Source organism: Eucalyptus grandis, chromosome 8, assembly GCF_016545825.1.
Source record: "Eucalyptus grandis isolate ANBG69807.140 chromosome 8, ASM1654582v1, whole genome shotgun sequence".
In the NCBI taxonomy this organism is placed as follows: Eukaryota; Viridiplantae; Streptophyta; class Magnoliopsida; order Myrtales; family Myrtaceae; genus Eucalyptus; species Eucalyptus grandis.
Window position 1 is genome coordinate 6,266,146 of NC_052619.1, and position 67,099 is coordinate 6,333,244.

Below are 67,099 nucleotides of genomic sequence, written 5' to 3' on the forward strand. Positions count from 1 at the left end.
GGATTGCGAACAGGGTACTCCAAGTACTACAAGTTAGGTTGCCATGTATCCAAAACCAGTGCTACTAGCGTGGGCGTAGCCGTCGATTTGCTGGATTTGATTTCGACTACCGTTCGCCATTGCTGTCCTTTCTCAAAGCAGTAGTCATCCCCAATCACATCCAGCTTTATTTTGCTCCGTTCCTCCATTGCGTCCAAAGAAGAAAGGTTTAATTGCTTGACGAAATCCAATCAAGTACATGTTAATCAATTTCGAAAAATGACAAAAAGAATTACTGTTTAGTGTTTTCACATGATCTGCCCTTTTTCCACCCTCCGTTTTTGCTAAAACACTCTTTAACACGGTATTCTAACTACATTAATTTATCTCACTTTTCCATTATTCTATAAAGGTATCTCCTTTTGTTGGGTCAAGTCACTTTTCTTCATTTTTTTTTTTTTTTTTGGGGTCCTATGTCCACCTTCCCTCATCTTCTTCCTTATTTCCGATCTCTCTCATGCGTCCTCTATGAGCAAGAGAAAATATTGGGTGAGCCAGCCCTTTTTTGTTGGTTTGGTCTTCGCCCAATCAAGAAACAACACGTGGAGCCACATCAGCGATTGGTCCACGCTAGTTTTTCCGAAATTAAGATGTAATTTTTGGATTTTTTCGTGCAATTTGATTCTTTAAATTTTATTGAGTTAATATTATGAAGAACCTCAAACTAATGTTGTGACATATTTACCAAAAATTAATTTTCTTATAGAAAATCTCGAGTTGATATATTTGTGATAAATTTATTTATGTCTATTTTCGTTTAGATATGATTAATATCACGAAAAATCATAAAACCAACATATCTATAGCAAGTGGATTGTAAAATCTCAAATTGATATATTCGTTAACCATCACATAATAACTTAGTAATTTGATGGCAAAATTTAATGAAAATCAACAAATGGCAAATTTATCACATATCTAGTTTTGGGTTTTTCGTGGTATTAAGCTAATTTTATTTTGTATAATTAGGCCGTGTTTAGTTATTTGGATTTCTAAATAAGATAAGACTAGATTGGAAGGGATAAGAAATCCCTTGATTTCTGTAAATTCTATCCATTGATAGTGAACCGTAGATTTAAATTCAGATATATTTATATCATACCACGTACATTATTAATATAACGGCACATTCTCATAGTACGCGTGCCTACTTTATTTTCTAATAAAGTTTTATTAAATAGTAAACTGTACTAATATATCTAAAATACTAAAATATGCAATAAATTTAAATATATATTTATATTTAAATATTGAATTTATATTATAAGATAGAATTAAATTCAAATTTATAAATAATATATAAATATAAATAAGAATAAATTTTTATTTATTGTTATTTTAAAGTTATTGCACTAGAATTCAAATACTATTTATGTTGAAATATAATTTTGATTTTATTAATTTAAGAAATTTGTTATTTGAGAAAAATAATTTTCTTATTATAGATAGTAGAAATCATATTTACCTTTATCCCACTTCCTATGGGATAATTTTATCCGGACTATATTTACTCTTACATCCAGCTTTATCCTCTCTCTTGGTTGGTTGCTTTATCTTGTCTTAAGTAAGCACTAAACATAATATATGGTGTATTTTATTATATTTTGAATTTTATCTTGACTACTAAATGTAGCCTTAAATCCTTTGTTCTCTTGATCTATCCAATCAAATGCTTCGTTTACTCATTGTAATTAACATTGTCAACTAGAATTTCATATTTCTTGTTTTTCTCATATGTTTTCTGCTCGTTTGGTCCTAGTTAGTATCACGCCTTATTTTTTGTTAAATAAGTAGTGCCACATATTAACTAATATGAGAATTTAGTTTGAGTAGTTGAGGGAAGTATAGGATTGTAAGAATTGAGAAAGTCAAATGACTTGATTGCAGGAAGAATCAAACCACATAAATCTAGAAAGCTAAACTTAATTGAAAAAAATAGAAGTTAGAAAATTAAATCACACAACAATCGAAACTTAGGGTTTTTTGTTTCGTGAGAAATGAATGATTTGAAAAATATTTTCCTAAAAATAATCGCTTTATTGCTCAGGAAAATGAATGAATGAAAAAAATCTACTGTTCACAAAAATATTTAGACAAATTGTTATTAATAATAAAACACTTTTAAGTGATTGAGTAATTCAAGTGATATAAACGATTATTTTTATAAAAATATTTTTCGAATCATCCGTCTTTTGCAAAACAAATGGGGTCCAACTCTATTCATTTTATGGAAAATAACTTTAATAAATCGTTTCCAGGTTTTCCGATGTTTGGCTTACGAAAAATAAATTTATTAAGGAAAACATTTTTCACCAATGAAAAATACATTCAAAAGCGAGAAAAATGTTTTTCGCTTTCTTCCTATTTCTTTCACCTGTAGAAAAAACACTTTCTTTGATCAAACACCGTTTCCTCTATAAAAAAAATAGTTTGAAAGACGAAAAATAGAAAGAAAAGGAAAAGAAAAGAAAATAAATAAATAAATAATTAAAAATCCGATTTTTTTGATAATTTTCCCTAGAAAATTAAATCAGACATCAAATGGAGGAACATATTTTTTAAACTTATTTTCAGGTTTTATTTGAACATCGAAAGTATTGTAATTTTCTTAAAAAATGACTTCTCGAAAGATTTTTTTATTTAAATATCATATTTTTCACAAAACCAACGAAATCTTAAAAAATCTACGATCAATCAATGTATGATATTGTGAAGGGAATACTGATCTCGATTTTGGACTATCCATGTCGGTAAACGCGCTTTGTTGCCCATCTTTTGCTTCAACCGAAGATAAAATTGAAATCCCAAAACAACTCCAAGCACAAAATCCGTTCTTTTACGGAAAGGCTTCCCCACGACCAAACAAAAAAAAAAAGAAAAAAAAAAGGAAAAGGCAAGGCTTACCTAGATTTCCACGTGCTGGGGCCGCGCACGCCCGAGAAGAATCTCACCTGGACACGGCAAGCGAAATCCTAGGGCCTTCATGGTAATATTTTTATTTCTCCGATTTCTGTTCTTTTGTTCATCGGAACAAAAAAAAAAGAACAGAAATCTGTTTGGTAACGCTAACTTATTTTTCTATTCCCTAAATAAAAAAGTGGCTGGGGAATAGATTTAGAACGAAATAAAAAAAAAAAAAAAAGTAGATTTTTTTCGTGAGAACAATTTCTAAAAATAAGTTTTTTTTTTTTTTTCTTTTATATTTTTCTTTTGTTCTTCTTTCATGTTGTAGCCATGCTGGTTGCCTACCAATCGTTGGCCACCTCTTGCCGCCTACGGCCACCGTTGGCAATTGATCATTGGCGATTGGTGTGATTTGCGTCGCCCCGTAGCCTATTGGTTGTTGCCCACAGCCCATCGGCCAACGACCATGACCTTGTTGGCGGCATGCCGTCACATGATCGCGATCGTCATTGCCGATTGCCGCCGCAGGCCGCCCACAACTCATCGACCATCGCCCCCACCCTTGGCCGGTGGGTTGTGGGCGGCAATCCTACGGCGGTAGTCGGTAGCGGCAATCATGCGACGGTCGTGTGACGGCTGCATGGCGATTGTATGGCGGTCATACGATGGTGGGTGGCGATCGACGGTCCGTGAGTAAGAAGAAAAAATAAATAAATATAAAAATTTATTAATTTTTACTAAACACATTTCTATTTCTTTTCTATTCTAATAATAGAAATTTTGTATAATTATCAACACTTTATTTTACACAAAAATTGTTCTCGGAGTATAAATAAAAAAAAAAAAACTATTTTGAAAAGAAATAATTCCACGGAATAAAAATATTGCTATGCGCATTCCTAACTGTCGGTAGACCTCGGGGCCCACACATCGGTCCTACGTTTATCCAACGGTCACCAGCTCGGTTCCGACACCGTGTTACCCTGCCTACCCGGCTGCCGTTTCGATGCGGGGAAGGGAAGGAAAAGGGAGTCATCTTGATCGGACGGCGGGTCAACCATGATTACTTACTTCGATGTCGGCAAGGAGTCGGATAGACCGCGTTGCTGGCGCTTTCCACTTGGACCTCTCGACGGTGTCTCCGTCCCGCACCATCCCATCCCCATCCCCATCTCCTTGATTTCAACAACCCACCAAGGACCCGATAGGAGTCTTTGAGTTTGAAAGCTTAAACCCCCCGCTTAGGCTCCTGCAAATCTTCCGGTTGATCACGTGATTAATGCAGATTTGCCCGGACAGCATCGATCTTGACCCCCAAAAGTGGAACTTTTTCGCGACATACCCTTTTGTGTAGCCCCAGCAGAGCGAGGAGGAAGAGAAAAGGAGCCGCCTTTTCACGTGTGGAGAGCCGAATCTGAGACGGGCAGGTCGCGTCTTGCTGGTTTAGCGCATTTGGGTCGACGCGTTTCGTCCTCGGGCTCGTGCCCGGGATCACTTTCGGGCTCGCTCTCATCATCGGGTTTGTGAAGTTGGAGAATGCCCGATCCAGGCGGCGCTCCCAGCTTGTATCATAAAATTAAGACTTTTTGAATAATTTTCACGATATGTTTCAACATGTACCTGATCAACCATTGAATAATCATAGAGTATTGGATAGTATTTATCGTGGTTTTCCTTGTATCATAACACTTTAATTTTAAAAAGAGGATATTACTTTTTGTAAATTTTCGAAGGAACAAGACTTGAATTTCTATTGTAATGTTAGAATCTGATTATTGTGGTGTTACATTAATAAAAAGATCTTCTATGGGCTAATCAAATTATTTCGTTGGTTTTGCAAAAAAATGACAAATGATTGGATTGAAAAATATTTTCCTAAGTATTATCACTTATCTTGCTTGAAATAATTGTTTTGCAAAAAATAACTTATTTGAAAGTCATTTTTTTTAAATGATTGCTTGAAATAATTAGTCCATAATTATTTGGCATTGTTTTGTAGCATTCTAGCATTTGCTTTGCTTTGATTCACTTTACCTAAAAGTCTGTGCACTTTTCATGTCTCCTTTTAAGTTATGAATATAATTTTTTTCCGATAAAAAAAATAAAATAATTAGTTAGTGAAAGATATTTTCATTTTTGATAGCACTTTGTCTCTAAACATTAACACTAGCCCCAACAAAAATAGAAATGTTTTAATCATTGTCATTAAAATGTCAAGAGATATGACTTTATCCCTTTAATAATATTGTTAATCACACTTCTAATGTGATTGGTGCTAGCAGGTTGAGTAAATTGATATGAGATTAATGAGTTATTGCCAAAGATTTTTGGTTTTTCTTCCATTCTTGCTGTTCCATTTTTCTTCCGGCATGGCTTTCGTTCAAATTAGTTTGGTATCAGCTCAACAATCCTAAAGCCTAGGATTACTCTTACAATGTAGAGCTCTGCCAACGTCGGATTGCAAGATGAAATTTATCCAAATCGTCCGATTTTAGAGTTTTGAAGAAAAAGCGGGTTTGATCCGGATCGCGAACAGGGCACTCCAAGTTAGGTTGCCACTTATCCAAAACCTGCTACTGCTGGCGTGGGTGCAGCCATCGATTTGCCGTATTTGATTCTGGCTACCGCTTGCCGTCTTGTCCTTTTTCAAAGCAGTATTCATCCCCAATCAAGCCCAGCTTTATTTTGCTCCGTTCCTCCATTGCGTCTAAAGAAGAAAGGTTTAATTGCTTGAAGAAATCCAATCAAGTACAGACCCAGTCCAACCCAATCCAAATTATGTTTGCTAGAACTTTTGCTTTTAACTGTTGGACTATATGGGCTTTATATTTGGTAAGTCAAAGTCACGTGTTGCATTAGACCCCACAAAAAAAAAAAAAAGTGGCGTGTTGCACGTTAATTAATTTCCAAAAATGACAAAAAGAATTACTATTTAATGTTTTCACATGAGCCGTCCTTTTTCCTTTGCCAAAAACACTCTTTAACACGGTATTCTAACTACATTCGTTTGTCTCACTTTTCCACTATTCTATAAAGGTGTCCTTTTTAGTGTCAAGTCACTTTTCTTCATCTGTTTTTATTTATTTATTTGGGGTTCCTATATCCACTTTCCCTTATCTTCTTCCTAATTTCGGATCTCTCTCGTGCGTCCTCTATGAGCAAGAGATATTGGGTGAGCCAGCCCCCTTGTCAGTGTGTACTCCACCCAATCAAGAAACAAAACGTGGAGCCATGTTAGCGATTGGCCCCCCGCTGGTTTTTCCGCACAAAAAATTTGATTTTCATCTTTTCTATATTCAATTAAGATGTAATTTTTGGATTTTTTTTGTGCAATTTGATTCTTTAAATTTTATTTCTTTAATATTACGAAAAATCCCAAACTAATGTTGTGACAAATTTAACAAAAATTAATTTTTCATAGAAAACCTCGAGTTGAAATATTTGTAATAAATTTCTTTATGTTTTTTTTTCGTTGTATAATATTAATACCACGAAAAATCATAAACCGACATATCTATAGCAAGTGGATTGTAAAATCTCAAATTGATATACCCGTTAACTGTCACATTTCAACTTAGTAATTTGATGACAAAATTTAATGAAAACAAACAAATGGTAAATTTATTACATATATACTAGTTTTGAATTTTTCGTGATATTAAGCTAATTTTAATTTGTCTAATTAGGTTGTGTTTAATTGTTTGGATTTCTAAATAAGATAAGACTAGATTGGATGGGATAAGAAATCTCTAGATTTCTATAAATTCTATCCACCGTTAGTAAAGTGTGGATTTAAATTCGAATATATTCAAATCATTTCATGTACATTATTAATATAATGGCACATTCTCATAGTACACGTGCCTACTTTATTTTTATTTGTCTTATTTATTTATTTTTCCTATTTTTCTTTAGTTATTCCTTTTTATTTCTTTTTTCCCCTTTCATAATTCTCTAATAAAATTTTATTAAATAGTAAACTATACTAATATATCTAAAATACAAAAGTATGTAATAAATTTAAATATATATTGATATCTATATATGAATTTGAATTTATATTATAAGATATAATTAAATTCGAATATATAAATAATATATAAATAATATATAAATAAAAATAAAATAAATTTTTAAAAATAAAATTTATTTTTGTTATTTTAAAGTTCTTGCACTAGAATTCAAATATTATTTATATTGAAATATAATTTTGATTTTATTAATTTAAGAAGCTTGTTATTTGAGAAAAATAACTCTCTTATTATAAATAGTATAAATCCTATCTACCTTTATTCTACCTCCTATAGGATAATTTTATTTGTATTATATCACTCCTACATCCTGTCTTTTTTTTTTGGCTGGTTGCTGTATCCTGTCTTAAGTAGGCACCAAATGCAAGATATGATATATTTTATCATATTTCGAATTTTATCGTGATTGCTAAATGTAGCCTTAAATCCTTTGATTATCTTGATTTATCAAATTAAATGCTTTGTTTACTCATTGTAATTAATATTGTCAACTAGGATTTCATATTTCTTGTTTTTATTGTATGTTTTCTGCTCATTTGGTTCTAGTTAGTATCAGGCCTCATTTTTTGTTAAATAAGCACTGCCACGTTATTAATTAATATGAGACTTTAGTTTGAGTAGTTGAGGGAAGGATAGGATTATAAGAATTGAGAAAGTTAGATGACTTGATTGCAAGAAGAATCGAACCACATAAATTGACTTAATTGAAAAAAATAGAAGTTAGAAAATTAAATCACACGACAATTGAAATTTAGGGTTTTATTGTTTTGTAAAAAATGAATAATTTGAAAAATATTTTCCTAAAAATTATCGCTATATCGCTTATGAAAAAAAAAAATATTGTTCACGAAAATATTTAGACAAATTTTATCGATAATAAAACACTTTTAAGTGATTGACTATTTCAAGTGATACAAACGATTATTTTTATTAAAAATGTTTTTCGAATCATTTGTCTTTTGCAAAACAAATGGAGTCCAACTCTATTCGTTTTATGGAAAACAACTTCAAGAAATCGTTTCCGGATTTTCCGACGTTTGGCTTACGGAAAATAATTTATTAAGGAATTAATTTTTCACTAATGAAAAATACATTCAAAAGTAAGAAAAATAGTTTTCGCTTTCTTCATATTTCTTTCACCTTTAGACCAAACACTTTCTTTAATCAAACACTGTTTCCTTTTCTTTTTTTTTAAAAAAAAGTTTGGTAGAAGAAAAATAGAAAGAAAGAAAAGAAAAGAAATAAATAAAAATTAAAAAACCGATTTTTTTGATAATTTTCCCTAGAAAATTAAATCAGACACCAAATAGCTGAAAATATTTTTAACTCATTTTCAAGTTTTATTCAAACATTGAAAAATATTGTAATTTTTTAAAAAATAACTTCTCAAAAGATATTTTTAAAAACAAAACGAAAGAAATCCTAACAAATTCTACAGTCAATTATGAAGGTAATAATGATCTCGATTTTGCACTTTCCATGTCGGTAAACGTGCTTTGTTGTCCATCTTTTGCTTCAACTGAAGATAACATTGAAATCCCAAAACAACTCCAACCACAAAATCTGTTCTTTTACGGCAAGGCTTCCCCACGACCAGAAAAAAAAAAAAAAAAAAAAAGGCAAGGCTTCCGTAGATTTCCACGCGCTGGGGCCGCGCACGCGCGAGAGAAATCTCACCTGGACCCGGCAGGCAAAATCTTAGCTGTCGGTAGACCACGGGGCCCACACGTCGGTCCCACGTTTATCCAACGGTCACCACCTCGGTTCCGACACTGTTGCCCTGCCGACCTGGCTACGGTTTCGATACGGAGAAAGGAAAGGAAAGGAAAAGGGAAGTCATCTTGAATCGAGCGACGGGTCAACCATGATTACTTCGATGTCGGTAAGGAGTAGGAGGAGCGGCCGCGTTGCTGGCGCTTTCCACTTGGACCTCTCGACGGTGTCTCCGTCCCGCGCCATCCCATCCCCATCCCCATCTCCTTGATTTCAACGCCCCACCGAAGGACCCGAAAGGAGTCTTGAATTTGAAAGCTTAAACCCCTCGCCCCGCCCCCCTGCTTAGGCTCCTGCAAATCTTCCCGGTTGATCACGTGTTTAATGCAGATTTGGCCGGACGGCATCGATCTTGACCCCCAAAGTAGAACTTTTTCGCGACATACCCTTTTGGGTCGCCCCAGCAGAGCGAGGAGGAAGAGAAAGGAGCCGCCTTTTCACGTGTGGAGGGCTGAATCTGAGACGGGCAGGTCGCGTCTTGCTGGTTTAGCGCATTTGGGTTGATGGGTTTTGTCCTCGGGCTCGTGCTCGGGATCACTCTCGGGCTCGCTCTCGTCATCGGGTTCGTGAAGTCGGAGAATGCCCGATCCAGGCGGCGCTCTCAGCTTGTCAGTAGTCGCGGTTTCTTTACTGATCTGGAGTGCTGTTGATTTCTTTGCGTATATCTTCTGATTTTTGAAGTGGGTTTGTGCGATTCTTGGTTTTTTTGTTTTTTTTCATCAGGCGGCTGCCGTTGCAGCTTTCTCCAGGTTGACAGTGGAGGATACGAGGAAGATCTTGCCACCTGAATTTTACCCTCCGTGGGTCGTCTTCTCTCAGAGGCAGAAGTTGAGTTTATATCTCTCTTTACTTTTCCTACATTTAGCTCCTATGGTCGGTGGTTTGCTTGAGTTAGGTTTACTGATTCGATCAATTCGTGCTTCTACAGTTGGACTGGCTCAATTCTCTTCTGACCAAGATCTGGCCTTATGTTAATGAGGTAGCATTTCTGGGTCTCGCTGTTTATTCCCTTGAGATGTATAATTTCTGGGCAACAGTTTGTTTCTCATGAGGTGGTGGGGTTCTGCTGTTGCAGGCGGCATCTGAGCTGATAAAGGCAAATGTTGAGCCCATTTTGGAGCAATACACGCCTGTAATATTATCGTCCATCAAGTTCTCCAAGTTTACTCTGGGTACCGTGGCTCCACAGTTTACAGGTGGGTTGATCCGACTTTCTCTTTAGAACTTGGTGTTGTATACTCTGTTTTTTGTTGTGCCTTATCCAATCAGTGTGACCTATTTACCTTTAAGATGGCATGCGATGAAGCAAGAATTAGTCTTAATTGAAATGAATGCATTCGTCTTCCAGAAGCCAGTTGCTGGGTATTTACAAATTTGGACCTTGCCGTCCTATGACTTTATTCCGAACTCATGATGCTTAACTTCGTCTTAGTCATCCGAAAGCACCTTAATCAAGAGATACATAAATCTTTCTTGATTACTCAGCAACAACATTCTTTTGGACAGTCTCGGAGTTGGACCATAATTTTACATGCATTTGATTGTGAGGCCTGATGATGAAATAGAGAAAGATGTCTGTTTGAAACAAGTGCTACATCATTTTCAATGCTTGGCTTTTGTTATTTTCACTTACATCTACATTGGCTCCTGCAATGATGGGGATATTGCTCAGCTTCTTGGTGATGCTATTCATAACAAGGGATGGAGAATACTATCTCATCCTGCCGCTACTTTTTCTCCAATAGAAAGGGGGCTGCTTTTATGGTTTATGTCAATAAGGAAATAAAATAAAGAACAGGGGTGATGCGTGGAACATAGAGAGTGAAATATTATTTTGAATCTGTCGGTAAGAGTTGCAGATGCCATATCTAATCATGGATGCTGCTTCCAGGAGTTTCAATTATTGAAGAGGGGGGCGATGGTGTGACTATGGAGTTGGAGATGAATTGGGATGGAAATCCAAGCATTATACTGGACATAAACACTAGACTTGGAGTAGCACTGCCTGTGCAGGTAATTTTCATGTGCTTGCTGAAAGCTGTTTTTCAATAGGATCGCTTTTTAAATTTTTTGCTGATCAAGCGTATTGGTTTCATCCCTACCATCCTACATAATTGTAAGGCTTACCCTTTAGGTCCGTTTCCCTAGAAATTTCTGTTTGGAAGTGCTACATCTGCTGCATTTAACAATTGCAAGAAAATAGGCAACTCATAACAAGTTGCTACTTACTATTACAAATGGTTATACAAATGATTCAATGTAAAATTTGGTTAATGATTTTGACTTCTTTTCTCATCACATTAAATATGACATGATTTATGAATGTCAAGAAGTTGCATATTGTCTTTTAGTTTAGGAGATTGAGATTCGTGATTTGAGTGTTTTAGAAAATAATCAAATTTTTTCTTTTGAGTAGGTAAAGAACATTGGATTTACTGGGGTTTTCAGGTTGATGTTTAAGCCGCTTGTGGATGAGTTTCCTTGCTTTGGAGCTGTATGTTTTTCTCTCAGACAAAAGGTGCAGCATCTTCCCTTTTATCCTTGTTTCTGCTGATGGTAGGATAATTGCTAGTTCACGGATCTTTTAAAACTTCACCTATCCATCTGCAGAGTTAGAGATTAAATTGGTTGAGATGTATTTTGCCAGACCAAGATAATCTAGTTTTCGTTGTCCAGTAAGATAACCGCTTCTATTTTTTTTTTTTTTTTTTTTTTTCCTGGCCAATGATAATCTAGTCCAGTCTATAATCTAGTTCATCTGGACTTTTTGCTATGTTTTGTTTTCTTTTGATAATTGGTCAAGCATATTCTATTGAATACTGCTTTGGATGTGTGCCAGTTAGTTACACAACTTCCTGCTACTACTAAATCTCTCTGTCTCTCTCATATGCAAGCACAAATTTAACTGTGCCACTCACATGCTGGACATTTTCCCCGTATAAAGGGTAATGTGCATGATCCCACTCATTCTAATCCTCAAATTGCAGAAAAAGCTGGATTTAACATTAAAAGTCGTGGGCGGAGACATATCTACAATTCCAGGACTCTCCTCTGCAATTGAGGTGAGCCGAATTGTCTCCTTTCTCTTCTATAAGTACCTCCTGTGCCATTGGGATTGGTAGAGTTATGACTGATGATGTTATCCCAGGACACAATACGTGATGCTGTTGAAGATTCAATTACATGGCCTGTTAGGAAGGTTATTCCTATACTACCTGGGGATTATAGGTATGTAAACGCACGGACAAGAACAGCTGAACATCTATCTGATTAGACAAATTCTCTGCTGCCAGCACTTCATATTTATTTCGCATTCATGTTGGAGAGAAGTGCTGTGTGCAAGTTAATATGAGGAAAAATGGGGTCATGCACCATCTGTTATGATGCATCATGGACCAGATAAAGAAAGAGGTGAATGTGGGAAATCCCAGTAAATGTGAAGCAAATTGAGATATAGAAGAAATTTAATGAACTACAAGTTTGGTTCACTGACTCATTTTTCTTCGTTAGAATGACAAACCTCATGAGGACTTGTCAAGATATGAAGTGGATTTAGTGTAGGTAGAAATGCATTCAAATAGCAGGTAACGGAATAATCTCCTTATGAGAGGAATGGTTAGAATAGCAGTTAGGACATCCCTTACAAGCTATTGGTGATTGGATCTGAGCTGCCTCATTCTTCTTTAGCTTCAATGAAAGATGGAAAAAGATGGAAAAATGAAGAATATATTCTAGGATCAACATCAAAATATTTAGGTCTAATGTGGGAAAGTCCTAACAATGATATCGCAGATGTGGATCGAACCATTTCTAGTTCTTCAAATAGTATCTTCTTGTATGGAGCTTGCACATGCGATCTTGGAGAAGATAGTGCTTGAAAGTAATTTGATAAAGAGGAATGCTGAATTACAACTTGTGTGGTATAGTTGTTATTGTAATTTTAGCCTCATGTTAATAGTATATTGATTCTTTGGAAACGAGGTTGCAAAATTTCAATGTTTGTCCTTATGCTAGGAGGGTTAATACCTTTTCTTGTTCAGTGACCTAGAGTTAAAGCCTGTTGGAATGTTGGAAGTGAAACTTGTCCAAGCAAAGGAGTTAACAAACAAGGACCTCGTTGGGAAATCAGATCCTTACGCTGTGTTGTATGTCAGGCCTCTTCGTGATAGAATGAAAAAGAGCAAAACAATTGTGAGTTCCTTAGCAGTTGCTTGGTCCTTGAACTCTTTAATTTTTGAAACTAACAGTGGAAGAACTATTTTTTCAGAACAATGACTTGAATCCAGTCTGGAATGAACACTTCGAATTTATTATCGAGGAAGCATCTACTCAGCACTTGGTGGTTAAAATATATGATGATGAGGGATTCCAGGCGGCTGAGTTGATTGGGTGTGCTCAAGTACAGCTAAAGGACCTTGAACCAGGTAAAGTAAAGGATGTGTGGTTGAAGCTGGTCAAAGACTTGGAAATCCAAAGAGATACTAAATACAGGGGGGAGGTGAGAATACGGGTTTTTTGATAAATGTTTCATAGTCCTTTCTTTTTTCTTTAATCTACTCTTCGACCTTTATAGACCCCTGTCTATTTTTTGTTCCTTCCGCCTTTTCTACCATCCAAACCATAATATAAGGAGAAAATGGTAGAGTGCAAATAAAGGAACTTCCTCTGCATCTCCAGACCCCTAGTAGAATTGCATACATTTTGGCTGCCTGGCACACTTATTGGTTTCTTCATCATCGTTTCTCAAATTGGCCTGGCTGTTTTCTGAATTTCGTACTGCTGGAAAACTTGTATAAATGCCCATCTCTCGAGCAATTTTCTGAATGTTGAAGAAATAGCAAATTCCACTGGCTAAAAAATCAATGTGATGCTATTTGTGGGAAGTGCTATGCATGTCATTAGAACTAACTTCTATGTATTGCCATCATGACTTTACTCTTCTCTTTTCTGTATCATGAGCTAAACATATTTCTTGCAGAAATGAATTATTTATCCCCTCTGTTATGCTCAAAACCTAGGTGCATTTGGAGTTGCTGTACTGTCCCAACGGGATGGAGAATGGTTTTACCAATCCGTTCCAGCGTGATTTTTCAATGACCTCTTTGGAGAGGGTTCTAAAAGGTGGAGCGAATGGTCTTGAAGTTACTGAAAATGGAAATGGAAATATGCCGAAAAAGAGGGATGTAATTGTCAGAGGAGTACTTTCTGTCACTGTGATATCCGCCGAAGATTTACCACCCTCAGATCTGATGGGCAAAGCAGATCCGTATGTCGTAGTGAGCATGAAAAAATCTGGATTGAGAAATAAAACCAGGGTCAGTTTTTTGTTGTGCATGCCTTTGATTGTAAAAATTTCCTGTTTGCTTTTAACCTTCAATAAATATCTTTGCATCATCGCTAAAAAAATCCGTCGACTTTTCTACTTGTATATGGCATACCTTATTCTTTTAATGAATAGCTAAGACTGGTTCTATGAAGAATTTATGCTTTAATCTTCGTGTTCTGCCGTATAAATACTAATAAACAGTATGACCTTCATCAAGTTAGAAAATCCATGCCAATAGGGTAATTTCGGACATAAGAGATTGTCTTGTTTTGCTTTCTATTATTTCCAAGCTTCTAACAAGGACTCTTTGTTTTTCAGGTTGTGAATAACAGTTTAAACCCTGTTTGGAATCAAACATTTGACTTTGTTGTAGAAGATGGCTTACATGATATGCTGATTATCGAAATCTGGGATCACGATACATTTGGGAAGGTAACATTGCTCTCTTTTATTGTTTTCTTTTTTATTATAAGGATCAAATTAGGGCAATTTTTTGTTTCGGAATAACAACCAGAGAAGGAGAATTGCGTGTTCTAAGGACCAGCTTTTACATGCCCTTTATTTGGTCAAAGCTTTGGATTCTCTAGTCTTTGTCTTGTCATTTATTTTAAATTTCCAGATTATATTTGGGTAAGTTCGACCAGGAGGAAGTACTTCACATAGATTGGATAGTGGAGAATTCTAGTTTTCAGCCTCGTAATTTCAAAATTATGTTTAATAATGGGCCATAGGGTAGACAGAGGCGAATGGAGACTTACGAATTGATACCTATATATCATCATTTGCTTCACTGTTAAACCAAAAAACTATAGATTTCAGTTTGTTTATTGTTGGTGCCTGATATCCCAAACCTGCACCAGTGATTGACACCTTGCATCATAGGGTGCTTAAAGAAGAATGGGTATCCGTTCCCTTTGTCAACTTATACATGGGAAAACAATCCATTTCCACACCTTTAAGATTCTCAAAGAATTCTACTATGAAGGGGAACTGAGTCATCTTTTCTTGTTCTTACATGCTTTGGTTGGTAAATTCTTGCACATACATGGATACCCTATATTTGGTGGACTATGTACTATCGTTGAAAATTGATTTATAATTGGTTGTTTTCATGTTGCATTCTTCTACTTGGAAAGTGATGTGAATTTGCCGACTGGATTGTTCTGGGACTAAGACATGCATTGTAGTTGTAGCGATGTTTGTCACAACATGATAGCTTTGTCAGAGCAAATTTTGGTCTTAGTCCTTCGAGTGCACTGTTCAAGGTATTTACTGTTTCGTCTTCTTATCAATTGTGTAGGATTACATGGGAAAATGCATATTTACGCTGACTCGAGTCATATTGGAAGGGGAATACAAAGATAGCTTCCCCGTGGACGGAGCCAAATCTGGTAAACTGAATTTGCACCTCAAGTGGATGGCACAGCCGATTTACCGGGACTCATGATAAATTCCTTGTCCTGTCCAAGGGATCGAAAATTCTTTGGCCTGTGAAGGCTGGGACGATAAGCTTCCCATATACGTTAATGAAGAAAATAGTGGCAATCGTTTAGTGGTAAGCTGATCAATAAAGCATGTGGTTGAGTGGGGTGCTGAGGGAGCTAATGGTATAGTGGTGTAAATAATCTCTTTAGAAAGGATTGGTCTGTTTTAGATTGCTGGGGTTTCGTCGGAAATACATAGACAGTTTGGAGAAAAATAACGAGATTTTGAGACCTCATTCCGCACCCGTCTGTCTTTCCTATTCTTTTATCTCTATTTTAGGTTTGACGTCATATTGGTATTTCAGGCTTTACTTTCGCCACCCTTTCATTTCAGGGAAGGAGGTCCAAATTTTATACCATAAGAAGCTTGTGAGCTTGCGATACATTCTCTTTCCCCTTCCCACCAAAATCTCTGGTGCACATTTTCATTCAACTTTGAAAGTGCGTTGGATTGTGGTTCACAAGCTATGGATGATAGTCTCTTCTTCATACTGATTTCGTCTGTCCTACGCACTTAGTATCGCGAAGTTTACCTCATCTTGCTCTACTGTCTCTTCCAAGAGAGCAGGGGAAAATTGACACGCGACTTCACATAGTGTCTGCTAATTATTTTTGATATAAACATTCGCTTGCTTCGGTCTTTGATCGTGTCTGCGAAGTCGGTATAGACTTGCGTCACAGAGAGTTCAGAAGCAGCTCGACCGAAACTCCTTAGCCCTACAAGTAAATTCCATAACCTTACCCCTTGGATTATGATGTACAAACAAGAGGCACAAAAGTGGACAGCGCATCTTTTCAAATCTTACACTCACATACCATGCATCTATGGTATCTTTACATCATATCACATCAGCACATGTCAGGTCAGCATCCTTACTCAGAGGTTGAGATGGATGAGAATTGCATCTAATTCAAATTACGGGGGTCGTCTCAATCTTGGGGAAACATCTTCGGAATCCTGTCACGACTCTCGATGGACATACAAGCTACTACATAGTAAAAGACAATTTCGATTCATGAAGAGTATGCATTATGAATGTTAGAAGAAGCCTTGGATCAAGTGAATTTTACGTGAAACCAACTGGATCAGCTTCAAAGTCCAACTATGGTAGCCTCACACCAACCTTGTTCATATAAAAGCACATATTCAAGGTACATGCATTACATAAGCAGACACAAATATCGCTTGGCAAATTTGGCAAATTACGTAAAAGCGATCATCTTAAAGTATATGGGGATTACATATCTAAGTCATTTAGGGCGCGTTTGGTTACGATTGTGTTCTCGGAAGTAGATTCTGATCAGAAATGATTCTTTTTGATTCTGTTCTCGGGAACTGATTCTAAGCATTTTAAGCCGTTTGGTAACTGTAAAAAATTTTTGATTCTAGAATAGAAGTTTTACCATACTCATTAATTTTGTTCCAAATCAATTTTTTTAATTTTTAAATAATTTTTTACTATTTTTTTTTCCTTTTTCTCATCATCATCATCATCATCATCATCTTCTTCTTCTTCTTCTTCTTCTTCTTCGGCCTTCTTTGGTTGAGCCCTCGTCGGTGGCTAGGCAAGCCTCACCGGGGCCGGGCGAGGCTTGCTGGGTGCCACGAGGCTTGCGGGGCCGGGCGAGGCTCCCGCGGCCACGGTGAGGCTCGGCCTCGCTAGATCTGGGGAGGCCGAGCCTCGTTGGTGGTGGGCTTGCCTCCGAGCTCGGACCTCGCCTTGGACCTCGCCTGGTTTGGCGAGCGGATGGTGGCGGGCGGTGGTGGACGGCGGCGTGAGATGGTCGAAGGAAGAAGAAGAGTTGTTAGTTTTGATTCTCAAATTTGTTTCGAAACAAGAATCAACTTTTTTTTTTTTATTCTTGATTTCATTCCCATATTCTAGGCCTAAATGATTCAGAGAACAAAAATCAAACGCGATTTAGGCCTAAATGATTTGGAACAAAGAATTTGGCCCTGTTTGGATGGTTACCAAACAGGGCCTTATATGCAAGTTATTCAAGAAGAAGCTCAACACAAGCCTCCCTCCCTCTCTCTCCCTCTCTCTCAGATCATCTTGTCATCGCTTGGCTTGTGGGAGGATGATTTCCCCTCGTTGTTGCCTCTGCTCATGTAGAATACCTACGATCACGCCTTGGTAACCTGGTTGAACACCACACACAAAAACACGAGCAGTCATCGTTCGATCCTTTTTACGACCTAAGGATTTTCTTTTTCCTTAGTTCATATGGACAGAGAACTTCTCCTTATCTTTGTTTTTGGGCTGAAATATAAGGGAAAATGGAAGTTTCGATACTGGCCTTTAAAGGGTCTAGGCTGCGGTAGTTAAGCTCCCGGAACTCCTGGCAAAGTGAGCAAAGTGGGCACAGATTGTGGGCGAGTCGGTCGGTGAGTGGCGTCTCCGTTATCTGAAATGCGTTCCGGAGCCTCGTTCTGTACCAGATTCTGATGTTCCAATGGCATATCACCAGGAACAAGAAGAAGTACAGAAATGAACCTGTCAAGCAACCTATGTATATGCACACATTGTGGAGGTCATGGATGAGAACACTAAATTTTATCCGACAGAAATAAGTTTTGTGGGTACCATTGCATGACTTAAGTAGCGGATGGTAGAAGCTACTGACGTATTCTGATAACATGTTGGACAAATCGTTCTTCCCAAAATTTTAAGTTAGTTTGGAAGCGCATCAATAATATATCTACAACATATTTCTAAATGTTCATAACGACGTAAAGAAAAAGTTACCATCATGGTGTTTCCTTGAGATCTTCACAAAAAAGAGAGCACATTATAAGCCCCGACACCCACTCATATTCCAGGACCATACGATCTTGTTACAAGAACTGCGCCAAGCCAAAGCAAGTTACTCTTGAAAGTCTAAATTTCACTTATGTTATGTAAAATTTGATGACAAACATTTACCATGGAACAAGTTGAAGTATTTAAATATATTTAACCATGTATTCATCTAATGATTTGAGTTTTTAAAATTGTGGGCAGTGAAACCCTCAAGATTCTCTTAATGATGTCACAAATGGAAGGTCCCGAGTCAAATATTTTTAAACTCCTTAGTTGACTCCTCAATTTTAGTTTGACGCTTTAGTCTCAGGCTAAAGGTCAGCCTATACATCTAAGGACTTGCTCAAAGGTCATGTGGCTGAATAATTTCTCAGTATATATGATCATAAATATACAGTATATACACACATGTCCATCTAAACATATAGCATTAAAAGAGAGACAACTTACTGGTGCTGCCATTGTCCACTATCTCAGCAATCTGGCCGAATGTTACGCATGGTGCCACTGTTGTTATTATTGCTGCAATAAATATATGTATTCCCTTTGTATTATTAGAAAAACAGTGTTGAGAAATATTCTGTGTACTGTACAAGAAATAATATCCAAATAAATTTATGAATCTAAATGCAAGCTGGTGAGAGTGCGCGACAAGGATCGGCATTCAAATATGAAATTACTACTATTTTGAATCTGATTCATTGAGCTAGATCAAACAACATGTCCCCTACGGATCCATCTGCCAGCCTAGCTATTTTGCTCAAAAAGAAAAGAAAAAGAAAAAGAAAAAGATAAACTGTGTCAAAATGTCAGAGTGATCCAAAAAAAAAAAAAAATAAAAAAAAGCAAGATATTATGTGTCAAAATGTCATAGTGGTCTTCGACAAGCGGGATAACGAAAAAAAAAAAAAAAATTCGAACTCCTCTCCTCTCACAAAGGATCATGGGAGCACTTACAATGACCACCATTCCATTGTCGTTTTTAGGGAAAATTACAAAAAAGTTATAAATCTATTATATTTGTGCCAATTCCAATCGTTAATATTTCAATTTAGCCCATTTAGTCTTAAACCTTGATAATTTGCCAATGTAGTTGTTCATCAGGCTAATTTTAGTTGGGAATTGATGATGTGAAAGCCAACTATTCTATATGATATGATCACATCTAAAAATTATAAAATTTTAAATTTTAATTGATTTTTATTTCATTTTATTTTTTTTTTATTGTCAAGAGCCTGTGGGGGCCCGTCAAGCACCTGCCAAGGCATAGTGACCCTCACTAGCCACTAGGTAAGGGGCCGTTGCTAAGCCATTGGGAGGGCTGTGATCCCTCGAGGGTGTGACCATTGTTGTGGTTGGTGAGAACTTGCAACTCTTGCCTAGGTCTTCAAGCTCTCCCTCACAGTTGATGAGAGCTTGAAGACCCTCACCCAATGGCCAATAGGGTCGTTGAGCCTTGGCTAGTGGTTAAAAGAAAGCCCTTAAAAAAGAAGAAAAAGAAGAAGAAAAGAAATATAAAAAATTCAGAAAATTAAAAATTTTAATATTTCTTTATATTAGTGTCAATTGTGTTACGTAAGACATTAGCGACTTTTATGTTAGCAATTTTTAATTAAAATTAGCTGAATGGATTATATCAATAAATTATTGAAAGATTTATAACTAAATTAGTCGAATTAAAAAAGTTTATGACTGAATTGATACAAATAAAATAGGTTTATGAATTTTATAGTAATTTTCTCGCATTTCTTGCCTTTGGTAGTCCTCTTACATAGAATGAAAAGTCAAAGTCTTCTTGGGGGCTCAAAGACCTAAGTATAGTGTGTATTAACGATATAATTAATTAGTTAACCACATTGAAGTACAGTCACTTCATCTTTAGGATTTCTCTGTTCCTAGTTCGCCTATAGACTTTAGATGGATAAATACATGGACACTCGATGTATACTGATTGAGAGGAGATTGTCCATCTTGACTTTGCAAATTGTATACAAAAAGATAAAAAAAAAAAAGGTTTACCATTAGTGGGGCGTTGCAAGAAGTGAAAGATCCCACTCTTCCAGGAACCCCAACGTACGGAACGAGAATCACCGACGGACCTTCTGGCTGCAGCCCACTTGACCCGGCTGATGGAGCAAGTGATGCTACCGCCAGCGGCGGCGGCGGCGGCACGATACTGTCGTCGTGCACTGGAACCAATGCGTTGTTCCCCGATGGCTGTGGCGCCCCGATGATCAGCCTTCTGCGGCGGAAACGTGACCGCTGGCCCTGCGGCGGCCGGGTGGCTGTTAATATGGGCTGTCGGCGCTCCACATGGCCATTCAGTTGAAGGACCAGGCCCAAACCCAGGCCCGTTTCGGCCCGTTTCTTGTTTGTTGCTATTATTTTCAGGGGCGCAGGGCAGATTCTGGTAGTCCGGGAAGGTTGCCGCAGCCACCGAGGACGCTGGCGGGAAAACCACCGCTTGTGCGGGCTCTATGTCATCTAGGCGGTGCGGCGGCAGCGTCTCTGGCCCCGGGTCGACATGGGAAGTGAGAGGAGGAGGAGGAACTGCGGGTTTTGGTGACGGTGGTGGTGAAGTTGAGGTTTTCTCGTGGTCGTCGTCACTGTCGGCATTGCGGGTTTGCGGCGGGTCGCTTGCGAGAGAATCAGGCGGCAAGGGGTCGGTAGCAGCAGTGGCGGGTGGCGGAGAAGTGGGTTCAGCATCCCATGAGGGTGCCGGTTCGGGGTTGGTATTGCATGGGTTTGGTCGCAGCCTTCACATGATGAATCGCTTGTTCTTGCTACACACAAGAGAGAACTAGTGATTTTGCATGCAACGTTGGCGACTACATGTTCTCGTTCGTGCTTGTGTATATACAGAATTAATTACTTTGGCAATCTCAATGATGTATAATAAAAAATTTCATTTTGAAGTAGAATCTATGAAATATTCTTGGTAAATTAGATTGTTAGCTGCGGTGCGCCGTTTTAATATATATATTTTTTACTTCTTAGACAACTACTATAGTATAATTTCTCATCTACTTGCTGCGTACGTACTCGTCGTCCTTTAAGTAATAAGGTCAGTCCAGTGCCAGGTTAAAGCTTGACTTCAAAGTCTACCAAATGAAAACCACATCAATTATTGTGGAAAGCAACCTGACAATTTAAGGGCATTTTTTTTTTTATGTTTTCAATGATCAAAATCAGGCAAAAATAAAAATAAAATCGAATGAATTGATGAATGGAACCGAGAAAGTGACGAACAAACGGCTTTCAAATCAATGGGGTGTCAAGTAAAATTAACAAAAAGGTCCTAAATTTATTAGACAAATGCAATTTAACCATAAACTCTTGAATTTGATCAATTTAAAACTTAACATTTTGACAAATATCAATATAGTTCTTTTGGCATATTTTGATCGGGAATCGCTGACGTGAACATTAACTGTCCTAAGTACCATGATTGACGTCGACATTGGCAACTTTACTAATTTTTTGAATTTTTATATCTTTTTTTTTTTCTTATTATGGCTAGTGAGTGTCACGGTCGTCATTTAGGCTGTGAGGGTCGAACCCTTGTCCATCCGCGAGGTTGAGCCCTTGTTGGCCCTCGCATATGGCCACCCACCTTTGTTGGCCATGGCCAAGGCTCGGTAATCAGGAGGCTTTGGTAAAATAAAAAAAAAAAAAAAAAAAAAAAAGAATGAAAAGAAACGATAAATAAAGAAAAAAATCATCAGAAAGAAAAAAATTTAGAAAAATTAGAAAAATTATCTACGTTAGCTATTTCGGATAAAATTATCTAGAATAACTACATCGACAAATCTTATTTTTTTTTTTTAAATTGAATTGATATAACTAAAAGTTTTAGAATAAACTAGTCTTACGGTTTTTTTACGAGTGCGAATGGTTTTGCAGATTTCACACGGAAGATGGCGAAGCTTCTGTTTGACTTTGTGTGGAGGCATTTTTGCCATCTCTTTCCATGTGGAGACGTGCTTGCATGATCCGAGTGAAGAGGGCCACTTGCACAATGACAATTGGATGGTGGGGGCCCATTCACTTTAGAGATATAAACCTCTAAAAGCCAATCTATTTATTATAGTTTTCTTTAGAGAAAAAGAAATATTTAGTTTTCCCAAAGGTTTTTGTTACGCGACTTATGCCCCCCATCGCATTGCTTTCCAAACAAGTTTTTTTTTTTTTTAGTACTTCCATTACTTCTAGATGGCATCATGAAAGCAGAAGTAAACCGTTGTATCATTACGAGAAGTTGGCTGCTAGACATATCATAATCTAGTTGTCCACACCAAAAAATGACAAGCAAAAGTAAATTATAGTGCATTTGTTGGAAGCGTGCAGGAGAAATTCGATATCTTCACCTTGGGAGATATCCAAAGGAGAGCCTAGAGTTCAAGCTTGGCAATATAGCTAGTTGGATATATTTTTATTCAAAAAATTAAGTTAATGAGTTATGAGTCAACTAAAGTATATTAGATGCTCTATACCATACTAATTTTCTCACGTGTGACTTTTTTTCTAACACAACTTGCATGTGCATTTTAATAATATTTCTTTTATGTTAAGTTTGCTCCTCCTTAAATTCAGGTATTCTTTTGTACCGCTCCTTAAATTTAGGTTTTCCTTTTGTATCAATATATTTCAATGCTTGCCTTCACTTCAGGTCTCAACAATTTACTCCTCACGCGTGAGCTCGGTTTTAAGTTTGCTTCCCCACCTCCATTGCAAGTTTCTTTCTCTAGAATGAACCATGGAGGCTGCCAAGCCTAACATTGGGACCACGTTGCTACACCGCACCACTCACCTTCACTCTGGATCTCTTTTGCCAAACCGATCCATAAAGGCTGCTCGAAAATCATGTTGGTTAGGAGATTCCTTTCTTTGAAATATTCACCACACACCATAACAGATTGGTAGTTTACTAATCTATCATTAACTTTGATATCATTTGTTTGGAGCGAGTAGTAGAAATCCAATATTCACATGGGAAATCACCAAGAGAGGGCCCAAAACTTGATATCCTCAAAATATCCAAATAGACTAATCTTCACTTAGAATTATAAGCTAATGAGTTACGAGTCAATTAGAATATGTTAAATGCTCCACATCATACCAATGCTACAATGCCGTTCTTTTTTTCTGACACAACTTACAAGTGTATCTCTATAACATTCAGCTAGCAAAACCAAGGTTTGGTTATGTCAATACAATATGTTCCAAGTTACACTAAAGTGAAAAAAAAATCTACATAGGAGAATAATATTTTGCAGTAGAAATCACACCAATATATAATTACTCAGCTTCTTGGTTTTAAGCTTTTCTCAACTTTTTTCTTGAGCCCACGGTTCCTTGTTACATGTATTGATGTAAGATTTACGATAGACCTCATATGTTTAAACCCTTGTCTATGTGCAAAAGCTTTGGATAATTACACAAATATCTTTACATCTTATTAAGTCAGCACATGTCACGTCATCGTCCATTTTTCAAGAGGAGGTCAAAATGGACAAGAATTACATTTAATTCAAATTACGCAGTGTCATGAAATCTTGGAAACATCTTTGGATCTCATTTGACACATATTAAAGTTATAGATGGTTTTAGGATTTGCTTTTTCTCTCTCCTCCTTAAGGTATCCCTTCATGACTCTCGATTGACTTGTACGAGCTATATAATAAAAGACAATTTCGATTAATCAGGAACATAGATTAAAAATGTTAGAAGAAGCCTCAGATCACTTGAATTTCACATGAAATGAACCGAATTGATACGAAAGATCCAACTATCTATAGCTTCACACCAAGCAGTTCATATAGAAGAACATGTTCAGGGTATATACGTTGCATTAACAGACATAAATATCACCCGGACGGTCAGATCTAATCCATCATCTCAATATATGGGGATTCTGTAATCATCAAGATTATTTCAGGTCGACGCATGCAACGAAAGAAACAAGATACAGTCATTTTCTTTTGTTAAATAGTGAAGATTTCATTGACAGAAACAGGTCAAGAAGGAGCCCGACACAAGCCTCTCTCTCTCTTTCTCACATCATCTCATCATCGCCTGGTTCGTAGGAGGAATAATGTCCTCTCCTTGTTGCCTCTGCTCGTGTGAAATACCTGCGATCACGCCTTGATAACGCGCTCAAGAACCACGCACACAAACACAAGTAGTTATCGTTTGATCCTCGTCACGACCAAGAACTCTTTTGTCCTTCGTTCATATAGACAGAGAACTTCTCCTTTTCTTGGTTTTTCGGCTGAAATATGGGGAAAATGACAGAGTTTTGATACTAGCCTTGAAAGGGGTCTAGGCCGCGGTACTTTAGCTCCTGGAGCTCCTGGCAAAGCGAGCAAAGGGGACACAGGATGTGGGCGAGTCAGTCGGTGACCGGGTCTCCGCTATCTGAAATGCATTCCGGAGCCTCCTTCTGTACCGGACTTCAATGTTCCAATGGCATATCGCCAGGAACAAGAAGAAGTTCACAAGCGAACCAGTCAAGCAACCTATGCATATGCAGACATGGTGAAGGTCCTGCATGAGAACGCCAAATTTTAAAATGACCCTACCTATCACAAGAAAAATGGAAATGATGCACTGATTAGAACACTAGCTATAAAGCGACACAAAACAATAAAAACTTTTTGGTTGCCATTGCATGATTTAAGTAATGGCAAGACGGTAGAAGATGCTGATGTGCTCTAATAACGTGTAGACAAACCGTTCTTCCACAAAATTTTTTTTTTTTTTTGAGCTATTTGAAAACACATTCATGTCAATCCAAATAAAAAGCTACCATCACTACGTTTGCTGAATTTCACACACGCACACGTTGTATATACACAATTTTCACTTAATGATAATGACCTACAATTGAACAAGTTAAAATAATTAAATATATTCATCATTTATTCATTTAACACAACTTGAATTTTTAGAATAGTAGGGAGTGAAAACCACAAAATCTCATTGATATCTGAATAACATAGAAAGAGAAACAACTTACTGGTGCTGCCATTGTCCAATGTCTCAGCAATCTGGCCGAATATCACGTATGGTGCTACTGTTTTTATTATCGCCGTAAGAAATACATGTAATTGGTTTGTGCGTGTTATTAGACACAAAATAGGAGTTTGGAAAAATATTCCTTGTGCATTCGCATGTAAATTATTGTGCGAATTATTATGCGACGATGATATCCGAATGTTTTATGAATCTAATTGGAATATGCACATAAGCTTTCCTAGGTGAGAGTGTGGACAAAGATTGCCATTACTTTTTCTGGATATGGGATCCACCTTTGCACATTTTCTTGCCTCTGGTAGTCCCTCTTGCATAGAATGAAAAGTGAAGTCTTCTTGAGGGCTCAAAGACGGAGAATGCATCCTGAGCTATACTATTTATGAGAAGAATGTTCGTTTTGACTTCATGATAATTTCCCACGTGAAATTATTCATCAGAAACATAAAAAAAGACTTTACCATTGGTGGGTTGTTGACAGCAATCAAAGAGCCCACTCCTCCACGGAGCTCCAACGAACGGAACCAGAATCATTGTTTTGATGCGCTGAAACCGATTCCTTGTTCGACAATGGCAGCAGCCCTTGATGATCCGCCTTCTGCGGCGGAAACATGACCGCCGGTCCTCCGGCGGCCGCGTGGCCGTTAACATGGGCTCGTGACGCTCCATATGGCCCGGTAGCTGCAGTAACAGGCCCATTTTGGACCTTGTATTGTTTGTTGCTGTAATTTTCAAGAGGCACGTAAGGCACAATCTGGTTGTCCGGGATGGTTTCCGCCGCCGCCAGGGGCACTGGCGGGAAAACCACCGTCGCACAGATTCTATGTCATCGAGGTTGTGCGGCGGCAGCGCCGTGGCTCCGGGTTGACATGGGAAGTGAGAAGGGGGAAGGACTTGTGGATCTTGGCGATGGTGGCGGTAAAGTTGAGGTTTTCTCGTGGTAGTCGCTGCTGGCGTTGTGAGTTTGCAGCGGGTCAGCGGGGGGAGAATCCGGCGGTGGGCGTATGTAGTCATGGCGGGGGCGCCGGAGAAGTGGGTTCGGCGTCGCACGATGGTGCGGGTTCGAGGTTGGTATTGGATGAGGATGGACGCAGCTTTCCCATGATGTATCGCCTGCTCTTGCTACTCACAATAGAGAACTGATGATTTTGCATGCAACGAGGGGTGGCTATGTTCTTGTCTGTGCTGGTGTTATACACAACACACACACACACACACACACACACATACGGTGCGCGTTTTATTTTTATTTTCTAAAAAGAAATTGTAGCTAATCAATTTTGACTCTTACAGGAAAGGAGGGAACTTGAGAAAGGAAGATGATAAAGATTGAAGATAGCGGAATCTTGCTGACATGAGAGCATCGATTGTAAATGCAAATGCATCGTGTGGAGATGTTCACAAAGAGGTGCATTTACCAGAATTTTATATTTTATTATTTCATGCAGTCATCTGTTCCACGTGAGGCGGTCTAGCCAAAGACAAAGTCAAACGTCTGTATCAAATTGCTTGTTTGAACTTCTCAAGGTGATGTATGATAATAACATTCCAATGCCAGGTTAAAGCTCGACTACAAAGTCTACCGAATGAAGGCAGCATCAATTATTGTCGGGAACAACTTGACAATTGATGGGCATTGGACTGTTTTTTCATGTTTTCAATGATCAAACCTCGGCCAAGGAAATGTTAAAAAACAAGCATACCAAATTCTTATCTTTATAAAGCGCTTTGAATAGGTCTGCAGATGTTATATACTTTTGCTGTCCCTTATATTTGTCATTGATGTTTGTGTTGCTATTGGGTGACAATTTCCTAGAAATATAAGCATCGTCATCGATGATCGCTGCTTGATTAAATGTGAATGGTTGTGGTTTTCACACAGAAGATGGTGAAGCTTTTGTTCGACTTTGTGTGGAGGCATCTTTGCCATCTTTTTCTATGCCAACTATGTATAGTCGTGGTCCGGTGAAGCAAGACCGTCCGCACCGCGACCCCAAGATCCGGCGAGGCCTGCTCGAGAGGGAGAAATAAATCTCTAAGAATACCAATTTATTTATAGTTTTCTTTGGATGACAAGCAGAGATCTAGTTTTCCAAGAAGTTCTTGTCATATGCCCCCATTGCATTGCTTTTCAAACAAGTATATAGTTTAGTGATGTTTCCATTATTTCTAGATGGCCTCCAAAAGTCATGGAAATCATAGTAAACCATACCATGATTAAAGATTTCAGCTCCTTGGTACAACCTAATTAAGTATTAGCCGAAGTTGAACTCTAAGGACAATTAGATTACTTATTTGATCTAATAACGATCGATATATAAGGTTATTGAGTAACATAAAAAGTTAAGTAGGGCTGAACACGCATGTTGTTGTTTTGGGGGGGAAGAGATCTGCTCCCGATTGGTCATAGGTGTCTGTTGAGGGCGGTGGACATTGGCAAAAATTGCTGCAGGTGATGGCATGCCGCTCGGGTGGAGGGAGAGCGAAGGGTTGCCATGTTGATGTGTTAAACACCAATTGAAATTCGCACGTGGCTCAATTTTAATGAAAGGTCTACCTAAAATTGAGTAAGCTCAGACCTATCTAACTTTTTGCTACTGATAAAGTGAGATATAGTTGTAAACCAACCTTACCATATTCACATGCCAACAAAGCGGCCAAAGCTATCACACTAGGCCATGTCGTATCACCAATGGAAACTTTTCCATGAATAATTAAAAATCATGTTAGTTGCAAGTAAATGTAATTTCTTTAATGCATTCGATAAGCAAAATCAAGATTCAGTAATATCGATGCAATTTATTTTAAATTACCCAGCTTCTTGGGTTTTAGCTCATCTTTTTCTTCTTTTTTTGTGAAAAAGAACCCATGTTTTGATGTAAGATTGCGACAAACCCATATGTTTAAATCCTTGTCTATGTTTGGATAATTACAAGGAAGGTACCAAGGGAGAAAATGATATGACTATGAGACAAGAAGAAGAGATAAAACAAAGTAAATCCGGAAAACTTATCCGTAAGGTGTCTAGCATGTTGTGTTAAAACTGAGGTTCACCTTGACACATTGCGTCTTATTCATAGCTGTCTCTGTTCGTTCAGTAACTGCATTGAAACCTCCGAAACTTTTCCAAATTGAAGAAAATGTAAGTCCCACGTCAGTTGAACGTGACTGATAGTAACGAGAAAAAGAAAAATCATAGAAAATGAATGTCTGTTGTACATTGATGTTCCGTCACACAAGATGGATGCTGCAAGGAAATCGTGATAGGAATAACAACTGTAATAAGTCTATACTCATCCAATGGAAGAAGCAAAGGCCTCAGAAAGCGAAAGAGAAGAGTCCTAGCCTGAGCAGTTTGTGAAGTGTGATCGATCATGGGATTAAAGCTGCAAAAAATTTATCGAAAGTAGTCCAGAAACTGGAATCACGCTGCATGGACATTGATACACTGATTGATGTGAGTTGGTCGCCCTTGTTAATGTTAACAGTGTTTTCATTCCCAACGTTCATCGGTTTTACGTTATCGCGAGAGTAAAATCACACCAAGTTGATATTGAGAGAGCTTTTCATTTCAGAAAATATAAAGTAGCATCACTTTTTGCCATTCATCTACAGTTCAAGCAATGCCATGTTGTCAGTCTGTTCCCCAGACAAAAACACACGCTCTACCTACACTGTCCATGTATCTATGAAACACCAACTTGTTTCTTGCCATTTGGGGTCTTCGCTATCTGTTTTTCTGATTGCTATACTTACTAATGCTTAACTCTCTTTGCTAAACATCGGACATTTGCCATACACGGCGGTAACAAGTCCTTAGTAGTACACTATAACTGAACCCTCTGAATGACCTTTGACAATGAGCGAACTTAATGTAATTGACGATCGAATCCAGTCTCCCAACTTCAGATCCGCCACACTGTTGACATGCCAGATTAAAGTTTCACAATGATTCTCTCTTTGCCGCAGCAATGCACAGGAATTTTGATACCATCACCTGCCAAAGAAAAAAATTGACATAGCTATATCAATGTACCTTAGAGTAATTTGACATGTCAGTATCCAGCATTGAGAAACCAATGGATGGATTATAATTCTACCTCATCAGGATCGGAAGGAATGATCATGGACCTAAACTCAGCACCGACTTGATCCAGTGAGCTTTTGCTTCTTCTGGTGATTGCGGTCAAAATTAATTTCGCCTGGTGAATTCTGAAAGGGATATCTCTTCTCAAATTTTAGGTCCCTCCGTCCGATCATATACCTATTTCCTGCTTCTGGCACGGTAAAATCAGCCGGATTTTTGTTAACTGTACATACTTGAACCTCAGAGTCCTTCTGTGAAGGATGCAGGGTTCCTTTTCTGTCTTGCGTCCCCAATTTGTCCTTCCCTGAACTTTCTGCATTCAAGTGCAGAGGGAAGGCCACATTATTTGGAGCATCTACGAAGTTTCTAAGCCCATCAAGGTTTGGATTCGATCCATGATTTGTGACCAAATTACCACCAGGGAATATGCATTTTTGTGATCTGTAATTGTATGCTTCATTTGATGTGGCTATTTCAGGGCACTTTTTCTTCCCTTTCTTGTGCATCTTCAGTGATTCCTGAGCCGCAACCTCAGTGGCCCCCATGAAATTTCTATCAGGCTGAGATAAAGGAGTGGGCTCATCAATGGTTGGAACTGCAGAAACATGCTCACTGAGGGTACCTTTAGCCCAATAATCAGATGATGGATGCATCCTGTTAGAAGGCTGCTTGTATGACTGAAAGTCCAACTCGACAATCTCCTTAGAGTGATACTTACGAGAAAAGGAGGGTCGTTGATGCTGCTCAGTATTTCCATCCAAATTGACTGTGTGTGTTCCCGCATTCATGAGGCTGAGTAAATGCATTGCTGAAATCGTCTCACTGGAACACAGCGCCGTAGGTCCTGACAGATTTTGGGGGTCCATCCCGCTCTGTCTATTGTGCTGTGTTTGTTCTGCATTAATGTTGGAAGAATTATTCCTATGCTTGTCAAAGCCAATACCTTTCACTCCCAAATGCCTCGAGCTATGACCCCCCTTAGCATCTAAAACTGGCAGGGTCCTAGAACCATGCAGAAACTCATCTGACCTAGTAGGCAAAGTCAACTTCTTCGGTGGAATGTCATAAGAAAAGGGCATGCAATTTGGTGTTGCGGCTGATAGATGTGCCACTCCTCGATTGTGCAGGGGAACAGAATTGCAAACTCCATTAACTGAGACTGAAGATTTGTCACTACCAGACACGAGGCCCACACCCACCATACGCTTGTTTCGTCTGCAGTAGGGACTGCTAATATGCCCACCGGAACCCGATAAAGAAAATGCAACCCCACCGGATGGCTGCTCCGTGAACTGGAGGATTCCACCAAGCCCAGTAGGTGGGCAACTTTTCTCCATTTGATTCATGTTGGAACAAATCGTATTGGGCAGAGAAGAACCAGCAACAGATGTCTGCTTGGTGGGTATATGATCCTCGCTCATGTTATGCCTGTGATTTCTAGCCTTTTAGGGTGAGGTTTCTGTTTATGGTTCAACAGTAAACTCCAGTCCCTCTTTCGAAGTCCTTTGGTAATATTTACACTTTGAGAAGCACCTGATCCAATGGTCGTTTCTAGTGGTTGTTCAGCATTTTCAGCATCGGGAAGGAATCTTTCGTACTGATTCTTTGCCATGAGCTCAACAATTTCCATCGGTATGTCATCTAAAGTTCCTTGTTCAGATGATTTCTCAGCTTCGCAATCAAAGTGATGGTTTGTAAATGTGCACTGTGTCTGAGAACAAAAGGTCTTCCTGCTGTTACTTGTACATGAGATATCCTACAGAGAATGAAGAACGAACAATCATTTTCATGAGGATGCTACAGAAAGAACTTGCATTATGCCAATCCCAACCTTGAAGATGAACGGGAAAGCAGAAGGACAATTCAAGGTCAACAAATTCCATCACCTTCTGACATAGAAGCCATACACTACTTGCAAGTCCAGCCAGTTAGAGAATGTAAGTTGCACAGTAATTTTTCAATATTAGCTTTAGAAAAGATTGAAGGACTCTATGGAAAAGTTGAAGAAAGTTATACTAAACAATGTATGAGATAAATTTCATGTATGCAGAAAAAGTGTCAACAACTACTAAATAATTTCCCACCTCCCCACTGAAGGCGTCAATTCCCTCAACTGTAAAAGAATAAGAACTCAAAGAAAACTTTATATATTGCAGTAGAGTAAAGCCCATACCATTCGCGGCATTCGGCAACAAGTGCTGCTATCAAGATTTAACTGGTTCTTTTGCTTGTCACTAAGAAGAGGCGTCCCATTTGTAGCTTTTTTGCTGTTGTTATCAGTAAGTATTCCCTTTGCAACATCTACTTCACAAGTATAAGTAATATTTGATGCTGCATATCTGGAATTTAGATTTTTCCTCACAATGTGGCCCTCTTTAGGAGTTGCCTCATCCTTAGAAGATGAAGAAGCTTGCCCGAACACAACTTTGAGAGGACGATTCCTCTTGACATCAGGCACGACTGAATGGCTGTTGAGAGATAGAACAAACCCACCTTCTACAGAAGCATCTTCAGCTGGTTGTAAGTGTACAGCAGGAGGACAGAGGCCAGTTGTTTCAGCATCTGTCCTAGTAATTGGACATTGTCTTTTTGAGCTTTTACTCAAACCAATCAGAGAGAGCTTTTCGTTGTTTGTTTTGTTATTCTTCTTGCGCATGCTTGAACTTGTATCTCTGGAGGGTGCTAGGGGAAAATAATTTGGTTCCACCAGTCGGTCAGAAAAAGGGATGGAGTTGAATTTGGTGGTGATGGGTGTATAACGACCCAATTTGAGACATGACTTGTGAGTAGAACTGGCTGGACCTGCTTTGATTTTGTCCTGAACACTTTTGGATACATTTTCTCCGGAGGTGCTTGGGACAAATCTTCGATCGCTAGGTTTCTCTTCATTTTCTTCTCAGGAAACTTCAAACTACCGTTCTTAGTCTGATTATTGATAGCAATCCTGGGAACCATCTTAGCATTTGCTCTGTCCTTTGATTCAGGATGCAAAAGCACATTGGCATCTTCGACACTTCCACTGCCATTTAGTGAATCATTGTTTTCCCTACTTGCAGTCATTAGCTCCGTGGCTGTTCCTTCTTCGTCTGAAGTTAACTTCCTTTTTCTCTTTTGATCCCGAAACCTACTTTTCACAAGTTCTGTGAAAACTGCCTGACCTTGCACAACACTGTTTGTCTTATCCAAAGGTTCAGATATTGCATTCCTAGGAGGATAATCTGTTCCAATGTGATCAGTGGTTGAATTTTGCTTTCTTTCAGTAATTCGGTGATCAGGCGTGTCTTTCTGGTTCTTCTACGAAATAGACCATGACATTTATCCCGATTTTGATTGTGAGAACAATCTTTGAGCCCTATATCTGCACTTTCAGATAATGAGTCGTTGCACTCATCCAATCCCAGGGAGGGATTTCCGCTTTCATGATCTGTGAGATAATGAGGCATCTGATCATCCCAACTAACTGTTCTTGATGTCTCTTCATGGTCCTCAGTCACCTTCCCCTCCTGATCATCGCCAGAAGCTTGTTTTCCGGTTGAAGGTTTTCCAAAATATTTCGAGCTTCTTGACTTCCATCTTGCTGACATGAATCAGGAGAGCCATTGCATTCTGTATAGTTGTAAACTATTTCAGAAACCAAAAGAGTCACTATGTCAATAAAAGGTTCAACTTTTAACAACACTGAAATTGATTATCCTGCAAATTAAAATTATTATCAGTCGTGTCATTTACCTTGGTCATCTTTTACACTTTCATGGTCCTGACATTGATCAACTTCTGGTGCAGCAGCGCTTGGTCCAGTAAATTCTACACATTCCAGACTTTTGTTACCTTCAAAGCCGTCTTTTTCATGTCCTAGAGGTAGAAAATCTTAGTCCATCTCTTGGAATAAATTATCAGGATCTAGACACAGCAATTACATAAACATACCTCTTCTGAAAGCATCAATTTCGTCATCTGTTTGGCCATTTTTGTCAGCAACCAATGAAGCACAACAGTCACTCTTAGTTAGGAAAGTAGAAGTATCAGGAATAGCTTCTCTATTCTCAGTAACTTGAGCTTCAAGGTCTCCTGAAAATCCACTACAGGATTTGATGGTTCAGAGGTGCTCCACATCTGGGAACAAGGGCCATCAAACAGGCATCTTTTACTGCAGCACTTAACAACAGTGCCAGTTTCCTTTCTACCAGCTTCAGTGTTGAGACAATTCAGACACTGCCACGATTGAGAATTTTGAAGAGGTTGTGGAAGAGGCTTGCAAGCTTGCTCATTTATGGCATTAATGTGACCATCTGATGTAAATGGCCTGCAAATCTTCTCGTCTTTTCTTCTCATTTCAGATACATATTCACTGGACAAGCAAAGATGAAAATTAGTTATGGTAGATAAAAAAATGAGTTTTATCAGATAAATATACTTATGTATATATGTTTACTGTACTTCCACATTGACAGAATTGACCTTTCAACAGTTATTACGACTTTCCTAGGTGGAACTTCAGTGGGAGAAAGTAAATGTCATATATCAATGCAATGGGCAGATAATACAGTGCTTCTATAGGTTATAGAAGAAGAAAGATGAGTAGGTCCACATTATTCTTCAAGAGCAAGGACAAGCAACTAAGCTAGCATAAGAGACAGTGAAAACAGTAACTAGCTAACATATGCTGATGGTTTAGTGAAAAAAGAATTAATTGTTAACACATGAAATCTTAATCATTTAGCTGCTGAATGCATCCACAAGCACAATTTCAGAAAAATGCGATAATACGTGATCCAAAAGGAATGAAGAGAATTATCAATTGGCTACAGCATCTACATAAGTTACAAGTCAGTCTTGGAAGAATGTAAATCTTACCGTATAGAGAAGCGCTCGCACTTTCCATTATAATCTCTATCGATGGCACTGGAAAGATCTATACATATAGACTCAATTGGGATAAATGATCTCCTCGGTTGAGAGGCATCTAAACTCTTCTCCATCTTAAATAAATTCGCGCCTAAGCATGCAGATATAAGCTTTCTTAGGAAACTAAATAAACGTCATTATATATATGGAAAACGATCCAGAAATAAAATGAACTTATATCACATAACAGAAAAGCATGTATACCGTTTAGACTATATATCGCACAACCTTCCCATTGCTCTTCAAAGGTTAACAAAACTCAAAACCCTAGTTGGCCATTGAACAATAGCTTTAGATAGGTTACAGCATTACCCTTGTAGCCACCAAAAACATTAAAGCATACAGGATCAGCACTCATTTATGTTGCAAATAGATAACCAAAACACCCATAAGACAAATAAAGATTAGGGTTTTGCTTTGGAATGAAAAGCCCAACCCCACAAATAGGAAAGTCATCGACAGTGAATTAAAACTCAAGATCCATGACTGCAACCACAACCTCCAGCTCCAACATCCATAAAAACATCGAAACACATCTGATAATCAAGAGTATAAATCAACACATGAGATTCGAATTAGGGTTTACTGAATAACCACCAGCAACATAAAAAAGAAGAACTAACCTCACAAAAATCACTCAAACAGCAAAACGGCACATAAAATAATGGGAAAGAGACAAGCTAGATAAGCGATGAAGCAATACCCAGATGCAGAAATTCAAAGTAAAGCTCATATCTGTGCCAAGAAAACAGCGAAGCATTCATTATTCGCCTAAAATTAAGCAACCCCTCAAGCTGATTCAACATGGGTATATCAAGAAAACACAAACCCCCCGGAACAAGTACGAAACAGGCGGAAACATTTCAATTCAGAGAGACCGTAAATCTATCTGGGTACCGAATCGGTGGATGTCGCGTCCAGTTCACACAGACTCCTCACGGCTTCTTGATAAGGTGGTATCGAATGATAGAGAACCAGCAGGCGACGACGGAAACGACAGCTCCCGAGAGAGATCTGAAGCTGGCATCGCAGAATTTGAGTGCGCAAGGTGGAGAAACCCTAGCTTGCAAGGCGAGAGAGGTTCTCGATTCTTGAGGGTGCGGGTGAGGGTGAGGGTGAGGGAGCGAGCGAGAGAGAGAGAGAGAGAGAGAGAGAAAGAGAGAGCTCTTAATGCCTTTTGTTGTATTTTCCTTGAAATGAGGTTGTCGTTGTATTAAAATTTGAAGTAACTCGACTTGACCATGGCAAAGAGTTAGGGGAACAAAAACAAAGCAAAAAAGAAGCAACAGCTAGGCCACATATGAAATACCCATACATATGGATCACACAACAGTGTGCAATATGCTTTTCTATGCTTTTCTTTTCTATTTGAAGGTACTTTTCAAATAACTCTAATTGCTCAAACTCACTTGCTGAAGTCACACAAAAAATAACACCCCCAAAAAAAAAAAAAACAATTTAAACTCTTTCTTTTTTCTCTACGTTCAATCATCTCCCGTGGGCTGCCGGTTGTTCTTACCTAGACGACGTTCCCTCGCATTCTTCAATACCATCGCCACACCTCGTCATGCACGTTGCTATCTATCGCGGTCTGTCTCTCCTCGAGCTAGGTAACATAGCCCACGGCAGTTGTTGATGGCGTTGTGGGTCTCGGGCAACATTAAATCTAAGGTCACATAACACGTACCTTAAGTATATATGAATTGGTTTTTCTTTATTCGCGTACAACTTTTGAAAAATAATTTGTTCCTCCAAACATCTACATACGTGACAAGGTGTTCTCATGTATGTATCTAAAGGTATCATAGCTTAGGATGTTTCCCAGTTCAAGAGTTGAACCATGTAAAATAGAACTACTTGTGTCCAATTTAAAGTTGTATACGATAATATATATGCGCCACGCGTAACCCCCTATCAAGACCAATTTTGTCCTTGGAAGACTATATTATTATCCTCAAATTTGGAATTTATGTGGTGCCTAAGATACGTAGTTAGTTGTCCTTATGCCTATGGAAGTCTGGTATTTATTATGGTATATCAATTTGTGTCACAGAAATTGAACAATAACTTGTCAACTTATAACATTATAATGAATACACATTGAAGAAGATAAGTCTCAAGAGATATTATATGTGCGTTGACACAGATTGACACACACATTAATGGGATAGGAGATTTGCTTCCCTTGTACCACAGAGGAAAGTATTTTTGTTTAGCGGTCGAGTCTGGGTAACGCATATTGAAGATATAGAGTTGTAAGAATGTATATCAAGGCATAGATTATTGCACACATTTAAGAAGGTGCCTTCTTTTCCTAATCATGATATATGATATGTCGAAGTTATGGATGTCGGCGATGGGCCATCTATTTTTTTCAACGTCATGAATTTGATTCACGTTGTGGGTGAAGTTTTGAACACTCACGCGATGTTACCTAGTTATGATATATCTCGTGTAGAGACACTTCAAAGTTGAAAGCATCTTGGTGAAGCCTTGGAGACGAAGCCGTCAATCTCGAACTTTTACATCACGAATGGTGAGGAGTAATTGTGACTCAAATCAAATATTTAGTAATGGGTTCGGGACTCTTATGATAACGTAAGAAGATGTCGCTAGCACTAATAGCTTCTCCCGATGCCTTTTTACTTTTTAACGGAAGTGTTTTTATCCCCAACTTAGTTTTAATTAGTTTTAAATTTGATTTATTCCACTTTTAAAGTATTCCATGCAGTCAAGAGCTGCTGCAACTTCTTAAAAGCAGAATTTGTTCTTGTAAAACGTCTCCAGATCACACGGACTTTCCGTAAGGATAAAAGGGTGGGGAAGGGCAACGAGAAGGGCAACGAGGCAGCTATCCTTTCTATGTGTTATCGCAAGACTCTCACGTTCACAAAAAAAGAAGAAGATCGGTTTAAGCCATAGTTTCTCAATCGGCTAATAGGTGTACGAGCATAAAATCATAGCCCCACGAATGTGCTAGAAATCAAGAAGTCTCTCCACATTTGAAAGTAAATGCTTAAGGCGCAAGATGACTTGAGGTTCGCTCACAATATAGCTTGAACTTTTGAATTGTAAAAGATAGTGTGATCCATTTCCAATGGATCTATCATGCTCCATGGTTCAATCACGCACATCACTTTAATCGAAGGAAAATTTGTATGGACCATTTAGGTACCTTGAGATACAAGCATGTTGGAAGAGACCCAATGACATATTCGCTCATGAAAATAATTTGGCAAATAACTGCTTTAACTTATGAAATTCATACGAGTTAGAGTTTTACAAATTTTTTTATACCACCCCAAATTTCACTTTCTACATATTTATGAAAAAAGTATCTAAAAAAATTTCCTCCACCTTGAAGAAAATCATACTGTGAATAACTCGAGGCGATTCAAACTATTTAATCTACTCATTTTGGTGATGATCAATCTAAAGAATTTGCAATTGTGAAAAATGCTGTAAAACACCTTCTTTACGTGCAATAATTTTCTAGATCTCACGTTTCCTTAACAAAAAGGACTTGAACTTAGAATTAATCTTTGATAAGTTGATGCGCATAGCCTTTTTCAAACGCACATCTAGCCTTGGTATAAGTGAATATTCGAGTCCGTATATTAGATAAAATGATATCTCGAAAATATATTACACGGTCCAAAATCATACGAGCATCATGCACGCACTGTCCTGATCGTCATGGGGCGGTTCCCCTTTCGCCACGCGACACGTGTCGAGGCCTAGTTAGTTGGTCGGAAGATGCCTCCGCATGAAAACGGCTCGTGATTGGAGCGTGCAGTGCACGCTCCTCGTGAGAGGGTGGGGGTGGGTTAACCTTAAAAAGAAACGCAAAGGTTTCTTCTGGTTTCTGGCCACTAAAAAAATTGAAGTGGGCGTGTCGCGCTAGCACCCATTTGCCTGTTGCCCACTAAGGAGTTGCTAGGGTTTCTTCGCGTTGCTGGTCACTTCACCAAAAAAAAAAAAAAAAAAAGAAAGAAGAGGAAAAATAACAATACAGAAGGAAAACCCAGCATTAAAGAAAAGCCAAAAAAAAAAAAAAAAGAGAGAAAAATCTCCTAGATAGGGAGGCGGAGCAGCCCCACATCACTAGCGAGGGCCGACGATCCTCATCTAGCCATAGGGGAGGGTGGCAAGCCTGTTATGGTGGTGCCAAGGGATGGCCACACCATCCCATGAGGGCCTGAAAATGTTGATCGGCGAAGATTGGATGATGCCATATCCCGAAAACATTGGCTTTCTCTCCGGCGCTTTCACTCTTTATAACTTTGTTTTCTTTCCTTTTGTTTTTCTATTTTCGATTGCTTTTGGCTTTTTTAAAGAGAAAATTTAGCTTTTCATAACAAGGCACTACATCAACACTTTGTTGCTATGCTACAAACATATTACAAGGCTACCGTCACTTTACAAGTAGCTCCGTCATAAAAATTCGCAACGATGGCCACAATTACAAATTGATTGCGTTTTGTCTTAAACATCTAGGATTTTTCATGGAACTTTTCCTTAAGAAAAGATCTCATTGGTAATAATTAAAAGATTCTCTAGCTTCTTTCGAAAAGAATGATGATGGGGGAGGAATGGTACAAAGCAGCGGGAATTAGTCATAAAAAAAAAAAAAAATTGAGTATCACACTGAGCATCTAGACAGCAGGAAAGTGCCTTATATATCCTACCAAACAAGGTTGGTCGTGCACTGTAATAAATGGATATAGGTTATGGCCCTTTATAGAATCTATGTCGATAGTGTGAGGAATAAATTACACAAGTGGCTTCATCCATCGTAGATTTAGTGATTATAGTCATTCACTCTTTTAAATCAGCAATATGTGCTGGACTAATACATATGAATTGAAATCCTATATAATATTTTGACTCGATTAACACTCTTTGGACGGGAAACATGTCTTCTTTTCTTGAGTTAAAAACAGATAATACATACGCCCATATGTACATACGTAAATACGTGGGATGACTTCTTCTAAATTAAGAGGATCTCAAGCTAATAACTCAAGCTAATATACCAGACAGTGCTCTCTAGTTTACTGTGGATTCAAATCTCAAAGAATATTCATTTAAGTCCTGGAGTGGAGAGATTTTATACTCCTTTACAAAAGTACCTTTAATCTCATGAGTTGGTATAGAATGAGATAGATAGCTATAATGACAAGATGTCTGTACATGTCATGACATCAATGCTGTTTCTCTATTGATGGTGGATCTAATTAATAATTGATAGTTTGAAATTTGTATCAGATGTGGAAAGCTGGCTTCCTGAAATCATCCATGTCGCATGACCTATAGTTTTCTGCTCTTCTGGCCCCCCAAAGATGACGATGCATGTGCTTCCAAATAGGCAATCAATGGCAATTCAATACTCCCCCGCATCTATATAAAATATACAATCCTGTAAGTTCATGAGAAACAAATGCATCTCACTTAAAATTGGTGTTATATAGCTAGGCTTGGCTTATGCGACCATGACCAACTTGAAAATAACAGCTAAGAATTAGGGATTCAATACCCTTCTATCCAGCTAATCTTATTGGATGCGACGATCAATTTGCACAGCCAACTCGCTATCGAAAATAGCATTTGTCCCCTTAAACCTGATAGCACATATATCTTATCTCATGGTTTCCTATAAAATCATGAACACATTATCCACAAGGGACTAACTAATTATCTTGTGGATGAATGACTTAGGTTCAAAAGTTTCTCCTTTGTCTTGATCTAATTCTTTGCGAAGGAAAATTATCGGCAATGCAATGTAAATCAGTCAGTGAAATGAAGGAGATGTCATATGTGTATAAACCCTAAAAAAGAGAGGAGCACTTTTCTTTTGCCATCTCGACACTATAATGCAAATCAAGGATCGGTTTCGATTTCAAACTTTCATTGATGAGATTCATTAAAACCCTTTTACTATATTTCTTAAATGAATCGGAATCTTGCATATCTCTGAGCATTAAAGTTTTTTTTTTTTTCTCCCTACAACACATCTATCTTTTCATATTCTTTCCACAGAAACGCGAGATGTAAGGAAATTATGGATTTATATTGTGTACACGAGGTGCACGACTCTTCTCTACACGTTTTTCGCCGTTGAGACAAGCGATAAGTCACTTGCTACCTATAAGACTACCCGTATCTACAGTGTTAGGTGAAGAATGGGTACAAAAAAAGATTACACAGCCTGGGTACTTAATATATATCTATAAAACAATATTGAAGGTTGGCCCGATTCATTATAGTGGGGACCATAGGGCCCAATAAGCTGCAAAATATAATCACTACTTACTATAATTGCACATAAAATCAAATAGATATTCAATGACTCGAAAATCTGACGCTGCTTTTGGGGATGCCCACCACTAATCACCCCTGTTTATGCCACTACATGCTGAAATCTGAAAAAGGGCAATTAGTTTTTAGTTGCCTTGCACTTAAAAGAATTTTAATTTCATACTCTGAATGAAAGATATCTGCAGAAATGACCAGCAAAGGAACTGTGTTTATATATATAATTTTGGCTACTGTAAAGTGACCATTGCTTTATTAATTACTGTTAAGTGACAAATTTTAGAGGCATTATATTCTTTAAGCACCAAAAAGATAAAATCACATGAAATAAGATTATCGATTTCGGGATGGATAAGTTCAAATAAGAAATTTAGAACCTACCTCATCGGAGTCAATTCCTGGTTTTCGGAACTGGGAACTCAACCAATTGACTTTGGAATTAACCTAAAACCCTAGTTAGGTCATTAAAGGGTATTTGTTTCTATCTTTGGTAATTTAGTTCAAGACCATGTACTTGTTTTTTGTTGGCCCGTTCTACTTATATGACTAGTAAAAATAATTTATCATATGTTAATAAAATATATTAAATGGCTGTTTCGGAGGCGATCCCAAAAAGCATTGCCTTTTTTTCATTTATCATCGTCAGACTACATTGACAAAAATCTCGAAATTGATACTTTTCTATGAATATTATTTAATTATGGGAGATATTAATTAACCAACTGAGGTTCTTTACAAAAAAAAAAAAAAAAAAAAAATTAACCAACTGAGGTTTGTCTCAATACATTAATCGCAGGCCAAGATATTCACTTATAAAAATGATAAATGAATAAATATATAGATAATTCAACCCTCACGGGAAGGAGAAATTAACATTTTCTGACACTTGCTTAGGTAAAAGGAAATAGAACTACACACACACACACACACACACACATATATATATATATATTGGTAGCACAAGAAGGTCCCTTCGCTTCAATCTGAGAATTTAATTAATATCAATTTTCTACATAACTAATGTATTAGCCATGAGACACCCTATTCATCTCCTTCAATAGCTTAAACACTCTATTTCTGGGTTTTCGAATGTAGAATAAATTATCAGCAAATAACAAATTTTAATCCTTAAACATATAAAGATGATATTATGGTCGAAACACTGACCTTAGGAGACACACCTGCTACCTTGTTAAATGCAGAACCTTACTCGATGTTATGGTAGGATGCTTACGTACATTTGCAAGATTAACTGAGTAAAAGGGCTCGACATCCATGTGATCAAAGGTGAGATATAGAGAGGACCATGAAAGGCATAGCGAAGTTGCGGCAAAGAGGCACGGTACTTCTCTTCGCCCATAGATGAAGAGAGGAACTGAGAGACGAGACATGCTTCTGAAGAGAGAGCCCCCAAACATAATTAAGAGTTACTTGTCCTAGGTCAAGATGGATTCTCTATTTCAAACAATACCCCTTCTCGTACCTCGATATATCTTAACATTGATTTACACATGGGATTGAGGTTGTTGTCGACAATTGGAAGTTGTTGAATTATTGAAGGGAAAGCTGTACAAAGTAGATGACCTTCAAAGCAACTAACCCTAATAGTTATGTTATGGTTCGAATGAAGTTGTGGTTTGCAATGTTAAAGCTATATTGCAAGTCTAGACGTTTTATCAGTTTAACGTTGAAGTAACAAGATTATATATTCTAGTTAAATTCCTTATACTTGAAATAAGAAATTGATTTAATGGTGCATTGCTCAAATAAAATTAATTATGCTTTCTATTGGCAATAACTTATCGAGTAATGAAATATATTATTAATTTGTTGCTAGTCATTGAGCTTTAATTATGTGGATTTCATTGTTGGGAAAACCTATCTATATACTTATCCTGTAAATAAATAAGCTATAGCTTTTTAGAGTATATCCAAAAATTCTCTCTTTCGTTTATATTTTTAAGAGATAATAGTTTTGATATAATAAATAAGCTAATGTTTATTGGTCAAATGTAGACCACGTGGTAAAACTATGTGACATGTCTTATGACATGGCAATCACAGAGGTAAAGGTTAATTCATGCATAGCCTCTATATGCTCTTGAGTTTGACGTATTCGAGCCTATAGAGATGACCAAAGTGAGTCAATTCTAGTTTTGGGGGCTCTTTTAGCAAGTTCAGTTATACGAGCCAGATGAAAAATAGGGGAACCTCTATGACCAGTGATTGTTAGGGGTATCTCTGGTCCACCATTCTTCAAAACTTGAAAGGAGATGGTGGGCCAAGGGATTGTTCACCATAGGTGTTGAGGAGGATTAATTCGTGGTCTAAAGCAATCGTAGTGAAGTGAATGATGATGACTTTTGAAAGCAAATGACACCAATTTGGGTTGAAGCTACACCTGTGAATGCCTGGGAATGAATTTGTTAAGGACATTTTGATCAGTTTCATGAACCCACTCGGGAACTGGACTTTCCTAAGTGGGTCCATGAACCAATGTCCTACCTTGGAATTAATCACCCCTATGCAAAACTCATATCAAGTATACTTTGTTTGTTTAGTAGAAATTTGAGCAATTTGGAAATTTTTTTTCCTAAAAATGATTGTTTATCTTGCTTAAAATAATTAATCAATGAAAAATATTTTCATTATCAATAATAATTCGTGTCTAATCATCTTCATGGTCCATGAAAATATTTTTCATTAAAGAGACAAAAAAGAGATTATTTTATAAAAAAAAATTAAATTGTTTATTTTTCGCAAAACAAACGGAATTTTATTGTTGTCATGAAAAGGGACAATAAATATATGGAATATTACTACACATGCAACTCGGAACGCTTAATTAAAGAGACAAAGCAAGGTATGAACAACACGGTGGCGGTTCTTGAAATTCTGAGAGGGGCCAATTGACCCCACCCAAATGCTTTTTCCTTCAATTATCATACACAAGATTTTCGTAATTGGCCCCATTGACCCCACAAAATTTCGATTTCTGACCCCATTAAAAGTAAAATCCAACCAATTTGACCCCAGGTCTCCACTTTCAGAAAGTGTCAAGTACGAGTAATGAGCTTCTGACCCCTTTTTAAATTGTACTCAAGGGAATTTTATGTCATGGAGCTTATGAAACTTGATAATTAACTTGATATCTATAATTTGCTCTAATTACAAGTTGCCAAACTAGAAATTAAACTCTTGACCTCGAAACTCAGACGCCATTTCTTTCATGGAAAATTCATAATTTGAAGAATATTTTTCTAAAAATAGTCGTTTATATCAATTGAAATAATTAGTCAGTAAGAAAAATTCTCATTATCAATGAAAATTTATATATAAATGTATTCATGAATAATAAAAATATATTTCGTTCATTTATTTTGTATGTGATATAAATACTAATTTTTTTAGAAAAATAATTTTAAAATCATTTATTTATTCATGTTTCTTCCGCGGTCTACTTTCAGTACTTTTTCTAGGGAACTTTCGTCCCCACCTTCGTCTTGTGGCCTATTCGTACCACTTTTCTGACTTCCCGCCAACTGACCAAAGTGCAGTGTTTGTGTTTTGGGTCCTTTTAGCCTCACAGCCAGAGGGACCGTTTTGTTCGACCAAAGGCCAAAAACAAAAAAAAAAAAAAAAAAGGAAGGGCCCCTTTTGCAAATCGATCCACCAAACTTACTAAATTGTACTAAACTCGAACCAAGTCGAGCAAAAAAAAAAAAAAAAAAACAGTTAAATTGCAATTAGTGAAGCCAGAAAGTTAAGCTACTAGGATAAGATCACTTTGTAATTTTTTGATCGAGGATTTCTACTCTCGACTCTCACTTCTTTCTTTTCGCTTAATTCAACTAACGACCATCTTCGCACTTTTCGACATCATGCGACGAGCTTTTCAATAGCGTCGAATTTTGCATTCATGAGTACAAGGGGGACTAACCTGCTCTTGTCATAAGGAGATATGTTTTCCAAGATTAGCGATTGAACGTTAATAATGTCAAGCATACCTACTTAGTCTATTTTAAAGTATAAAATTAGAAAATTATCCATTCTTTATCTTCAGCTTTCTTGTAAGTTTCCTCTATTTCGCTATCATCGTCTCAACCAACACCAGTAAGAAAATCGCTGGCAGACGATCCCCAAAAGGTTTAAAATATTTCCATGGTTGGACTAGCATGGTCCAATGCAATCTTGGCTCCCTCATAAAATATTATAGCCAATAAAAAATTTATCCTAAAAAAGTAGTTTTTAAAACTCACATGTTGGTTGATTTGGCAATTTAAGTAACTTGTCTTCGACATTGAACGTGGGAGAATGATATTGAGTGATTCGGAGTCGTCTCGGAAGACTTTTTATCCCACGTGAAGTAGATCGGGTCATTATAAATTATTCCAAAGCATGATCCCCTCCAGCAGATCTGTAGTTTGGGCACAAACAAGATCGTACCTAATCTGATAAGGGAGACGAGAATAAAATCCATAACCTTCCAAGATCCCATGCCCATTGAGATGGCCCTTGCTATGTGACTCGTTGCTAGAGTTGCCCTTTGAAATGGCCAACATCTCATATGCTCACTCAAATCACTTCTTTTAAGAGATCGATCTATACACAATGGGTTGAGACTTTTAAACTACTCGTTTTTTTCCTTTCAAGTCTTCGAAGTACAAGTAACTGCAAAATGCTATCTCCATTTCCCCTTTTGTATCTGTCAAATTCTTCTTTTAGCATTCACTCACATACCTTATTCGATTCACGGGATTGATAAGAGGGGATTTCCCAATTAGTGTACATTAAAACATAATTTTCTAAGAAGGTGCTCTATTTCCTGCACATTTCGCAATCCGTTAATATTTATTTTCGCAATAATGGAGTTACGGAGTCTGATGGAAGAAAATAATGTTTAAGCGTAGAAACTTTGTTATGGGTAGACACTTTCTAATATATCAATCATCCTATCATATTAAAGTAGATAATAGCGCTTTTATTGCTATAAATGGTATACATGATTTACGGCCCGGATTCTTATATAATGCCATACCTTTTATAGTTGTAACGTCGAAACTTTATAACCCTACAACTTGTGAGTTTATACTGATAGTGGAGAGATTATTTAGAGCGGTATCTAATTTCTCCCTTTCTAATTTTGGGAAGGATTATTCATGAAAAATATTCTCGTTCTTCTTCTCCATTTTTTCGCTTCGTATGTCCGCGTCCCTAGCGGGCTAGGACGCTGCCAAAAAAGTTTTCCAAAGATTGTCTCCTTCGCAATCCGCCAATTCGAGTGAAGAAGCAAATCAAATGAAATCGCTGCTCCCGCACATTCCTCGCCCAGCTCTCTTCTCCCCCGCCATGGGGCCAGCCCCTCGCACGTGCCAGCCTGCCTACCCCCGCGCGCGCAACTCCATCCCGCCCCGCACGTGCGAACCCGCCTCCCGCCCCGCCCACCTCCTTCTTCCTCCTCCGCGGCCGCCTATAAATACGCCACCGCCGACGCGGCCTCTCCCACTTCGGCGGCCAGGATGGACGGAGGAGCCGCGACCGACGCCGAGGAGCTACGCGCCGATTTCCTCCGAGTCCTCCGCGGCAGGCGGTCCGACGAAGGTACGCTCGACGCCTCTCCACGGACGCGACGCGCTCCTTCGTCGTTTTCGGCTCGAACTGGTTCCGTGCTTCGTCGGTGAGGATGAGTGAGTGAGCTTGTGGCGAGTGACGTTGCTTCCGTTCGTGGATGTCGAGGCTCGGAGCTCCGTTCGGAAGCAGTCCGTAGCGCGCCGCGAGCTGTTTTGAGATTCGTGAATGCTTGCCGAATCGGCGTTTTACTTGTTTGTTCGAGTGCGCGCATCTCGTTTGATCTGGCGTCTAGTTTTGCGATTGCGAAGTGCATGTGGATCGGTTTTTGAATTTCGTCTGGAGCGGATTCGTTCGGAAGAAGTGATCGTTGGCGATAGTCTTCGGCGAAGGAACCGGAAATCGGAGAGATTGTGTTGTTAAAGCGGACGTGTAATTGCGAATGTTTAATTGTCTCTGCTGTGCGTTTCAGTTGAGCTGTCCGTAGAGCCTGCGAAGCCGGTGGAGAATCCTTTGTATCAAGATGCTAATCCGCCTAGTTTCAGTGAGGTACGCCATTTCTATGGGGGACGCGTTGAGATCATTTGCCTTTGTGAGGCTTCTTGCTGTTGGGATTGTTTACATCTGGATGTGGAATTTCTTTAGGCAATGCAATCTTGTCCCAAGGAAAACATTGAGAATCTCAAGGAGCTGATTAAGGAAGAAAATGTCTACTTAATTACTGAGGTAGTTTAAGCCCTAATGTCGTTGCAGCTTCAATAATGTGTCCATTGAAAGATCATTTCCCATTCGTCTTTGATTGTGGTTTATTGCTATAATTCAGAAAGGAGAGCAGGGTCGCTTGCCTGTCCTTATCATAAGCTTGAAAGAGGACATTGTCCGGAAGAGGCCTACTGTTGTGTTCCTGCACAGCACACATAAGTGCAAAGAATGGCTACGCCCTCTGCTTGAGGTTGCTACCTCCTGGCATCAGACCTATGAGACCCTCTGCTTATGACTGAGGAATGAAGCATATGCTTACTCTTGCTCCTTCTTTCTCCAGGCATATGCTTCTCGAGGATATATTGCGGTTGCTGTTGATTCTCGCTATCATGGAGAACGTGCCAGTAGTCTGACCACCTATCGCGAGGTCTGTTTTGCTATTACCATGTCTACTTATTCCTTGTCTTCCTTGATTCTGCATTGCCTGTTCAAAGGGACTTGGTCTTCCATTGTTGACAGATTGGTCACAGAAAAATGAAATACACTTGAGTAATTTGGTTGTTAGGTGCCTCAACTATGCACAAATGCTTTCTCTTAACGTCTTCTATTTATAGCTATATGGTTTCCTTTTTTTTTTTTTTTTTTTTTTTTTGTAAAGTTTATTTTATTTAGTTTCTTCATCTATATTAGATAGAAAAATTGTCATGATTATCTTAGAGTATAAAAGATGGTTTGGACTTTATCAAGAAAACCTTTGATTGATTTATCTCTCTGGTTATCTCGGTCACAATGCAGGCTCTTGTATCATCATGGAAAAAGGGTGATACTATGCCATTTATATTTGATACAGTAAGTCCTTTTATTGATGAACTTTAGTACTGCTGCATATTTGATGATCTCAACAGCCTCATTGTCTAGTTAGTGTATTTCACATGATTGACTACAGAAATCCAGCTTATTTTTAGCTCTGGGTATTGAGGAGATCACTGGAACCCCTGCAGGTCTGGGACTTGATCAAACTGGCAGATTATCTCACAAAGAGAGAGGATATAGACCCTTCAAGGATAGGGATCACGGGCGAATCACTTGGAGGTTGATTTATTAGAACTTAGACTAGGTCGGATGCCATAAGTGATACTTACCGTCATCTATGTATTTGACATTCCTCATTGTCATCCAGGAATGCATGCATGGTTTGCTGCTGCTGCTGACAAACGCTATTCTGTAGTTGTCCCTATTATCGGTGTGCAGGTTAAAAGTTCATCTTCTTTAATAGTCAATGCCTTTCCTTTTCTCTATCTTTTGCTAGGTATCAAGTCCAAAATTTTCAGTATTAATATTGATTAATTATGGGCAGGGGTTCCGATGGGCCATAGACAACGATATGTGGCAGGGTAGAGTTGACAGCATAAAACCTGTGTTTGAAGGTAACATCAAGGCTTATATGCTATGATAACAACATCGATCTTACTTTGTTTCCAGTTTCTTAGGTTTTAATCAATTTGAGCCAATTTGTTTGGAAAAGTAGCATGTGCTATACCTGTTTATATGGGAACTAGTTCTGCTTATTTCTGCATGGTCATGAATGCTATATTGCCCCAACCCATAGTTCTGACAGTATTTACTTTTAATAGCTTAACAAGTTCAAATATCTAATCAATTTGAGCCAATTTGTTTGGAAAAGTAGCATATGCTATACCTGTTTATGTGGGAACTAGCTCTGCTCTTTTCTGCATGGTCACAGATGCTATCTTGCCCCAACCCATAGTTCTGACAGTATTTACTTTTAATAGCTTAACAAGTTCAAATTACACATTTTTTTTTTGGATTATCTAGATGAAGATTTATTAATTTCGACACTAGAATGCAATCGGTTAGTTGTTTCTGCACCAGTAAAAATTATCCATCTGGCATAAGAAAATAGTACATGGAACGGCAGGTATACTTATTTTATCAAAGAACTCTATCCCTCCAAAGTACCGCATTGTCAGTACTCTGTATTTGTACTTTTGCTGCTAATTAAAAAGCAAGTAAATAGCTGTTTATGAAGCTACACTGCAGCATATGGGAGTGTGTGTGTTGTTGGCATATCCTTTTCCTTGGAATGACATATTGAATGAAAATTGTGAAATGAGCATCATCTGCTAGTGCTGTATAGCATTAAGTATTGTCTGAAATTTTGTTCTCCTGGAATACTTTGGCAAAATATATATATATATATTTTTTTTTGGGTGGGGAGGGGGCAGGGGCAGGGGCAGTCAGCATCTTTAGCCAAGTCTCAGGAAAAATCTAAGTGTGAACAACTCAATAATGCTTATAGTTTTTCACTTGCAGAGGCACGCATTGATTTGGGAAAGAGCACCATAGACAGAGAAGTGGTGGAGAAGGTTGTCTTTTACTAGCTATCCAATTCCAGATCTCTGTTAACTAGTGTATTTACCTATTTGATTGCTTAGAGTTCTGTTTATGCTTTTGTTCCCTAATTTTCTAGAAAGATTTTCCCTCGTTCTAATCATTCCTAATATTGAGCTTCTAGCGAATTGCATTTTGATATGCCATATTAGGAAGCCTACTTAAGCATTCAAAGAGCACGCAGCTTCTCATAGTCACGTGCTTTCTCAGTTGAACTTCAGATTATACATGTATTTTCCTTCAATATATGTGCGTCTAAACTCCTGCTGGTTTCACGTTTATGTTCCCGTTAAGCAGGTATGGAATAGGATAGCTCCTGGTCTAGCCTCTGATTTTGATGCCCCCAACACAGTCCCAGCCATTGCTCTGCGGCCCCTTCTGATAATTAATGGTAAAGTCATTTCTCACATTGAAGATGACATCTTAATTTTATGCACTTGAGATCTCTAGATGTTGTTAATGACATATAAGCCCTACAATAGTTAAAACCATGTTTAGATTTGTTCAATGTGTGTGAACATATCTGGTGATAAATTGCCCACTTAGAATCCTTGGAACTTTTCTTCTGTCTTAATGTACATGGAACTCAACTCACTGTTTGTGCATCATAAAGACTAAAGAAATTAACTTGGTACTGTGAGTTTGTAGTCTATAGTTGTTTCCCATCTGACATCAACTCCGGATTTCTTCTATTTTCCCTATATGTTCATCCTTACGCTGGTCTGCCATAGTTCTTGCATGACAGACATTTATTGTCTTTATAGACCAAGCACCACCAAAATGACATTCAGTTTTGGAAATCTGCTCTTATGCATCTCAATAGCAGATGGATTTCCTTTCCTAGATTTTTTTGTTCCTTAAAGATGAAGAACTTTTGTCCTTTTGATCTTGTTTTCCGATGTAAAAAATCCAAGCTGTTAATCAGGAGATCTGTCCGCTGCTTGAGTGGTCGGATTTCAGATGCATCGATGGCTTCAGATGCTCTTTGTTATAACTGCAATTCTGCTATCCTGCCATTAACCTGATAATTCTTGTGAAGGGAATGTTTCGGTAGCACTACTTATTGTCATGCAAATTGAAACTTGAAATGACAATTTCAGGTGCAAATGATCCTCGCTGCCCTCTTGCTGGCCTGGAAGTTCCAAAATCAAGAGCGTCTGAGGCTTATGAGAAGGCACACTGTCCAGAGAATTTTAAGGTGACCTGCCCCGTCGCTTTCACAGATTTTATTTTCTGTTCTCTAATTAGAACATCAAAAGCACTCAAGGTGATGAATAAAGAAAGGAAGAAAGGAAGCTTCGCGAGCTCCTCCATTTCTTTAGGGTCAATCTTTTTTTTGACTAGACGCCAATGCTAGTACACGTATGAAAAACTTTCTTATTGGAAGCAGAAGTTTTCAGTCGTCCTGACTTCAAGCAAAGCAAGTGGCCTCTACACCTCACCCCTGCGCTGGCGTTTGAACTTAATTCGACTCTAGGGATTCACCGACACACCTTTCTTACTTCGTCCACAGAGAGTCCAGCCCTGCGGTTCCCATCCCATCCAAAAATATCTATGTGGACAGGTCACGATAGACATGTGTCAGCCCAGAAGTGACGGGTGGCAAATTAGCCGCGATAGTTGGTGGTTTAGTCATGACAGATAGTGGTTAAACCATTCCGCGGGGCCACCGATGCGCTTACTTAAAAGGTGGAGGTTTTTGTCTTAGGATGATTCATTAGGTTTGAACAATGTGCCCGGTCAATGTGCCCGGTCAATGTGCCTGCTCGTTCAGCAATCTCTGCCCGACAAACATACCTGTCGGTCAGCCAAATGCTTCATTACCAGTCGGCACACAGTCGTTGTCAAACACGTACTTTCGCGCCCACCACTACACGCACGCACGCACATTCCAACATTGTTACTGTTATGGTTGATTGAAAACCACACCAATTCTATTGAAAAACTGATCTCTTCTTCCAACACGTGCAGTTAATTGCAGAACCGGGAATCGGACACCAGGTGACACCGCTGATGGTCAAAGAGGCTAGTGACTGGTTCGACAGGTTCCTTAAGCAACAGTAACGATCCTCGTTGTTCGTCTTGGCTACCTGTTGCTTTTCATGTATTTCGATCTACTTCAGTGTTGCGTATTGCAGTGCGTGTTTCTCCGGATCCAGCCGTCCTTTGGGTGGATCCTCGGTGATGTATACGTCGTCGTCTTGTGTGTATAGCAGGGAACTTATCTTTCCCTATCTCACCGATGCTTTAATCCAAATTTCCCAGTTATGACGTCTGAGCATATACCGGTATATTATCTCAAGCATAAAGTTCCGTTGACCACGGCCGCATCTCCATAGATGTGGAGATGCTTCCTCGTTGAAGCATCAATTGATAAACCAATCGCTGCCCCTATATCTTCCATTTGTTAAAAATAATATTGGTAGTTTAAAAAAAAAAAAAACCAAATGAATGTAGTATAACTCGCACAAATAAGTGTGTACAACTAAAACCAGTTGGTAACCTTTAACCTGCGAATAGGTGATAAATCAACCTAATCAATATTGATAACTTCTGTAACTTCTTACAGAAGTTAGTAAGTCTTAACATATTGAAAATTTTAAATATGTTACGTTTCATTTCCACACAAATGAAAAGTACAAATCACGAATTTGGGATAAGTAAAGATAAGAGCTGAATTTGCTTCTCAAAACTGGTAATTCCGTGCATTACTTACTTCATTGATACAAAGTTCAATACAGTACTACAAGAGTGCATGTAACCCTATTCTTATAAATTAAATCATTGCGTCTTGAACAGATACAAAATCTTCTACAAAAAAGGGGAAAAAAGAACACTTGCGCATATGAAAATTGGCAACCTTTCCTCTAACACTACCACGCACATTGCCACCCATGCCCAACAGAAATTACAGAGAAAACAAAACAAGAAAACAAGACAAAATCATGACATGTCATACGGGCACGGACAGAACAACAGGTCTACTCAACTTACTCTTTGAAATTCTAGAACAGAACATGAACATTAGCAGCACGAACGATAAGAGGAAGAGTCTGAAGTATGTCCTAATCTCTTGCATACCGAAATCGAGCACTTCCATCTTCTTCCCATACCTACTGCTCCGGTCCATCAAGTACCCCTCGAGGTACTCGTCCATTGATTCCCATGAGCTCGGTCGGGAGTCTTTCAAGTGCTCTTCACTTTTTCATGGATTTCATCTAGGTATCGGGGCCCATGCTTGAAGATTGTAAAAAATGCAGCTGACCAATCACTGAGAACTCTCTGAAAGTGAATACAAACAGAATTTAAGGCCACTCCTACCTTCATTCATTACCAATCAACTAGGGAGTGTGAACTAAATCCTTGCGTTTTATTCGATTCTGTGCTGACAGCAATAGTGAAACAAAATTAAGAACTGGACTTACATTGTAAGTGCTAATATCTGTCGGATTGAACATCTTGAAGCAGTCCTTTGGTGATGCTGCTCCATCTCCATAGATCTGTTGAACAACACTTAGGTCAAGTGATTGTGAAAGCCAGAATATTATAAGTCTGTCTTGGAAAAGGTAAACTGCGCTCTGCACAAACCTCAAAGGTAAAAGCCATAGGCACCCTGGCAATGTCATACATGTAATCCGTAGCAGTGCCGTGCGCAAGATACCTGAACACAACCGCCGGTCAGAACATGTGCAAAAGTAAGCAGAAGTATTAGATGTTTATCTACATCCTTTGTGGAATGGAGAAGTAGTTAACATGTTAGTCTTCAGGAGATAAGTTAGTTCCAGTTGCAATCCCGACCAACTTATATATCAATTGATGCTGGCTTCAAGACCATATGAGTGACTGTAATATACAGCATAACTTGATCTACTATGTTGAAAGAGTTTGCTCAAGCTGGACGGCATCCCATTAATTATTGGTCCTAGGCTATTAGAACCAAGGGAACTAGTTGTATGCTCCCCAGTAAGGACCAAGTAAATTTGGACTAAATTAGTTTAAGGATAGTAATACTGTGAATTCTATTTAGGAACGGAACTAGGCCCTTTACCCATGTAGACATCCTTAAGAGCCATCGTCAATTGTGACCGAGCTCTAGTTCAGTCTTGTATCAGTTTCTCGATACCAAACAAAACTGAAGTATTGACTGGCTTTATAATTTGAGAACACAAACTGAACCTAAGTGATCGGTCACTTTCAAAGTGTTGTGGAACAAGCAGGAGAACAATTAGGGGCAGAATATCCATTCAAAAAATCTCGATTTCTGCAGCTTCAAGAGTGATCCAATTGGTATAAAACATTAGTGTAGTTCCATCATCTACTCAGTCTCATGCTTGCACACTTCCCAGTCAATGAAAAAAGAGAAAAAGTTCTACCAAACAAGAAGCAAAATAGCAAAAAAGTAAGCATAAACAAAAGGTGAGATTGAATGGAGATGGAGATGCATCAAGATACTCAACTTGCATTCTCAACCTAGCAATCAGAAATTTAAGGTATATTTGCTTTGACTTGCTAAAGCAAAAGCAACTTTGTTAATTTCTCACCAATATCTAAAATATTATCTAACTTAAAAATATTATGAAAGAATTACATGTGAATTTAGTGTCAAGACTAATACATTGTGAAAGTTTTAGGTATTTAAGGAAAAAAATGTCAAAGTATGGACACGGTGACATTTGAAAAACCGAGAAGCAAAAAGTTTCACTCTAACAGACTACAAATTTTGACCAAACAAAAAAAAAAGACAGACTACAAATTGACCAACTCAAAGGAGGGAGATCTCAGAAGACTATAGAAATCCAGAAGAAGGATCCCTTCAAAACTAAAACACTACTGCTCAGCAAAGGACCTTATTGATTCCGTGGTGTCATTGCTTTCCTTTTTAATTCTGGGTCTCCAGAGGCATCATTTTACTTCAGTCTCTTTAAACAGGGAAATATACCAATTACATAAATTGATAATTAAAGAAATACAAACCCGACTGATCCTCCACCGGAGCCAATCATGCAACGATTCTGGCAGTGAAGAACATTTAGTTCCTTCAGCAACAAAGTCATCCTAGTAGAAGGCAAGCCCAGAGGAGTCGTATTTTTGTGGTCATAGGGCATAAATAAAGCCTACACAATCAAGAAAAAGATTAAAAAAAACCTTCACAGCCAAGAACAACATCACAATGTGCATATAATTCCCATGTAAAAAACAATGTAAAAGTGTTGTTACCCTACATTTTTTACTTTCCCTGAGTAAGAATATCACACAATTCCCCACCATGGATCTAATAATCGAACCATAAAAATTATTGCCAAATTTTCAGCTGAAAGTAAAGTATCTTCAAATGTGGTACTTAGGGAAAAGGCTTCTGTAATTTTCCTTCACAGTGGGGTTAAAAACAAAATCCAGTTAGGAGATCATTGGGGAAGGAATTTGCAAATTAATCGTCCATCAGTACCTTAAATGCCAACATTACTAGTAAAAACACCATCAGACCTGCCAAACAAAGACGTCTCACATTTACAAAAAAAATTCTAAAAGCGGCTATAACTAAGCGCATCACTTAAAAATAATCAACAAATGCAGTTCTTGCACAGAATTCTATCACCACTTTAAACACATTGCCACAATTTAATATCGCAACTACTGCAGTTAACGATACACAAATCCAAAACAATAAAGGCAAAGCCATTAACTATTTAGATAAGCAAAAGTGAGAAAACAAAAGCATTAGCAGAAAATGGATAACACTTACTTCCATTCCTGAATGCACATTCGCCCAGATGTGAGGATTGAATGAAGTTGCAAGTTTCCGCATAATTTGAGATTCTGGCTCACTAAAAGGACCAGTTCCTGGATTTTCTTCATACGGATCATAATCCTAAAATCAAAGAAACTTTGAGAATCAGAAGAACATTTCACAAGAGAATAAAGGTTGAATGTGCATTGCAGTTCATATTAAGTGCTAGAATGTCTGCAGTGAAAATTTACTAAATGTAGCCTCAATAATAAGAAACAGATAGGATAAACAACACAGAAAGGAAAGATATGAAGTTGAGCCATTCCATTGCAGTATATAAATTACATAACCAGACAATGGTATAAGACAAACCTTCTCCTTTTTGCCCCAATCTACACTCCAATTTCTGTTCAGGTCAACTCCTCTCCCTGTTACAAAATTGAAACAGATGTAAATTCTTTTTCTTAGAAAAATATGAGTCTGAAGACATCAGAATTATACAATACCATTTCTCCTTTCACAAAGATCTCCTGCTTCAACAAGTCTACGGCCATTTATGTTCTCCATTGGGACTACCTAGTATGAAATGGAACTTCAAGAATATAAGTTTCACTGCGATTTCTCAAAACAAGAATATGTTCTGCGAACATATACTTTGTAGTTGTTGGTGACATGCATAAAAACGATGGATTTCATGCTACAGATCAATTTAGACACAAAAGAAATAGCTCCAAGGGATATTCTTGGTGCATCTAAATAGAAGATTCTGGGCCGCAAAAGGAAAGGGTTCATTTAGTATAATATGTATAATGATGCTCAATTTGACAAAGAGACAGAAATGAACAGCTGATTCAATCAATTTGAATAATTAAAGATCCATACTTATTTGATGCCTTGTCAGCCACAAGTAAATCAAGCAAGAAGTCATGCAAGTAAAGAAAACTGCTCATTTCACAGGCACCTAAAACTGTGCCGGGAGCAGAGATTGCAGCTTCATGCTTTATAATAGAAAAACTTGTGACAGAAGTCATGAGAAGTTTACCTTTATGATGAGTTTGTCAAGGAAACTGTTTAGAGAAACTGAATCTACATTTGGTAGAAATTGTTCTTCAGTCAGGATTGACAATATCCTCAAAGCCACTTCAGATGTAATTAGCTCCCTTCCATGCTGTCCAAAACTCTGAAGACAAGGAATCATCTGTCAAAAACACCAGCAGTTACCAAGCTGAGATCGTCTATCCACTACAAGTCAAGCTGAAAAGTGGAATTAAGAAGGTCATCCCTAGATCTTTGCAGGCCTGCCTAGAAATATAAGGCGGAGCCTTAATTATCACGATTGTGACTTTTACATGTCTGCCAGAAAAATTACAGTTGAAGTATGAAACAAATATTGCTAAACAGAATTTAAAGAATGTAGAAACTCTGGAAACTTACAAGAAGAATCCGAAACTTCGACTTGTCATTGATTTCTCTGACATTGCGGCAATAGGTAACAACGGCTAGCTCTGTTCGATAACCTCTATTTCCACTTCTAATATTATTCATCTGTTAACGAGATTAAATTAGCTGAAATCAAAGAATAATGAAACAAGAGAACAAGCGAGCCAATGCCTCACCGTAAGTTTATCTGGGTGACGGTGAACCAAAGCCTTTATCTCTTCCATCAAACGAGCGCTGACAGGCAAAATTCAAGGCATGAACTCTCTACAGAAGTCAATGGACGGGAGAGGCAAAGAAAGTTGCAGTACTTTCAGAGCTCTATCCTTATGATCAATCAAAAATTTAAAACTTGACGCGCCAACAGCAACTGGAGACTAACTAACGAATCAAAATTATGCGTAAATGCGGCACCCAAAAAGAAGGAAAGTTCTGCATTAGTTCACGTTTAGATGCGGAAAACTCGTTGACCTAGCGCACAACAACAACAACAACATCAATCAATTATAAAATCTCAATGATTGCAATCAACACAAATCTATCGTAAGTACTCATAACAGAGAAATCGCCCGAGACTAACGAACAGATAGCATCACTTAGAACCAAAAAGGAAGCGTTGAATACGGATTCGTCCAAATTACTATCGCCAAACATCCCCAGGAAAATCGAACTGCCACAAACGACTAAAAACGGCCCCAGAAAAAGTAGGTATTATTCGCGTCTGCAACTCATTTTCGCTCGTAAACTAGCAAGTAAGCTCATAACGAGCTGAGCGGCCAAAACAGAACGAACACGCGTAATCAGCCGAGCGATCTCGGAATCCGACGGAAGAAGGCAGAAATCGAACCGCCATTACCTGGAATGATACAGATCGAGGTCGATGGGCGTCAAGCGAGGCGCGCCGCGATTAGGTTCGCCACGGGCGACGAGCAAGCAAGCCGGAAGGAGGATTAGGAGGAGGAAGAGGAGGACGACGGAGGGCGAGAGAGGAGGAGGGCGGCGGGCCATGCCGGGACCGACGGAGGCCGGATCGCGCTCGACAGGTTCACGTCATTCCTCGCCGTCGCCGCCGCCGCCGCCGCAATCGCCGCCGTAGCCGTAGCCGCCGCCGCCGTCTCGTGGCGAGTCCGATCGGTGAGCCGTGACGCGAAGCCGGCGGAGAAACGGGCGAACGTCTTGACCGAGGCTCGAAGATGATGGCGATAGAGAGAGAGAGAGAGAGAGAGAGAGAAAGGGAGAGAGAATGTGTGCGGGAGTGGGGGGAGCCCGCCGTGATTTGATTATTCCACATTCGGCGGTGACGCTGATATTGATATTACCGACATTTTGTCATTTTTTTTTTCTTTTTTGGTCGGAGACATTTTATTATTTTATTTTTTCCTATATTTATCATTTCGCCTTTAGTCCTGTACTTTATTAAGGATAAGTGCGAAGTTTAAAAATTTCTTATGAAATCGCAATGGAGTACTAAAATTTTTAAAAACATAATTAAGTTTTATGATTTATCAAATTTGAATGATCACGTCATTTCGTTAATTTCGTTCAACGAGACTAATGAAAAATGATAACATGTTTTTTTTTTTTCTTATTTTCTTTCTCATAGATGGTGATAAAATGGCTAAAATATGAAACACAAGGCTAGAATAACGTTGTTTCTATTAAAATTATTTTTTTAAATAAATTTTATTTTAAACTTAAATTAAATAAAAAAGCAAACTTGGAAGAAAAAGCACACGCATATGAACGAGAATGATAATAGAACACACACGAGAAGAAGAATGCAGGCGAAGATAGCTCTGGCCTATGACTAGCAAGGGTCACTAGCCCTTTCAGGTGAGGGTTTCTCACCTCCCTCCTCTTTCTTTTTATTTTCTTAAAATTTTTCTTTTTAAAATATTAATAAAATCATTTTAAATTCAAATAGAATTTATATTCAAAATTTGATCACCACGAAGTGGTTTTAACCACATCAACATTATGTATGATAGAGAAAATAACAATAAATAAATCACATAAATATTTCTCATTAATTAAATTAAACGGAATTAATGGCATGACTTACTTGCATAAATTTAGAAATTTTTATAATTTAATTATACTTTTTGAAAATTGTAAAATTCAATGATTTTTAGATTTTTAGTACATTTATCCCTTAAGCAAAGCATCATTCTCTGATCTTGTCTGATCTTTATTCTATTTTAAAATTCTTTTGCGCTTCCTTTTCGCTGTCAATTATTTGGTAAATTTCCTCGAGATGATGAGACACGGCAAAGGAAAAGAATAAAATAATAATCGGGGCACGTGGGGAGAAATGGGGGTACAGTTAATTTGAAAGACAAGGCGAAGGAGCGAATTTCGATGAGGATAACATTAATAAGTGTCAGAAGGCAATTTTTAAAAAATATATTTAGGATTTAATTATCAAAAAGTATGATTAACCAGTCAACATTCGTTCGCAAGACCCATTTATTAAAAAATAAATAGTTTACATTTTAAAATCGTTAAATTTTATACATCGAAAATTACAATGTTTTTCTACGATTGCGCGACAACTTTCTCGATGATCACGCAGTAGTCAACGGAATCTTTTTGAACAAAGGGGAGAGATTTGAGAGTAGTTGGATCAAGCACTTTTTTTAAAAAAATCTATTAGTTAATTTAATTAAAAGCGGATTGATAATTCATTTCCCAAAGCATGACAACTAATGCCTCTTTCTGTAGAATCCCTTTTATGCTATAGAACCCCGCATCTCCTATGTCTATTGTCTTAAAATGGACTCCTCAATACCAATTCAAGTGAAAATGCAAGCTTTACTTGTTCCAATTTCCTCAAGGAACTAGCATTACAGCATACCTTTTTTTTTTGGTCGAAAGCAGAGAGAATATTATATCTTCGGAAGCTTACATCCACCCATTAAAACGTCAACATACACAAGATCTAACAAAAGATAAGGTGGGAAAATGTTCCAGTCTTGGGCCTGCATAGTCGAAGGGTGGACTTTTGCGGCCTAGTCGGCCACAGCGTTAGCCTCATGCTTGCAGAAGCGAACATTCAAGTTAGGGAAAAGAGGGAGAAAAGCTGTCGCCTCCGCAAGCAGAACGCGAGTCTCCCATGGTGGTGGATCCTCCCCTGTTACAGCTACCACAACGATGTTGCAGTCCGATTCCAGATCAATATTAGCTTGATGAAGCCCCTGGTGTAGCAAATGCTGAAGAGCAAAGGTAAGAGCCTGAAACTCCGCGATAAGAGGCGAAGCAGCTTGGAATCGTGCGGTGTATATATCAGTTAGTTGTCCATAATGATCTCTACAAATCGATGCCATAGATCCATGTGTGTGTCACGGGCCTAAAGAGAGTCGACCCGAGAGGTTGCCAAGGGGCAATCGCGACTCACCCGTGGACTTCTTGCTCTCACTCGGATTCCCACCAAACCTTCTACCCGAAGTTTCCAAGGGCGGGCGAAACCGTCATTGAGTCATATTCTAGAAGTCTGTTCCGTTATTTATGTCGATAGACGGTAGTTGACATTATGTCGGTAGTTAAGGCGATGCGATCTCGTCCGCCGATAGAATTCTAGATCAATGGATGTAATCCGAGGCCTTCAACTATAAAAAGGGGTGTCCTCTTTCATTTGTAAACATCTATTACTTCCGCAATACAAAGCAAAGCTTATTTCCAGAGCTCTTCTCTCTAGATTCTTTCTCTCTCTACGATCCGGGTAAGGCGAGCGAGTGAGCGTTCGATTGAGCAAGGCTTAGCTTAGGTGCTTTGGCGATCCAATCCAATCCTAAAGTGCCCGAGTCGCCGCGCGGTCACGATCCCAATCGATTGGCCCGTGACAAATGGTATTAGAGCTAAAGAGAGATATGTTTCCAAGAGATTGAAGAGCGCCAACTGTTTGAAAGAATATCAAGCCAAGAAGCGACTATAGGTGGAGAGGCCGGGCAAGTCAAAGAGACCCGCGGCCGATCAAAGAAGAGGGAGACCTCGATGGATGTTGCGGCCACGTTCGATAAGAAGATCGGGAAGGTCCGGAGTGCTGTGCTCGAACTCATGGAAGGTCTTGACGATGTGCGAGACAGGATCATGGAGGTTGAGGGCTCGCTCCGTGAAGACTTCACGACCGGCATCAACCAAGCCACGGCTCCATTGTTCGACAAGGACGAAGCTCTCGAAGCATCGATCGATGGTTTGAACGAGCGCGTCCAAATAATCGAGGAGGTAAGCCCGTGTAGGGAAGAGGTCGAAGCCATGAAGGCGGAGATCCAAGAGCTCAAGATCGAGCTCTCCCTGTGCAAGCTTAGCATCACGAACGGTGCGGTGCCTACTCATGCGTTGCCTAAAATTGAGGTGCCAAAACCCAAGGAGTTCAAAGGCAATCGGTTCGCCCAAGAGGTGGACAACTTCGTGTGGAGCATGGAGCAATACTTCGGCGCCGTCAACATCCGAGACGAGTCGATCAAGGTACGAACCGCTTCCATGTTCCTGTTTGATACGGCAATGCTTTGGTGGCGCAATAGGTGTGATGAGATTCGACGCGGCGCTGATCCCGTGGACACATGGGACGAGTTCGTGAGAGAATTCCGTGACTACTTTTTCCCCGAGTTCGCTCAACAAGAAGCCCGTACATGCTCCATTGCCTCGAGCAAAGAGACGCGATCTGAGAGTATGTGAAGGAGTTCACGGAGCTCAAACTCCAAATTTGCAACCTAAGCGAAGAGGAGGCTTTCGGAGTGTTCATGGATGGACTGAAGCCATGGGCACAACTCGAGTTGAAGCGGCGGGACGTAAGTAGCCTTGCGAGGACGCTAAGCATGGTCGAGTCTCTCATTGATCTCACCAAGGTTGAGCCGAGGAACAACCGAGCAAGAGATTGGAGGTCAGATCGACCCAACGACGAAGGAAGAAACACTCCCCGAGGCGCACCCGATCAAGGCGGCCAAGCCAAGACATGGGGAGAAGGGTCTTCCAAGCCGTCCTTCCAAAGGGGTCGACCACCGACGGACTACGCGAGTAAGTTCGATCAACCTTCGCCCTCTCCTTGTTTTATTTGCAAAGGTCCGCACTGGACCCAAAAGTGCCCGAAGAGGGGTCGAATCAACGCCCTCCTTGCCATCGAGGAAGAGAAGGAGGTGCCTAAAGAAGATAAGAGGCAGATCCGGATTGGAGCTATGAGGAAGATCAACTCGGTCCAAGCTCGATCGCCGACCAAAGAAGAAGGAATCTCTCCAAACACAGACATGTTCTTCGTGGAGGTCGAAGTGTGCGGCCGAACGCTTTACGCTTTGGTTGACACCGGCGCATCCAACATGTTCATGTCGACCGAGGTTGCAAAGGCCTTGGGACTTCACGTTGAACCATCCGGGAAGTCGTACAAGCCTATCAATTCGGGCGACTTCCATAGCGTAGGAGCAACACCCGATGTGGATGTCAAGATTGGCAGATGGAAGGGCAAAATAATGTTCGAGGTAATCCCTCTTAACGACTATGATCTCATCCTTGGGATGCAATTTTTCCATAGTGTGGGAGCCATGATCGACATGAGGACCAAGTGCATGATGATCCTTGATCAAAAGTGCCCGTCGATGATCCCCATGATCAAAGGGGTGGTTGACACCAAGACCATCGCGTCGATCCGACGCCTTGACAAGAGCTTGAAGGATGTAATGCGCATCAACAAGCTGTCCGAGGTGAAGCCAAAGGTCGAGTTGGATCCTACCCCAACACACGCCATGCCAATCCAAGTGCTCTTCCCCAAGGTTGAGTGCGCGCCGCTTGCATTGTCCAAGCCGAAGACCGAGCCGCGTGCCAAGTCCGAGTTCATCATCGAAGGTTGTGGTCCTTCGTTCATGAGCGTCCGAGCGAAACGAAACAAGAATACGAAAGCTCATGCCAAAGCCCATGCTCGTGCCAAGAAGGCCGACTGCCAAGCTGAGAGCGACGAGGACGTCGCTTGATTGAATGGGGGAGAATGTCATGAGCCTAAAGAGAGTCGACTTGAGAGGTTCCCAGGGGGCAATTGCGACTTACCTGTGGACTTCCTGCTCTCACTCGGATTCCCACCAAACCTTCTACCCGAAGTTTCCAAGGGCGGGCGAAACCGTCATTGAGTCATATTCTAGAAGTCTTTTCCGTTATTTATGTCGGTAGACGGTAGTTGACATTATGTCGGTAGTTGAGGCGGTGCGATCTCGTCCGCCAATAGAATTCTAGATTAATGGATGTAACGAGGCCCTCAACTATAAAAAATGGGTGTCCTCCTTCATTTGTAAACATCCATTACTTCCGCAATACAAAGCAAAGCTTCTTTCCAGAGCTCTTCTCTCTAGATTCTTTCTCTCTCTACGATTCGGGTAAGGCGAGCGAGTGAGCATTCGATTGAGCAAGGCTTGGCTTAGGTGCTTCGGCGATTCAATCCGATTCTAAAGTGCCCGAGTCGCCGCGCGGTCACGATCCCAATCGATCGGCCCGTGACATGTGTCTCCTGGTTTGAACGAAGCATCAATATTGCATTTTAAAGTGCCTGGATTCGGTGGTTTCCAGAGCTGATGTGGGTGCGGTTGTGCTATAGGTCGGGACAGAGAGGGAGATACAGAAGCTTGAAAAAGCTTCATCTGCGACAAGGCGGTCTCCACTGCTAATGTGTGATCTAGACGTTGTCCACGGAAGATAAAACCGTTTCGCATTTTCCAGATTTGCCATAAAACATTGGCAACGAGGTCCAGACCAGGTAAGCAATTTGGCGATACAGCCACTTCTGTTAACCAAACTTCGAATCGAGTAATCGATCTAGTCCTTACTTGTATATTGATTTGAGGATGATCCCATATGTTTTTAGTCCACGAACATGATAGAAATAAGTGTTCTACTGTCTCTGGGATGCTTTGTTTGCAAATCTGGCAAAATGGTTCGACAATGATGTGTTTTCTAAACAGATTGTTAGTAGTGGCGAGTGCATTTTGACATACTGACCATAGAAATACACGCAGTTTAGGAGCAGTTCGCATAGCCCATACTTTCTTCCACAATAGCATAGGATGCTGGTAAGAGGTTGATGCAATACTATTGTTGTGGTTTCTATCAATAGAAGTCAGAGCATGATAATTGCTCTTCACCATATGGCAGCCATCCTTTGTGGCTGTCTAGACAAGTTTATCTGCGGCAAAGGTCGGTCTAACTGGAATGGTTAGGACCTCTGCAATTATGCCATCATCTACAAAATTACTCATCACAGAAGTATTCCATCTATTGTGGATTGGATCAATGAGATCAGCCACCAATCTGGGTTCTTCTCTTGTCGCAGGTCCACCAAGAATGCCTCTTGGTAACCATCTATCCTCTCGAATTCTGATATCCCTTCCATTCCCCACTAACCATCTAACATTAGGCGAAATTGCATCATTGCCCACAAGAATACTCTGCCATCCCCAAGATGGTTGATGTCCTCTAGCCACCGCTCGGAAGTCTGTAGAATGATAGTATAGCCCCTTAAAGATCTGACTCCATAAAGCCTGAGGTTGTTGTATCAATCTCCACGCTTGTTTGCCAAGCATAGCTCGGTTAAAGTCGACGAGATCACAAAAACCTAAACCGTCATTTTCCTTACTCTTCTTCAGAATATCCCATTTCTTCCAATGTATCCCTACTCTATTCTGATCATTCTTCCACCAAAAACGAGCAATGCTCTGTTCTATAGTTTTACAAAGAGACAAAGGGAGGTTGAAAATCGACATAGCATAGTGAGGGATTGTCTGGATAACAGATTTGATGAGAATTTCCTTACCACCCTTTGAAATGAACTTTTCTTTCCATCCTTCCAACTTTGCTTGTATTCTCCCCAAAAGCCAAGAGAACATTTCCTTTTTAGAACGACCCTAGTCTGACGGGATTCCCAAATACTTGCCATACCTTTGTAGTACCGGTACTCTGAACTCAGACGACAGATTTTCCTGTAAACTAAAAGGACAATTCTTGCTAAAAATAAGTCCTGATTTGTTTCGGTTCAAAGCTTGTCCTGTAGCCATGCAATACCGATTTAAAATATTTGCTAGATTCTGGCATTCTCGAATGTTTGCATCTAGGAAAAATATGGCATCATCCGCAAAAAATAGATGGGATAAGGTTGGACACCACCTATTTAATTTAATGCCCTTTATGTGATCCATGTCGATTGCTTGAGTAATCAGAGTAGATAACACATTTGCTAATAGAATAAAAATGTATGGAGAAAGAGGGTCACCTTGTCTTAGGCCGCGGGTTGGATAGATGAAAGGAAGTAACTCACCATTAATTCGTACACTGTAGGATGTTGTAGTTATACATTGGAGTATCTAGTGTACCCACCTTGGATGGAAACCCATTGTTAGGAGATAGTCATTAAGGAAATCCCATTCCACTATCATAAGCCTTTTTCATGTCAATCTTCAGGATGACATTAAATTTTCTCAGCCTCCTGCGAATTCTGAACTGGTGAAGAACTTCCTGAACGATCAGTATATTATCTTGAATCTGTCTACCATTCACAAAAGCCGACTGTTCCATGGAAATCAGATTAGGTAACCAAGGTTTTAAGTGGTTAGCAAGTACCTTAGATATGACTTTATAAGCAAAGTTGCACAGACTAATTGGTCTGTATTGATCTAGGCTTTCTGGGTGAGGTATCTTAGGAATCAAAGCAATGATAGTCCGGTTCAAATTTGTAGGCATCCTCCCTGTCTGAAATTTTTTTTTACAAGGTGAAAGAGATCGTCCTTAATTACCTCCCAATGAGTCTGATAAAATAAGCCATTGAACTTGTTAGGGCCGGGGGAGCTTTAGTAGTACCCAAATCGAAAGGTAGCTTGTTGAACCTTCTCTAATGATATCAAATCCAAGAGTCCTTTTTGTCATTCATTTCGTAGTGACAACCCGTGCATTGAGCTAGTATAGGACCATAATCTCTATTTCCCACTGTCATATATAAACTAGAAAAGAAGGATGTTGTCATAGCTTTCAAAGTTGCTGAATCACGAATCCATCGCTGATTATCATCCTTCAACATGATAATACAATTTTTCTGCCTTCTCTAAAGAATAGCAGCATGAAAAAACTTAGTATTCTTATCACCCCACCTTAACCATTCAATTCTCGAACACATAGCCCAATATTGCTCTTCTTGGTGCCAAGTCCGCTTTAGCTCCTCTTTAATCTGATTTACTTCATTGCTGTTGAAACTATGATGTTGCTGGTTTATGATATCCTGAAGACGTTGTTGTAAAGTCGTGACTTTAAGATCAGCTCTAGTAAATTTGGATCGACTTTACTTTGTCAAAGCAAAAGAAACTTTTTTCAACTTTGGAGTTAGATCAAAACCTTGTACTTTCACTGACTTCCAGGCTTTGGAAATGATTCGTTGACGCTCTGCATCTTCATTCCAATAAGATTCAAAGATAAAGTTCTTCCCTCTTCTATGATATTTTGCTGATGTGTTGATAAGCAAAGGGCTATGATCAGAGCCCACAGCAGGTAACGCAAAGACCTCTGCATTAGGAAAGAGTAGTCGCCAATCAAGTGTACACATTGCCCTGTCCAGTCTTTCCTTCACCAGATCATCACCCTCCCTGTTATTCATCCAAGTGAACTGACAACCTTTGCTTTCTAGCTCCATAAGGGCACAATCATTCAGAACCTGCCTAAAAGATTGCATGCGAAAATGATGAGGCGGCCTTTTCCCAACCTTTTCCCACGGATAAAGTACTTCATTAAAATCACCCACACAGATCCATGGTAGTACATTAGCCGAACTTATCCCTCTCGTTTCACCCCATAAAATTTGTCTAATTTGAAAATCAAAAGGAGCATGAATGCAAGTTAGTCGTATAGTGCGGTCTTCCTACACTTCCCTATAAGTCATATCAATATAATCCTTGGTGGAAATAAGAACTTTGATGGATACCTGATTGTTCCAAAAGACTGCTAGACCTCCCGCCAGACCAGTAGGATTGATAACATGAGCATTATGAAAGTGTAAAGCACGCTGGATACTAGTAAGCTTCTTTGCACTATTCTTCGTTTCCATTAAGAAAACTATACTGGGCTTTTCCTTGGCTGTCATGGCCTTTAGCACTTGAATTGTCAGGGGATTGCCCAAGCCCTGACAATTCCAACATATGAATTTCATTTGTGAGGTGGTGGCTGTTGAGGGCCAGCCACCATCGCCCAAGGTCAAACTTCTCCCATGTCAAGCACAAGTGTTTCCATCAAAGTAGCCTCATCCAGGTCATGTAATAGTGAACCCTTTGGGTCATATGGCATATAATGTTTCTGTTTTTTTGCACCACCCACTTTAGGTGTCAATCGTGAAGTCTTCATCTTCCTATGTTGCTTGTTATCCATGGCAGGTAATTGGGCCCCCTTCATTTTAATTGATGTAGGAATTAACGTAGTATGAATAGGAGGTCCATCCAGGATTTCCATCTGAGCATGCACCTGACCGGATCCTGTAACTTGCTGAGGTATCGGAGAAGCTGATGGATCTGATATTGCTACAGCATCAGTAGTCGGTGGAAGCAAA

The 67,099-nt window shown here is 39.0% G+C and overlaps 3 protein-coding genes and 1 pseudogene across 5 annotated transcripts; 2 read left to right on the plus strand and 2 right to left on the minus strand.

Annotated features, from left to right (window-relative positions):
- The first annotated feature begins 8,791 nt into the window (after positions 1–8,791).
- On the plus strand, positions 8,792–15,940 carry LOC104445407 (synaptotagmin-5). Its single transcript, XM_039300634.1, has 14 exons — positions 8,792–8,856; positions 9,078–9,355; positions 9,471–9,575; positions 9,676–9,726; positions 9,823–9,943; positions 10,639–10,760; positions 11,164–11,265; positions 11,735–11,809; positions 11,896–11,975; positions 12,788–12,938; positions 13,015–13,245; positions 13,766–14,062; positions 14,392–14,505; positions 15,374–15,940. Exons 2-14 carry the CDS (start codon positions 9,251–9,253, stop codon positions 15,518–15,520), a joined length of 1,701 nt encoding a protein of 566 aa, XP_039156568.1. The 5' UTR covers positions 8,792–8,856; positions 9,078–9,250; the 3' UTR covers positions 15,521–15,940.
- Positions 15,941–29,380: 13,440 nt separating this feature from the next.
- On the minus strand, positions 29,381–33,532 carry LOC120286540. 3 transcript variants are annotated; one of them, XM_039298814.1, is made up of 5 exons: positions 33,408–33,532; positions 33,210–33,332; positions 31,654–33,086; positions 29,494–31,236; positions 29,381–29,390 (listed from the first exon to the last, which is right to left on the minus strand). In XM_039298814.1, the coding sequence occupies exon 4, from the start codon at positions 30,899–30,901 to the stop codon at positions 29,531–29,533; it is 1,371 nt and encodes a 456-aa protein (XP_039154748.1). In that variant the 5' UTR covers positions 30,902–31,236; positions 31,654–33,086; positions 33,210–33,332; positions 33,408–33,532; the 3' UTR covers positions 29,381–29,390; positions 29,494–29,530. The 3 variants fall into 3 exon arrangements, with proteins under 3 accessions (XP_039154748.1, XP_039154747.1, XP_039154750.1); XM_039298813.1 differs by having other exon boundaries at positions 31,654–33,101; XM_039298816.1 differs by having other exon boundaries at positions 31,654–33,101; positions 33,210–33,284; positions 33,408–33,526.
- Positions 33,533–46,004: 12,472 nt separating this feature from the next.
- On the plus strand, positions 46,005–51,663 carry LOC104445404 (putative esterase YitV). The gene is made up of 13 exons (XM_010059291.3): positions 46,005–46,301; positions 46,741–46,817; positions 46,914–46,994; positions 47,092–47,220; positions 47,311–47,397; positions 47,766–47,819; positions 47,972–48,062; positions 48,151–48,221; positions 48,328–48,397; positions 49,305–49,357; positions 49,680–49,773; positions 50,483–50,580; positions 51,354–51,663. The coding sequence occupies exons 1-13, from the start codon at positions 46,220–46,222 to the stop codon at positions 51,444–51,446; spliced, it is 1,080 nt and encodes a 359-aa protein (XP_010057593.3). The 5' UTR covers positions 46,005–46,219; the 3' UTR covers positions 51,447–51,663.
- A 418-nt stretch (positions 51,664–52,081) lies between these two features.
- On the minus strand, positions 52,082–57,780 carry LOC120286622 (annotated as a pseudogene).
- Between the last annotated feature and the right edge of the window lie 9,319 nt (positions 57,781–67,099).

Bases quoted from the DNA above. Each gene is read 5' to 3' on its own strand.
- LOC104445404 (XM_010059291.3), top strand. From the start codon at position 46,220: ATGGACGGAGGAGCCGCGACCGACGCCGAGGAGCTACGCGCCGATTTC. The intron at 48,222-48,327 runs GTTAAAAGTTCA...AATTATGGGCAG, and splicing joins TCCCTATTATCGGTGTGCAG to GGGTTCCGATGGGCCATAGA. The intron at 49,774-50,482 runs GTAAAGTCATTT...TGACAATTTCAG, and splicing joins GCCCCTTCTGATAATTAATG to GTGCAAATGATCCTCGCTGC.
- LOC120286540 (XM_039298814.1), bottom strand. From the start codon at position 30,901: ATGAGCGAGGATCATATACCCACCAAGCAGACATCTGTTGCTGGTTCT.
- LOC104445407 (XM_039300634.1), top strand. From the start codon at position 9,251: ATGGGTTTTGTCCTCGGGCTCGTGCTCGGGATCACTCTCGGGCTCGCT. The intron at 11,266-11,734 runs GTGCAGCATCTT...CTCAAATTGCAG, and splicing joins GTTTTTCTCTCAGACAAAAG to AAAAAGCTGGATTTAACATT. The intron at 12,939-13,014 runs GTGAGTTCCTTA...CTATTTTTTCAG, and splicing joins TGAAAAAGAGCAAAACAATT to AACAATGACTTGAATCCAGT.